The sequence below is a fragment of the Lottia gigantea genome, assembly GCF_000327385.1.
Source record: "Lottia gigantea unplaced genomic scaffold LOTGIsca_2, whole genome shotgun sequence".
NCBI lineage: Eukaryota > Metazoa > Mollusca > Gastropoda > Lottiidae > Lottia > Lottia gigantea.
In genome coordinates this window covers 3,657,840-3,729,928 of record NW_008708400.1, presented here as the reverse complement: position 1 = coordinate 3,729,928, position 72,089 = coordinate 3,657,840, and the positions used below count along the sequence as shown (strand labels likewise).

General features: G+C 34.0%; 8 protein-coding genes across 8 annotated transcripts; 3 read left to right on the top strand and 5 right to left on the bottom strand.

The window, feature by feature from the left end:
• Positions 1–17,926: 17,926 nt before the first annotated feature.
• Positions 17,927–32,684, top strand: LOTGIDRAFT_203052 (hypothetical protein). Its single transcript, XM_009053358.1, has 14 exons — positions 17,927–18,200; positions 24,692–24,760; positions 25,733–25,837; positions 26,151–26,210; positions 26,554–26,658; positions 27,026–27,134; positions 27,488–27,568; positions 27,995–28,227; positions 28,583–28,718; positions 29,190–29,448; positions 29,671–29,833; positions 30,220–30,441; positions 30,872–30,983; positions 31,178–32,684. Exons 1-14 carry the CDS (start codon positions 18,114–18,116, stop codon positions 31,393–31,395), a joined length of 1,959 nt encoding a protein of 652 aa, XP_009051606.1. The 5' UTR covers positions 17,927–18,113; the 3' UTR covers positions 31,396–32,684.
• Positions 32,685–33,098: 414 nt separating this feature from the next.
• On the bottom strand, positions 33,099–35,493 carry LOTGIDRAFT_228325 (hypothetical protein). Its single transcript, XM_009053357.1, has 6 exons — positions 35,474–35,493; positions 35,101–35,146; positions 34,136–34,293; positions 33,645–33,809; positions 33,419–33,465; positions 33,099–33,164 (listed from the first exon to the last, which is right to left on the bottom strand). The coding sequence occupies exons 2-6, from the start codon at positions 35,136–35,138 to the stop codon at positions 33,147–33,149; spliced, it is 426 nt and encodes a 141-aa protein (XP_009051605.1). The 5' UTR covers positions 35,139–35,146; positions 35,474–35,493; the 3' UTR covers positions 33,099–33,146.
• An 824-nt stretch (positions 35,494–36,317) lies between these two features.
• On the top strand, positions 36,318–37,992 carry LOTGIDRAFT_152847 (hypothetical protein). Its single transcript, XM_009053356.1, has 5 exons — positions 36,318–36,393; positions 36,617–36,771; positions 37,130–37,294; positions 37,581–37,627; positions 37,930–37,992. Exons 1-5 carry the CDS (start codon positions 36,356–36,358, stop codon positions 37,945–37,947), a joined length of 423 nt encoding a protein of 140 aa, XP_009051604.1. The 5' UTR covers positions 36,318–36,355; the 3' UTR covers positions 37,948–37,992.
• Positions 37,993–39,830: 1,838 nt separating this feature from the next.
• LOTGIDRAFT_104391 (hypothetical protein) lies at positions 39,831–44,346 on the bottom strand (the record flags this gene model as incomplete). Its single annotated transcript, XM_009053355.1, has 7 exons — positions 39,831–40,097; positions 40,550–40,815; positions 41,131–41,318; positions 41,707–41,888; positions 42,422–42,541; positions 42,858–43,047; positions 44,180–44,346. The coding sequence occupies 7 exons, from the start codon at positions 44,344–44,346 to the stop codon at positions 39,831–39,833; spliced, it is 1,380 nt and encodes a 459-aa protein (XP_009051603.1).
• Positions 44,347–46,639: 2,293 nt separating this feature from the next.
• Positions 46,640–47,951, bottom strand: LOTGIDRAFT_104342 (hypothetical protein; the record flags this gene model as incomplete). The annotated part of the gene is made up of 4 exons (XM_009053354.1): positions 46,640–46,803; positions 46,987–47,102; positions 47,400–47,527; positions 47,676–47,951. 4 exons carry the CDS (start codon positions 47,949–47,951, stop codon positions 46,640–46,642), a joined length of 684 nt encoding a protein of 227 aa, XP_009051602.1.
• Positions 47,952–48,358: 407 nt separating this feature from the next.
• On the bottom strand, positions 48,359–50,197 carry LOTGIDRAFT_152844 (hypothetical protein). Its single transcript, XM_009053353.1, has 5 exons — positions 49,855–50,197; positions 49,398–49,525; positions 49,071–49,189; positions 48,672–48,791; positions 48,359–48,529 (listed from the first exon to the last, which is right to left on the bottom strand). Exons 1-5 carry the CDS (start codon positions 50,128–50,130, stop codon positions 48,525–48,527), a joined length of 648 nt encoding a protein of 215 aa, XP_009051601.1. The 5' UTR covers positions 50,131–50,197; the 3' UTR covers positions 48,359–48,524.
• Positions 50,198–54,731: 4,534 nt separating this feature from the next.
• On the top strand, positions 54,732–57,243 carry LOTGIDRAFT_203048 (hypothetical protein). The gene is made up of 5 exons (XM_009053352.1): positions 54,732–55,024; positions 55,138–55,265; positions 56,084–56,202; positions 56,605–56,711; positions 57,158–57,243. Exons 1-5 carry the CDS (start codon positions 54,740–54,742, stop codon positions 57,164–57,166), a joined length of 648 nt encoding a protein of 215 aa, XP_009051600.1. The 5' UTR covers positions 54,732–54,739; the 3' UTR covers positions 57,167–57,243.
• A 2,145-nt stretch (positions 57,244–59,388) lies between these two features.
• Positions 59,389–62,385, bottom strand: LOTGIDRAFT_152842 (hypothetical protein; the record flags this gene model as incomplete). The annotated part of the gene is made up of 3 exons (XM_009053351.1): positions 59,389–59,441; positions 61,758–61,860; positions 62,068–62,385. The coding sequence occupies 3 exons, from the start codon at positions 62,383–62,385 to the stop codon at positions 59,389–59,391; spliced, it is 474 nt and encodes a 157-aa protein (XP_009051599.1).
• Between the last annotated feature and the right edge of the window lie 9,704 nt (positions 62,386–72,089).

The window sequence follows — 72,089 nt, the reverse complement described above, 5'->3', positions numbered from 1 at the left end:
CTGCTTGCCAGTGCCATATTATTGCCATCAGCCTATGTCGAGTTGCGGTCAGATGTTTCTATAAACTAGGTTTTGTCTTATTTTTCCTATTTTGTGAGCGATATTCAGTAGTAATGGCAGATGTAGTGCCAAGCAGGGTATGCTTTCACTTCAAGACACCAGATATCATTTGTATTGCCGAACTATTGTATTGGATATTGGATATTTTTTTGCACTATGCAGTTATCAATAAATCCTTATAGACGTGTAGCTCAGCTCATTTTAGATTTAAGCCTCCAACCCTTCGCACCACCTCAAAGAAAGATTAATCAACATGCATTTGAAACATTGTTTCACATTGACAAGCAGTAAACTGCCGTTTTTTCATAATGACGTCAGTTAATCTATCTTTAGCTTGTAAAAGAAATGATCATTGTTGTGAAAATGTCAATGAGGCCAATGTTGACTAGTTTGTTTCAATGAAACCATTTGACCAATAGGAATTTTGTACTGAAATCAGGTTTATCATACACAATATCTACTAAGTCACGTTACTAAGACATATTCTATTGGTTAAAACAGACAATTATCTTATCAGCATTAAAGTATATAAATTTGTTTAGTAGCTAATATTTTCTCTGTTTTAAAATATCTGGGATAAGAACGAAATAGGTTTCATCAAGAGTTGACTTTTTAAGGTATATCAACCTCATACTTTTTTTTTTTTTGCGTTTTTTAATAATGGATAGGAAATCAGAACTGTGCAAATAAAAGCTATAAGTAAAAGCTATAAATAAAAACTAAAAATAAAAGATAAGCTCCTGTTCATAAATGCTGCTTTTTCTAAAATGATAGCTTTTATTTGCACCTTTTTGATATCTTTATGACTGTGATGACTGTAATTTCAGAATAAAATTAGACTTATGAGAGATACTTAATTCATTCTTTGGTCAAGTTTATCTTAACCACAAAAGCCAGAGGGGAACTTAAATGGTGCAATTAGTGCTTGTCAATTTCCTAACCACCTTAAGATTGCTATGGCTTGTCTATGATTTGTGATACTTGAAAGTGTCTCAGACTGGATTGTCTAAGGTGATGATTTTTTATCAGAACCACATGTCAGCAGCTTTCAAATAGAGTAATGTTTTAAAATGTATGATCTGATATGATCATAATTGATTGGATTGTAGAAAAGTTTTCTAAATTTTTTATGTGTTTTAGCATTAATTTGCACCATTCCAATTTTCAATCGGACGTCTGTGGTTCCTGCAATTCCATAAATACCAAGTGCTACATGACATCACTAATCGCAAAACATAAAGCCGTTTGTGACGTTATCAACACTTTGTTTTAGAGGAATTGCAGTAACCACAGACGTCTGATTAAAAATTAGTATGGTGAAAATTGATGCTATGATTTTCCCTGATACACATAAATTTTTTTACAAAAACCTCTGTACAATCCATTCTAATATAAACATATGTAATTTCTACTATTATACAAGAATTTAATATCAAATTTCGTGAAAGCTACAAAAAAAAATGTTTCAAAAAAAATCCCGCCCAAATCATTAAATTTTTAATAATCTTTATCCAAATGGGCTCAATAGAATTGTTTCACTGATAGAGCAACAAGATTTAACTTTTTGTCACTGGCAACAAATTTAGATATAAGTGTGAGTTTGTCTTACATATTCAAACTGAAAGCAGTCAATTTCAGCTATTTCTTTCACTTTAAGAATAAAAATCTGATATTTGGTTTGTCTATGTTTAAAAAATGTCAATCTAAATTTGGAGCTTATATTCACGTTCTGCATGGTAGAATGTCATTTACTCTTGATACTAAAACTATCATCACTTTCAATATCTTTCTACTGAAATCATCAGTCCATCTAAACCAACCATACATCATATTTTCCATCTTAAAAAAATGAAGACAATTGAAAGTGGGCTCTATCAGCAAATATTAAGATGAGGACAACTACTAAAAGTTGAGGCTACCAAGTTTTGTCAAAATCTTGCATATAAGCAATGAATTCTTATCACCATTTATGTTACAATTTAAATTGTCTCTTTCTTTAAACAGTCCTTATTATGATGATAGAATATTATAGCAATCAATGGTTGGTAGGTAGCAGATAGAGTAACAAGGCTTTGTGGAAGGAGTCACTAAAAGCATATTTCAAGTAAACGAATGAAAGAAAAGAACATGGTAAAAATTGACACACAACTAAGAAACCGGTTTGGAATACTAATGTAGATACATAGTTATAGGATAAGTGACAGAGCATTTGAGTGCATTTTCAAAAACCTTGCATACCCCTTTAAAATTGCAATGATAACCCAACTTATTTATTACATATTTATTTATATATTTAAAAAGATTTATTCTATCCATTTTGAGATGAGTTTATATTCCATCTATAGAACTACTTAATCACTCTTTCCTTTTAAAAAGATTTATTCTATCCATTTTGAGATGAGTTTATATTCCATCTATAGAACTACTTAATCACTCTTTCCTTTTAAAAAGATTTATTCTATCCATTTTGAGATGAGGTTATATTCCATCTATAGAACTACTTAATCACTCTTTCCTTTTAAAAAGATTTATTCTATCCATTTTGAGATGAGGTTATATTCCATCTATAGAACTACTTAACCACTCTTTCCTCCTAAAAACTGCATCACTATCAGAGAGACCATATTATCTCACTATGTTGTGATTAAGCCCAGACATCCAGAGAACATGCTTACCCTACCTAGGGTTGTGTTATATCTAACTTTGATTTTTATATTGTAATTTATATATACTCACATCTGTTGTTTTAATTCCGTATTAAAGATGGCTTTTCACATTTTTTAGTATAAAATCAAACAAACTATTTGATTATTGGTGTTTCTACTGAATTATCCATGCATTTCTTGAGTTTAATCTATATATGATTTAAATTAATTCATTATATTTTGTAAAATGAAATTTAAATATATATTCTTTCATGTTGCTAGAGATAATAAATGGAAAACCAAGAAACTGAAGTAGCTGTTGCATACAATCAAGAAATTTAACCAATCATAATTTTCCAGATCTACTTTAAATTGAAATTAGTCTTATCTGTCCAATAAACGATTAAACAAAAGAAAAATAGGGAAAGGCATCAAACTCATACACTAAACTTAAAAACAGTGTCAAACCGGGCCATGGTTTTAACATACTGTCTTAATCAAACGTAGATAATAAACCAATAAATTAAAAAGCAGCATCACAGAGAATGCAAGCGCTTTCTGTAGACTATACTAGAACAAAAAAGATAGCATATTTGATCTAACATTGATTTCACTAATGTCCTTGTACAAAAATGTATAAAACACACAAGATACCAAAAAGAACATATATTCAGACACAATTGTTGTGCAACACAAAGAAACTTTAACTCTGATATCAGAGTTTTACTATATCATGGCCAGTTAGCCACAAATCAAAGTCAAAATATTGTCAAAAAATCATCCTTATTAGTGATTTCATCTTTTTTGCAACACCATCGTCACCATTGTTTATAAAGCCCTCTACCTAACCGGGCTGATTTTTTTTTGTCTCTCAGAGTATGAGACCATGACACATTACAGCAATTGACAAGGAAAAGACATAATGAAAAATATGAAAGTATGATTTCCTCTAATGCACCAGTATGTTCCTCAGAATGAATATACATCACATTATGTGCTATATTCCTCCAGATTTTTGATCCATCTGAACTATCATTGGAAAACAAGATAACATAAAACATTATTATAATTTCAAACAGTCATTTTATGATTAGCAAACAGCCAGAGTGCAATTGTACTGATCCATTTAACTTGTTCTTGAGAATTTTCATTACAAATGAAATAGAACACACTTTTCCCATGCCAATATCTCACTCAGGATCCAAAAATCTGTAACTGTTTAGACCAACATACAAATTAAAATTTATTTCAAAGATACTGTAATTGTCAATTCCACAACTATGATTCCTTTGTATTTTATTATTATTGTATGTGTAGTTAAGGAAGATACCAGGGAAGATTTGCCAATGGCAAACTGGTTTTCCTGTCAAATAAAGTATGATTATTATTAGTAAGTTTTCTAGATAAACTGCTAAAAGCTTTTCAAATATCAATGGTCTCAAAAGTACTACATGCAATATTCAAAATAATTGAAATCATTTAATATGTTTAATATGATATAAAACAGGCAACTATAATTCACCATGTAAAAATTTGAAATTATACTCATAAAATATGTCAACAAATTAAAATGGGCGTGAAAACAAAAAGGAAAAATCATCTTACAAATTATTATGTAACAAGTGATAAGAGCCGCACTTATGATAAATTTACCAGAAAATGAAATTTACATGGTCCCTGAAACCGTTACTCAGCTGCAAGGACCAGGTGCTTGGTGAAATTTTATTTTATACCCTCAAGTCACATGATAATACTTTGCCCTCTATCAGCTCATTGGTATCAGCTTTTGGGGTATTTTTTAAAAATCAAATCACAAGGTCATAATTTGTGATGTGCTCTTCTTATCTCTTAATTTCAAACTTTGGATAGGGTTTATCAATTCATTACATGACCTGGACTTCAGTGTTAACTTGTAAACAATTTAAATCATTACTCAATCCTACAAACAAGCTAAGAATCTGAACAAATCTGGTCCTTTGACCATTTGAATTAAGAATCAGTCGAATAATGAGTTACAACCCTTAAACGATGGCAGTAAAATATCAGTACATACATTAATTGTTGAAACAAAATACAAGTAGCTAACAATCTAAACCATTGGTAATCTCCTGTGGTGGAGCCGATGGGGGTACAGGGGGCGCCCAGAAAAATGGTTTGCACCACCAATTATACCCACAATTTCTTTTTAACAATTTTAAAAAACTTTTATTTTTTCCCCAAAAATGTGTCGAATACACCAAATAAATTCAATTTTTCGCTAATTTTTTGCGAGAACCCTATCAGGCCCTTCATGAAAGGCTTGCAACAAGACACCTCCAGAGTTGCAGCATTTTGAATTCAGCCTTGACAGTTGTAGCCTCCCCATTGTATTAGTCCTCCCTCTATTTCTACCGCAAGTTATTAGTAGCTGGCGCTGCCACTGGTAATCTCAGACTACAACAGCCATGATCCAAATGTGAAAAAAAGTCAGCCATAGTTGATGTGAATCAAAATTTTTAAATTTTTGAGCTTTATAATATTTTCAATAATTTAACAGTATAATGTGCCCACATAGAAGTGGTTGCCTACCAAGATATGCCCACTTTCCTGATAAATTTTCAGTATATCAAGGGCAAACTCCTATCTGTGTCAAAACATACCAAAAATCTAATTTGTCAAAAGATACAGTTGATTTAATCAAAAACACAAAATTTTTGAAAATTCTGACATAAACTGTCACCTCTATCGTGTTAACAAGTAAAGGGCAATAACTCAAATTCGTCATATTCAATCTTGACTAAGATCTCATCATTATAAATGATCACACCAAATTTCATTTAAATCGGATGAAAACTGTGTGTTCACAAGTGTTCTCTAGTGTGTTCACAAACAAGTTTTGACGAGTTTGTCCTAAGTCAAGGGCAGTAACTCAAAAGCCATTTATCGAAAGATAGCCAAATTCAAACTTGTATAAGTTAATGGACTCAGTTACAATGTAGCCCCATGAGTTGAATACATTGAGGCCTAAATAGTCTTTAGAGCTAGTCTACATGGCTATGCCTTCAAAAGATTACTTTACCGCAATGTTACAACCTAAAACTTTCAAAATAGCCTCTATTTTAGAATTTCTTCTTTAGAAAGTCATTAAAAACTATTCTATTTTTAGCTGAAAACAAGCTATTATCAAAAATGGATATTCTATGTTTGACGAGCTATTTTTGAAAATAGCAAATTGGAATCTATTCTTGAAGTCTGAATTTTTCTAATTTCATCTATTTCTAGCTAGTTTCCTATTTATGGATAGAACCATCTGTAACTTCTGATTTTATTGAAGGGGCAGATGCAGCATTTTTTTTTACCAATCATATCTTTGTCTTAGAAATGGGTATTTTTAAGCTAAGCGAATCAGCTCAACATCGAAATTTAAGCCTTCAAATCCATGTGTGTCCAGAATTATCCGCGTTTGAAAGTTAAAGAGATAAGTCGTCTTGTCTTGAGACACTGTCATATACAGAAAAGAGATCTATAGAAATGGGAAGGGAAATTCCTAGTTTGAGATATTTTGAAGGAATTATGTGATTTTTGTACATATCTAGATTTTTCAAAGCCTTGCTTAAGTTTGATGGTATCTAAGAGGAAAGCAAATGCCAAAAACACAGTTTTTCATAAAAGAAAATTTGGCAAAATTTTTAGCCTCTTCTATAGAGTGTATTAAATTGTATAATATCCATGGTCCTTATATTGAGCAATGGTCAATCATACCATCCTTCATGATATTGATTTAACATTGCTCAACATAACAGACTGCACTGATCACGTGTATTTTATGTAATTTTCCGCTCCAAAGAGATAGGTGTATCATTATAAAAATCTGTATTGAGCTTTTATGTATTTTTCCCCTCCAAAAAAGAAAGCCTATCATATCTTCTATATTGCTATCTATCTACACAGATGGTCATATCAGGTCTAATGAATAATCGTAAGTGTTTTGAAAGGGTTTGTGACCTGAAAGATCTAACTTAAGACTCAGGATGTTTGTGATCATAATTTTAGGTAATTGAATTATTCATTACATAAGCATTCAATAGAATAGTATGTCATTCTCAACCTGGGAAGTCATTACCAACAAGGAGTAATTTTGTTGTGATAATAGAGCAGTATGTCTATATGATGTTGTGATAATAGAGCTGTATGTCTATATGATGTTGTGATAATAGAGCAGTATGGCTATATGATGTTGTGATAATAGAGTTTTATGTCTATATGATGTTGTGATAATAGAGCTGTATGTCTATATGATGTTGTGATAATAGAGCTGCATGTCTATATGATGTTGTGATAATAGAGCTGTATGTCTATATGATGTTGTGATAATAGAGCAGTATGGCTATATGATGTTGTGATAATAGAGCAGTATGGCTATATGATGTTGTGATAATAGAGCTGTATGTCTATATGATGTTGTGATAATAGAGCTGTATGTCTATATGATGTTGTGATAATAGAGCTGTATGTCTATATGATGTTGTGATAATAGAGCTGTATGGCTATATGATGTTGTGATAATAGAGCTGTATGTCTATATGATGTTGTGATAATAGAGCTGTATGTCTATATGATGTTGTGATAATAGAGCAGTATGTCTATATGATGTTGTGATAATAGAGCAGTATGGCTATATGATGTTGTGATAATAGAACAGTATGGCTATATGATGTTGTGATAATAGAGCTGTATGTCTATATGATGTTGTGATAATAGAGCTGTATGTCTATATGATGTTGTGATAATAGAGCTGTATGTCTATATGATGTTGTGATAATAGAGCTGTATGTCTATATGATGTTGTGATAATAGAGCAGTATGGCTATATGATGTTGTGATAATAGAGCTGTATGTCTATATGATGTTGTGATAATAGAGCTGTATGTCTATATGATGTTGTGATAATAGAGCTGTATGTCTATATCATGTTGTGTTAACAGAACAGTATGTATATATCATGTTGCGTTCTATATCATGGTATGTATATATCATGTTGGGTTATAATTGGTTGAGTCACAGATCATAAATGATAATAAATGAGAAATTGGAATACAAATCTGACAAACTACCTGATGAATTGCAAGATTCTATATTGATCAAAATGAGAAATATTAGCTTTCAAATTCATCTCCATTTACTCACAAACTGGATTGTCTGAGATAGCCAGTAAGGACTTCAAGGAGATTATAGTCAGATAAATTTTAAGATAGCTTGCCGGGCAAGGTAATATACGAACAGTGTTAACTTGGATTTTAAATAAAAACATTTGGCAGTACAGTTGCAATCACCAGTAGAAATATTCAATCTTCAGCCAAGCTAAAATTCAATGCGTTTCCATAAACAAGGGCAATCAATAATTAAATATCTTTTTAAATTTTTAAAAAGTTCATCCGTGGGAGATTACAAACACTCACACCAAGTTTCGACAAAATCTGTTGAGAATTTGTGCCTTTTAAACTGATTAAGAGCTAAAACTTGAACACATTTTCAAGAACAAGGGTAATAACTCATACTAAGTATTTTAGATTTTTCTGATTTTCAATAGGGTTCATCCTTGGGTGATTAAAAGCACTCACACCAAGTTTCATCAAAATTCATCAAGAATTGTGCCTTCTGGAGTGTTTATGAGCTATGTTTGATGGACATGGATGACGCCAATAAACTCTCCCCATTTAATGTGGGCGTATAAAAATCCACCTCCTCAAACCATTACCATGGCTTTCCTTTCGATATAACTTAGACGTAATAGAAACAATATATTTCTAATATTCGCAAAAGCTGGCAGAAATTACATTATAGTGATAAATGACTAACAAATGGTTGAACTTGAAAATTTGGGATAGTCCTCTTTTAGGCATATCACAAATTCAGAAATACTCTGGGATGCAAAATTGTGTTAAAAACTCAGTGCAATTCAGAGAGTCCATATAACAAATATTTGCTTTTAGAATTTATAACAAATTAGAGATACATACCTACACCAAAAAATTGTCTAACATCTAACATTTTTTACATTTTTGCTGGAAATATTTTCCTATTACACACAACCTTTCTTTTCTATAATAATTCTTCAAGACACATGTTCACTTAGAATTTCAAAATCCTTATCATTTTACACAATAAAAAAGCTTTCAAGAGTTCAAAAACCATTTCCACCACAAATGTAAACAAGAAATTTTTTAAATTCCAGTGGTATCTGGCAAAAATCGGTGTCCTGCAAATTTATTCCATTGATCAATAGGAAGTGCCGGTAGTGAGCACGGAAAACCCCTTGAAATGGACTAAACCATTTGAAACATAAAGTAGTATGAGTGGGATCACCAGATGTAATGGAATAGTCTATTATCATACACAGGTATGGTGTGATAAATCAATGTGAACTAACTGTATTCCTCTGTATAGTATTCATTACTTTACTATAATAACCAGTACTATGTTATACAGCAGTCTGACATGTACTATTGATTGGTCAAATTGATTAATCAAATGACCTTGCTTCTATAATCTTTAAATAACTTGAATGAATATTAAATGTACACTATTCAATGAGTAATAGGAGTATATGAGAAAAAAACATATTATTGCATGTCAAATTATCGTAGGAGGGCTGGTTGTAGCAGTCATTTATAGGGTTAAAATGATGTCATTTGCTTAGTTACTTCAAACAAATAGTGGTGACCTTGATTAAGTCAGTTGTCCTCCTTATTTCAATTCACCCTAATCTAAATGGGTAGATAATCTGGGAAAGAGGTTTTGCCAAGGATCAGTTGATAGAAAGGATCCTCTTGAAACTAATTTTTGTTATTCTTCTATTTTTTTTAGCTTTGAAGTGGTATAGTGATTAGAAAACTAACTACTACTCTTTCTTTAAAAGAAATACAGAAATATTCAGGAAACCAGTTGATACATGCCACAGTACTTTCTGAAAGGGACACATTCGCCATCCAATCGTACTTTAGTCACAGTAACAGATATTTTTCCCCTGAGCTAATCAGTACCAGTGTTCACAGATCAACCTAAAAATTTGAGTCTTCAAAACTAGTGCATTCAGACTTATCTGCTTTTGAAAGTTAAAATGACGACTTGTCTTTTCTTGATACTATATATAGGCCATATTCAGAAAATGAAAGTGAAATTTCTAGTGTGAGGTATATTTGAAGGAATTATGCTATTTTCATGCAATTTTCAAACACATAATGAAGTCCCCAAAAACAGTGAATCATATTGTAGTGTTGTTTCTCAACTTGCCGTGTAGGATTTTCGATAGGGTCTATCCTTAGGTGATAACGAACACTCACACCAAGTTTCGTCAAAATCTGTCAAGAATTGTGCCTTCTAGAGTGATTACGAGATAAAAATTACACGCGTTATTAAGAACAAGGGCAATAAGTCATACTAAATGTTTTTCGATTTTTCCGATTTTCAATATGGTTCATCCTTGGGTGATTACGAACACTCACACCAAGTTCTGTCAAAATCTGTCAAGAATTGTGTGTTGTAGAGTGTTTACGAGCAATTGTGGACGGACCTACGGACATGGGTGACGGCAATATACGCCCCCCATTTCATGTAGGCGTATAAAAACAGGAAGCCCCTCATTCACATCATTTTGTTAAATAATATAAATTTTCAGTAAAAATTAGCTATATCGCATTGTCAATCAAACAGTCACCTCGCAAGTAGGGTAAATATCTGTATGATAGGTGGTGGATGATTTCCAATGCCTCACTAACTCTTATTACAGACTATTGAATAATATAGAAGATCTTACTACCATCTAACTTTATTATTTCATTAGTAAATTTTTACAATGACATTATGTAAATTATGCTAAATATCTCAATCAGATAAAACAAGTGGTTGCCTAGCAAGATACACACACATCCCTGATACATTTTCAGTATATCAATGGCGGTTACCAATCTGCGTCAAATCCACCAAAAATCTAATTTTTCACAAGCCAAAAATGTTTTATGCATTTTTACTAATTCAATGGCAATAATCTCAATATAAATGATCACACTAAAATTCATTTAAATCAGATGAAAATTTTAATCTTGTGTTCACAAACAAATTAGGGCAATTACTCAAAAACCGTTCATCGAAAGATCGTAAACTTCGAAATTTCCAAGATTTCATCATTGTAATTGATCACACCAAATTTCATTTAAATCGGATAAACACTGTAATCTCTATAGTGTTCACAGACATATTTTGACACATTTTTCAAGTCAAGGGCGATAACTCAAAAACCATTCATCGAAAGATCGTTAACTTCCAATTGGACCAAGATCTCATCATTATAGATGATCACACTAAATTCCATTTAAATCGGATGAAAACTGTAGTCTCTAATATGTTCACAGACAAATTTTTACACGTTTTTCTTAAGTCAAGGGCAAAAACTCAAAAACCGTTCAGCGAAAGATCGCCAAATATAAATTTGCCCAAGATCTCATCATTTTAAATGATCACACCAAATTTCATTGAAATTGAATTAAAACTGTAATCAAACATATTTTGACATGTTTTTCTAAAGTCAAGGGCAAGAACTACAAAAACGTTCATCAAAAGATTGTCAAGTTCGGACAGGGGCCCAGACAATAAAAAGGAAAGCATTAGAAGCTGTGCTTCCTATCTCAACTAAAACAAAATACTCATGGTCCTAACCTGAACATTGATTGAGCTCTATACAGTAATGTAATTTCTGCACCAGACTCACACATGCACACACTTTCAAAACATTTACACTGTCTATTGTATTATGTTCATGACCAAATACTAAGTTTTATATGACAACAAAATTCAACAAGATTTCTGGAATAAGCTAAATATGTAGGTGCATTTCTTTACAATTATTTAGTAGAATAAATAAATTACCTTCTGGTTTATCCTCTTCTTTCTGTTCGTTTTGGGTGCAACCATTTTAAATCTGGCCATGTAAAGTATCTTCTGATGAAATTCCCAAAAGGAACAACGCAAAACAGATGCAATCAAATGCAGATGCGGACAAGATTATGTCTTCAAGAATTATATATTTCCTCTTATTGTGCCTTAAAACCAAATCAAAGACATCCATCCTTGGAATTCGTCATTTTTCTTCTTAATGGGAGTTGTTTTTATATTGATATCGGTAAAAAATAATCTTTAATGGCCACTTACCGAAAGTTTGTTTTTTCTCTCAGAAGCAACAAATTTATCATATATATAAACAGAAGATGTTATAGATATAGGAATAGCCAACCAATACAGATAATTTCTAGATTTTCTAGTTTCATGAACTGTACCAGTACCTAAATTAAACAACAAATACCTTATACAAATATATTTAACAACATTCAAAATTCAAAAAACTACAGGAATATAATATACAGTGAAACCCCTCTAAACTGGAAGGCTGTTGGACCATCGTGAAATGCCGGTTTGGATGGGTTACTGGTTTATCCGTAGAAGTGGCAATATAACAGAGTTACATCCCTTTCTGACTTAATCCATTATCTGTAGTTATTACTCTTTATAATGTTAACTGGACAGCACGTGATGTCATCATAATAACTAACAATTTTATACATGTATTACAATCTTTATTACAGGTAACAACAATAACAAAAACATGAAAAGTTAACATGGCTTTTGATGGATAAAGGACTCGACTGTTTTCTGAGTGGCTACACATTTTAAACGCACAAAATGGTCCTGCACGGTCTCCTATATCTTGTGCTTTAGTAAAAAATTAATGGTTTATGCGCCATAGCAAAAAGGTCTATTTTGCTGGCCAATTCCATTGCCTCTGCACAGGAAATGATAGGCTCTGGTTCTGGTTCTTCTACAACTTCTATAACTGGTTCATCAATTTCACTCGGGTGGAAAGAGTTTAATAAAGCGTCTTCCATTTGTCAGGATCGTTTTCAGTGGGGATGAGATAATCAAGATTAATGAACTCTTCATCTGTGCCATGAGAAAGTCCCTTTACCAACGCTGAAATAGGGAGATCGTCATCAGAATCAGCATCTTCAACATCATCTGAGGGGAATCGATTGACAAGATAACATTTCTGGATTGTTGATTGAGATGTTTCTCACCAAGCCTTCACTATCCATCGAATAGCATCATGAATGGTGATTTCTCAAAATAATTCAGTAGCTGAATTTGAAGTGTAGGAGCGAAAGCACCAACCAAGCAATTCAAAGGCTCAGATAATGACTTGGTCCAATGGTTGAATTACCGATGTTGTGTTAGGTGGCAGGTACTTGAGTGTAATTTAGACAATTTAAGATCACCATTTGATGAGGCATTGTCCAAGAACATAAGATTGTGTCTGGCTCTTTATCTGTCGGTTGACGTCTCATAACCATTCTGTAAAGAGTTTGTTAGTCATCCATGCCTTCTTATTCAATTTGTACATATAGGTGAAACTTGAAAAGATAAATGCCGAATTAATCAACAGAAGTGAACATTCGAATAATAACAACCACAATTCTAAAACAAAGTTGAAATAGTTTCGAAAAAAATTTAATTTAACTCACCTAACATTTTAACATTAAAATTTAACAAATTTACGGAATAACGGGATCTTCAATCTTCAGCCAACCATCTGATGCTGAAAAATCTGTAATCTTCATTTCTTTAGCAAATTGGGATGCCTTGGCTTGATAGGAACAGAAATGGGAATTCCCTTTGCATGAGCCATCGAAAACCATTATTGTTGACGTTTTCCCAAAACATTGTTTCGCTCCATTTCCATTATTTCCATACTGTTGTACATAACTGTCCTTCTTTCGAATTATGCCACCAACAGTAGACCTACCGATTTTATATTGACCTATTCATAATCAGTCACGGCACATGTCATATCTATCTTTAATGTCGTCAACGGATTATTAAGGTGCTGGTTTAGAGATACTAATAACTATAGATTAACTACTTTGGGACTTGCCGGATTGCGGTTTAGAGAGGTGTCACTGTAGTCCTATCAAAAGTTACTTCTGCACTTTTTAGTTAAGACCAAATGAGAAAAGAACAGATTGACATAGATAACATTCAACCAATCAAAATCAAAAATCATAATTATATAGATTTTATTATCAACTTACTTGTCTGATATCTGTGACATGATTGGCACTGGATTCTGCGATTATTTGCAGGATTACAGATTCTTTTAAAAGAATTTTGGAAGATAAGAATTTTTTTACCATTGATTCTCTGTAACACCATTCTTAAGCTAAAATTGAAATAGAAAAGATGTTCTTAACAAAAAAGCAGGGTTGTTGGTCTATATTTTGAAAAATAGACAGACACTGTAATGTTTTAAAACAACATATGCTCAAAGAGTTCTCATGAGCAACCAACTCCGCAACGGCGGGAGAATGCGTCGCCTATTTTCGTGTACAATGTTTGATCTATAAATAAGTCTAGAAAAACACGTTGTATAAATACCGGGTGGTATAATTAACTTCTCTTAGTATTTATCTTTAATATCAATTCATTATAACTAGTGACAATTCCTTCAAAGAACCACGATTTAAAAAAAAAATAGTGACTGACAAAATAAGATACGTAGCGTGATCTATTGCTAAAAGTCACTGAAACAACATATGAATATGGTCCACTTTGTGTTCCATAGAAATTTTCTGCTGACACAGAATCCGCTAGTTGATCACGTGACTTCATTCGTTGGAATATATTCTAGCAGACGACACTTAGAATTCCGATTACCGCTTGGGATTATAAGGAAATTAGGCCAATAAAAAATGGTGATGTTTGGTAATAAGTTAAATCCGCCATTTTGTATTTACACTTGACCTTGCTTGAAACTACTGGATTCATTCTACTAGCTGATATTGTAGAGAAAACCCATGTTTATCAAAACAAACTAATGCGGAGGTCGCGCAAGGTCGCTAATGTAAATTATTAATCATTTCCGGAAATCCACGAATAATAGGTTTCCACGAAATTAGGTTACTTGACTGTATTTGAAATAGTCACACTTTCCTCCCAGAAAATTTGCGTGAAAATGACTTTTCAGACTTAAAATTCCTGTCTGTAAAATCATGTTTACAAATAATAACTTCTCCAGTGGTTGAAATTTTCATCAGCCCAAAGACTAGTAATTTGTAGTTGATATTTCAATTCATTCGAAAATGATTGGGAAATTCAATTGAGGAATTTTAATGTAGTCAGAGAGTAGTCTACTACTACTATGTAGGCCTGTAGGCCCTATGCTATTTGTTATATCATCCATCGGCCATTACAATTACGAAATTGTTCATATTGTGATAAGTACAGTCTAGTAACCTAATTTCGTGGAAACCTATTATTCGTGGATTTCCGGAAAGGATTAATAATTTACATGAGCGACCTTGTGCGACCTCCGCATTAGCTTGTTTTGATAAACATGAGTTTTCTGTACAATATCAGCTAGTAGAATGAATCCAGTAGTTTCAATCAAGGTAAAATGTATTAATGTATACTTTGACAAATACAAATTGGCGGATATCACTTATTACCAAACGTCACCATTTTTTATTGGCCGAATTTCCTTATAATCCCAAGCGGTAATCGGAATTCCAAGTGTCGTCTGCTAGAATATATTCCAACAAATGAAGTCACATGATCAACTAGCGGATTCCATGTCAGCAGAAAATTTCTATGAAACACAAAGTGGACCATATTCTTATGTTGTTTCAGTGACTTTCAGCAATAAATCACGCTACGTATCTTATTTTGTCAGTCACTATTTTTTTTTTAAAATCGTGGTTCTTTGAAGGAATTGTCACTAGTTATAATGAATTGATATTAAAGATAAATACTAAGAGAGGTTAAATATACCACCCGGTATCCATACAACGTGTTTTTCTCGACTTATTTATAGATCAAACATTGTACACGAAAATAGGCGACGCATTCCGCCTCCGTTGCCGAGTTGGTTGCTCATGAAATGTGGGTCAAAGTGAAGGATTCATTAAGAAAATCGAAATAAACCAATTTTAATTATTTTGTAGAATATCTGAGGAAACATCTAAGACATAAAAATTTGTTTTCGTTTTTTTAACTTTGACGAAATTCGGTGTTGAATCCTTATATCCACGAAAAAAGGTTACACCACTGTATATATTTTGGAACAATTTGAAATTTGGAACATGAACAGACTTGAGTAAACGATTTACACTAAAAAGAATGACAGAACATGTTTACCTTGTGGAAGCTGCCATTTTGAAATAAGGGACGAAACTCTGCGTTTAAATATTTTCAGACTACAATTGAAAAGGCTAGGGGCAATATTCTTGTATATATGAAATTTCAGACCACAGTAAATGAAATGAAATGAATGGAGTTTTACGCCCTTCTTTACATAATAAGTAAAGGCAAATGCTTTGGTACGTTAGGAGGAAGAAACTGAATCCATACTATCCTTGGCAGGAGAAAGCTGAATTTTCGGGTAAATCCAGCCAATAGCCGCATAGTGCCAATAACATAGAAAATTGTTAAGTAAGGCATTTACTCGGTACGATCTGCTAAAGATGCTGTCCAGCTGCCCTTGAGCGTATTTACTATACTATTGCGGCCACAAGCCGTCGGTCTGCTTTTTAAGTCTAATCGCATCCCCTTTCCGACGCACTGGCAATATTCCTACATGAAACTATCTAACCAACGCAAACACACACATACCTTTCTAAACAATTTTCAAAATTATTCCCGTTTTCAGTTTAGTTGATTCGTTCCCTCATCAAATCCATTGTGTCCCACATGGCATGACTAGGAATCTGAAAAAAGCAAAAGGCAAGAAAATCATAGGCTATAGGCCAACATACATGAAAACCAAACTTTGAAGTCCTAGTTTTCTTCTTGTCTATTCTGATTATGCGTTTTTCAAGAAGTACTTTAGCCTTGGATATCTACTGACAACAATGGGCGCCTTGGTTACAGTAAGTTCTATCTTAACCCCTGATTTCAGCTCACTCCCAACTGGGATTTCAATGGCATGTTATAAGGACATGTTGATGGTTTGTCTGATTTGACGTTGATGAAACATGTTCTTAATGGGCCCTCACACCATAGCGATCACCAGTTGTGTACGGTTGCGAATAAGAATTCATTAATTTTGAACGCAGCTCTCATTCAATTGAGTTGTGAGCTGCGTTCGATACTCATATACTTTCATTATTCGCAACCATACGAAACTAGTAATCGCTATGGCGTGTAGGGCGCTTTAAGAAGGTAGATCGAAGACACCCATTATAGAAATTTTCTCTCTGACGAGAAATCATCCCTTAATCAGGACTTTAAAACAATGGTTTTAGTTGGCGAGTTCAAATCTCTATTATACATGTAACTATAAAGTGGTTTCTATACCCTTCTATATAGAACTATCTTGTTGCACCAAGGGCACCACAAAATGCATACACTTCCACGGGTATTTATATATGTAGTAAATAAATGCCAAAACTGCCCTTCTCTTCATGATCGCATCCCGTTTTCAGAAAAATAAAATTGCAGAAAAGCCCTCATGGCTATTCAATTACAGTCTGTGGTCATACAAATAGTTCTGTTAGCTGGTAAAGCAAATATCCAGACTACTTACTGTTTCAGTAGTTCATTCCTTTGACATTGTAGGAATTAAAAAGCCAGAGTGACGCGTCATCACTGAAATAGGACATCCCTCTTCATACGCCCACATGAAAAGAGGGGGGGGGGGGGGGGGGGGGGTATATTGCCATCACCCAAGTCCGTCCGTCGTAAAAACTCTAGAAGGCACAATTCTTGACTGATTTTGACGAAACCTGGTATGATTGTTTGTAACCACCCAAGGATGAACTCTATTGAAACTCAGAAAAATTGAAAAGATTTAGTATGAGTTATAGCCTTTGTTCTTGAAAACGCGTTCAATTTTTAGCTCGTATCATAAAAATATTTCAGGTATATTTTGACAGTTCGGTCATCAGGTCACTTTGCAATCCTTAATATCTCAGACTGTTGGTTTTAACATAGCTGAATGTCAATTATTTATTTGTTTTTCAATTAAAGTTTATCAGAGCAGAACGATTAACAACTTAGATTTCTGCATCTTCAGTCGTGGCCCTTTATACACCAAACGGACTGAGTCAGTAAGGTAGATTGTATTACCTTTAATTTGGTAGGACGAGATAAATTCAAGACTGTCGGTGACAATCTTCATTATCAATCATATCAAACCGTCACCTGTATCGTGTACTAGGTATTTTTCAGCGTATATAATTTTGAACCCTTCAAAGAGGGTGTACAACATAACGAAATATACAGCTGTGACAGTGGTTTCAATATTAGTCTTGTTCGAATATGTTTTATTCATAATCGCATAATTTTAGCGTTAATTTGATATTATTGTGATTTGAAAAATATTGGATAATGGATGTAGAAGGCTCAAGACTCCATTGGGGAGATATTTTAGTTATTGTGGGTTATTTTGTAGCTGTTATTGCTGTGGGAATAATAGTAAGTCCTTCTCTTCTTTTCTATCAATTTGACATTTCATTCAGTTGTAGAAATTACTACAAAGTAAGTTAAAGATCTCTCGACCGTTGGAAATCGAAAAAGGCTATTGCCACTGTCTGTACGAAATTACCATCATTTCACACTGCATGGCGTTACTTGTCTTCATTAGGCCTATTAGGTGCTGAAGAGTAGGACATAAAACACCCTTCATTTCATCTACAAACCTTTTGACAGCCAAAAGTATTAAGTTTTTATATAATTTCTAGATTTTTTCTGTTAAGCTGTTCGAATACTCATATTTGAAGAGATTTCGATATAAAATGGATTTATTATAGTTTGTACGTTTATCATTATGCATAATTCGTTCAAAAGTTACCAAATAAGTGTTTATTTATGAGAAGTAAATCACAACTGCGCAACAAATGAATAGTTTCCTGTACATACAAGGTGTGTTGTGTACAGATATTACAAAGTCATAATTCATTTGTTATTTATTGGCTATATATTTTAATCGGCTTTATCAATGATTAACTCAAAATATGTCGTCGTAAAAAATTCAAATTTTTAAGTCAATTACTTGAACCTTTTGTATTTATGAGTGATATGAATATGCCTGTTTGGGGATGGGTTAGATACAAACTACCACCATATCGTTTTGATAACTCGACACCAATGTAATATTTTCGATTGTTGTGAAATCAGAAAAATGAAAAAAAAAAAACTTGAAGCATAAATGTATGGAAAATTCTGATATTGTTCTCGGATATGTTTCGTAGGAACTGTCAAGTCAGTGCCGTTCTCGTATAGCTATGGATTTTTCCTTTCACACATGGGGACGTTATGGGCGTTTATGTCTCTTCATAGGCCATAAAAAGACTTAAGTATCTTTAACCAAAGGACAAAGAGTTACATAAAAGTTGATATTGACTTAAACGATTATTCAATTCTGATAAACACACTTAATGATCAAGGTTTAGGGACGGCTTGAGCAGCTCTGGACCATCAGGCCAATTGGTTTCCTTGGCCCCCAACCTTACCTATCTTCAATTTTCCCATCGGATTTAGGCTATTATTTATACAATGAATTCGAATAGCCAAAAATATAATTTGAAAAAATAAACAATACCCATTGAAAAAATATTGTCATTGAAGCTGTAAAGCCCCGGTCATGTTTGAGATGTGTACTTATCAAATTAGTTAATGCGAAGTCTGGAGAACTCAAACAGAGAAATAGTATTTACATTAGTCAACAATCTAATTCAATGCATTCCTATTTTAAGCTTTTAACAATTCAAACCCACCAAACAACTTTGTACCTCAAGAGGAATACATTATCATTCACACCCCGTAAGACCGTCAACCATAACGTATTACGGGTCATAGAATATAGAACAAATAATAGATATATAATTATATCACCTTTTCCATGATATAGTTCACATACAATAGCTTATTGACAGCATGCATGTGTGATAAATAAACTAATTATGGGTGCACTAACTCTCTAAAACAATTCGCTTAAAACTTTAACCGAAAATCAGGTAAAGACACTATTACAAAGACATTATTGAATTCCGGTGAAGACATTATGTAAAAAAAAATATCATTGAACTCCGGTAAAGACACTATCACGAGGATAAGATCGAATTCCCGTAAAGACACTATCACAAGATAAGATCGAATTCCCGTAGAGACCCCATCACAAAGATAAGATCGAATTCCCGTAGAGACACTATCACAAAGATAAGATTTAATTCCAGTAAAGACACTGTCACGAGGATAAGATCGAATTCCCGTAAAGACACTATCACAAAGATAAGATCGAATTCCCGTAAAGATACTATCACAAAGATAAGATCGAATTCCCGTAGAGACACTATCACAAAGATAAGATTTAATTCAAGTAAAGACACTATCACGAGGATAGGATCGAATTCCCGTAAAGACACTATCACAAATATATCACTGAACTAGAGTTAAGACAATATCGCAAAGATTGTATCTTACTGAAGTTCAATGATATCTATGTGATAGTATCTTTACAGAAAGATATCACTGAACTTAGATACATATACTATCAATAAGGTGGGATTGAGATTTGTTTAAGATGCTATCAAAAAGGTTTGGACTGGAATTTGATAAAGATTCTATCATAAAGATAGGATTGAAATTTTATACAGATGCAATCATTAAGACTGAACTGAAATTTGGTAAGGATATTATAATAAAGAAAGGAATGGAATTTGGTAAAGATGCTATCATAAAGATATGACTGAAATTTTATAGAGACACTATCATAAAGATAGGACTGATATTCGATATAGATACTTTATAAAGATAGGACTGAAATATGATAAAGATAAAACAACTAGAGCCACACGTGGTACAGAGTGGGACTTTGCAAATGTAGCAAAATGCAAAAGACTCTGAAAAAATCAACCTTCTACGATAATTACATCACGTGCAAGAACAATCTAAAGTTGCGAAGTTTTAATTCTTTGGAAGAATGTTATACCGGAAGTAGACAGACCTCACAAATGAAAGTATCAGAAGATAGCCAAGGTCAAAGACATTTGACATTGAAAAGGAGACGGTCAACAAAAGTCAAGGTTACAAGATACAAGTCATCAAAATTTTGAAATATATCCGGCTATACAATCGAAAGTTGAGACAGCAAATATAAAAGTATAAATAGATGACCTTTGATCCTACAAAAGTCAGGGTAAAAAAAGGTCAAGGTCAAAAATTGAAAATTTTGAATTTTCCAAACCTGTTCCTTTTTTTGAACTATAAAGCTGAAACAATCGAACTTCTAAGACAACGTGGCTCAACAGATGAAGTAATTGTATGCAAAGTTCCATTTTGAACAAATGTATACGTCGCGAGTTATGTGCCTTGCCAAAAATGTCAATAATAAGTAATTTAACCCGGATGTGCCACGCCCACCTCAATTACTTTTGCATAGGTTAATTGGTATTCTGAATGTTATATTGTGTTCCAAATTCAAAGCTTCTACATCATACAAGTCAAAAGAAATAGGTCAACAAATGTCAATAAAGGTCAAAATAGAAAATTGAAAATATGGAAATTTCAAAACCCGTTCCTTTTTTGGAACTATAAAGCTGAAACAATTGATCTATTAACACAAACTGGCCAAAATAATGGGGTAATTGTGTGCAAAGTTCCTTTTTGAACAAATGTATCCTATGCGAGTTATGCCCCTTCCCAAAAATGTAAACAATTAGTAATTCAACCCGGATGTGCCACGCCCACCTCAACTTTTTTGTCGTAGGTTAATTCATATTCAACTTGTCTTCTTGTGTTCCAAGTTTAATGTTCTACATCAAATAGGTCATAAGATATATACACACCAAGCTCAAAGAGACTGAAATATTGTAAAAAAAAAACTCAAATTTGAAAAATTCCCGAATTTCAATTTTGCTTTAAAAAACCATTGTTATATATCGCTGGAAAGAACTTGAAAAGCACATTAAGAATCCGAAAAAATTAACCCTCTAAGTTAATTAGGTCACGTGCTAGAGCAGTCCAAAGTTTTTTTTTCTTCGTTTTTTTGTTATAACTTTGTCTACCTATCAGCATAAAATTTTTTGACCTCTACAAATTACATTGGAAGTCATTCAACCGGAAGTGAAAATCGATTTCCTGTTTAAACCGGAAGTGTAGTTGAAAATTTGACTGTACCATTTTGTTTCCTTTCTTAAACTGTCTTTACTCAATTTTTTTCAGATTAATCAGACAAAAAGCAAAACAATTGAAAAAATGCAAAATTTTGCAAAAAAAATGTCTGCGACAAATTTTCGAATTTTGAAATTTTGAAATTGCTAATCTTTCGGATTTTAACAGTAGTTTCCAAAAATGCAAACCCAAAGAAAATCGACCGAAAAATACGACTTCTAGAGCCGATTTTCTGTTCTTGCACATATTGAACTGTGGCACTTCCGGTTTTGCAACAAAGATCCAAAATATATTTATGCACATCGTCGCCTATATCTAAGGTTCGTGAATGTTGAATGGGTGCTGCAACTATTGTAGTCTAAGCTCAGGAAGGTGTGTAAAAATCGGAAAAAAAAAAAAAAAAGAATTGACATTTCAATAACAAACTGGGACTTTGGTGGGACTGAAATTCGATAGAGATACTTCATAAAGATAGGACTGAAATGTGATAAAGATACTTCATAAAGATAGGACTGAAATTAGATAAAGATAATAAAGATAGGACTGAAATGTGATCAAGTTAAAACAATAAAGATAGGACTGAAATTTGGTAAAGATACTAAATAATACTGAAGATTATAAGACAGATTATTACATTGAAATTCCATTAAGACTACCCTCAAGGCTTTAACGACAATCGATCTGTACTGTTTACTGAATACATATTTGAATTTTTTGATAATTATAAACTGTATAAACTGTTATTTGATACACACATGTACCGCATATTTTCTCGATTTCTTGCATGTTTGCATTTTTCTTTCATACTTTTTTAATCATTAATCTTGATTCATGTACATGTATTGTATTTGTCTATTTTTTTCTATATACTTGTATACAGTTTGTTGGATCAGTGATCCGTATCGCTAGTTGAACTATATTTTGGGAAGAATGTGTTTTTTATAGAAAAGAAATTTTCTTTAATAATAATAGTCTGACCTCAACTTGGCCGACTCCTAAAACTACTGCCCGTGAAAATATAGCTCTATTTATGTTTTTTAATCAGACCTCAACGGCAGTTACCCCTATCCTTAACAGGATAAATGCAATTTACACAAAATTCGTATGCGTTGTACAACATGATATTGTAAAAAAAAAACAACCAGACTTTGCACTCCCAAGAGCAATCTATGACATATATGACTCTGACAAAAAGTCTTTACCTGCAAATTCTTAACTAGCTAACAATAAAAACTATTTTGAAAGAAAGGATCAGCCATAAATGTATAGGATAATAATAGTTTTTACAGAGTGTAGAAAACCCTCGAAAGAGGGTTTTCTGAACTCTGTAAAAACGAGTCCCAGACCATCATTCGACCTATACACTGTTTCCTAATTAAATAATAGGTAAATATGTTGAAGGATCAATCGATATTACCTCCTATGTGATGTGTTTAAACGTTCCTGTAATTTTCAGAAACATTAGGAATATCTAATTCTACATTTAGTATTGAACGATACAAAAATTACGCTCTAAAAATATAGTTTTTAATTTTTAAAATCACCTTAAAAAAAAAAATTTATTTACGTTGTATCTTAACGATGACCAGTGAAAAGTTTACAGGAAAAATAAGGGTATATATTTTTGTATTGAACACATCGTACATATCAATCGTTCACGACATATGACGAGTTGTGTTTCGTTACGATCGGCGCAGATTGATTTTGAATCTTACAAACTAAATTGTCAGTAGCAGATGATCTTTCTTCAACACTTATAAAATATTACAAGACAGACGCTCTTAAACCCATTCAACCGTCCTTCAAATGTAAGACTTGTACCTCAGAAAAAAACCTGGGTAAAACTTGAACCTCAGAATGAAGAACCTGCGTAAAACATGTAGCTCTATTGTATTTGCTGCAATGATGAGTTCACAATACTGTTCATGGAGTACCATCGGAATAAGAAGTGGGAGAGAAATTAGATGAATGGAGTTTTATGTCCTTCTATTCTACACCTAATCGGGCTAATGAAAACGCTATGCACTGCGGACAATTTTTCCAGAACAATTGCTTCAACCTCTTATTTTTCGATTTCGAACTGTCGAGGGATCTTTAACGTGAACAGCCCAGCACATGTCGGTCTTTTGCCACATCCGAAGGACTAGACGCTTCTTCCATGTCAGTGTGGAAATCAGAGAAGTGTAAGAGAAGCTGACAATCTCCCAATCTTTTGAGCCATAATATATTGATTTATTGAATAAAGATTCAGTTTCATATCAAAATAATTATGAAAGGACGAATTAGAAGAATGTGTTCAAGGAGGATTGGGAATCGATATATCATCCTTGTACTGTTTGTCCACAGGATCATGGCACCGTAAATTATTCTTCATTCAAAGATTTTCATCACTCAATAGTGATAATTACTTTCATCCGAGGTCGAGTAAATTTATAATAAAACGATTTTTGTTGTTTTACATCAAACTTAATGAGATAATGAAATGCCATGTGACCATGGCTTATTTCTGTATTTCTGCAAATCTGCACCAGCGTAAAAAATCAGATCAGTACTGTGAAATCTAAGAAAGTCGCGATAACTCACATCAATTAGATATATCATTATCAAAACAACATTTATATTCACAAGAAGACTGAGGAGGCATTGACACCCTTAGAAATGAAACACTTAATAAGAATACAGACAAATACAGATACCACCAGCATAAATAGTGAATACTTTACTACAAGGCTATCATGCTATGAACATTTCCATTGACTTGATTTAATATTTGATGGATATCTTTTATTTTTCAGTCATCATGTCGAAATCGAGGAAGTATCAATGGTTTTTTCTTAGCTGGAAGAAGTATGCATTGGATCCCGGTGAGTTTAAATGCTTTGTGTTTCAGTTTCCTCATTATTATAATCATTAATCTACACGATACAAGATACAAGATCTGTAACTGCAATCTTCTGTTCTTTTGGGCCTATCGGTATTATCCGTTTTCGCAATTATATAAAGTGAAAACTTCTTATCTGGAAATCTAATCGGTACTTCAGTCATATCGTGTACTTAATGGATTTTTTAACAGTGGAATGAGCAATGTGCGAATTTCGGGGCATACTTAGCTTAGCTTAGGTCATACGTACTAAAACGACCTTGAAGCTTTTAGTTTCATTGACCTTGTATGTTAAATCAATGTAAATAATGAAATTGTATCCTGGCTTATGTAAGTTATAATTTGTGAAGAGAAAAGGGGACATTGACATATTAACATATATAGTATATACTTGATATTCATACTCACAAAGTTCCCTTATCAGTCATCCTACACACAATTTTAAAACTGGTACTATCTTTCTCAAGTTTGTGCATTTATCCACCAAGTCAATGTTTAAACGTTAAAGGGTTTACCACCAAACATTTTAAAAGATTGTACTACAATCTCATTTTGGGACTTCTTGAGTGGTGTTCAATGTCTACCTTACGCTTTAAATCAGAATATGAGTGCAACTGGCGGCATCTAGGAGGAACTGATCATTTGCTGGGCGACCTGAGCATTTAGTTCCAGTTGCTCATTTTTCTCTTACTACTAAAATGAAAATACAGAGGCACTTGAATATCCCAGTATAAATTATATGCTAATAGTAGCTAATGAAGAAGTCATTGCTATTGTATTGCTTCCAATAATTTTTAAACGGGAGACTATTGCATTTCCCCACAACAGAATTAAAGAATAACGGTTACATTACGTGATAAAATATCAACTGAATGACGAAATAGTAAATTGACGAGTACAATATATGTATTTCCACAAAAAATCTTTGAGGATACTTATTACTTTCTAATTTCAGATTGGAGCATCTTTATTTGCTAGTAATATTGGAAGTGGACATTTTGTAGGATTAGCTGGCTCTGGGGCAGCTGGTGGTATTGGTATTGCGGTTTTTGAATTAAATGTAGGTACATCCGGTATAGTTGCTATGATATTACAACAAAGCAACTAGCTTTTGTTGATGGAACCATGTCTCAAATATGTAATGTCTTGAAAGAAATAGTGTCAAGTCAAAGATTTTCGTATTAGTTGATGGGAATAGTGGTTCAAATTGTGGATTGTATATAAAACATGAAACGAGCTTACTTTAATCCTGCATATCTGCCTACAACAAATGGGCGCATGCAGCATGGGATTCTGTGGGTCCAAACATTATATCAGGCTATAGTGTAACAAAACTATATTCCCTTAATGCTCACTTTCTTACTTTTTTTCAGGCTATTTTCATATTGATGATTTTAGGATGGATTTTTGTCCCAGTTTACACAGCTGCTGGAGTAAGTAGCAAAGCTTAATTTCAAAGTTTCCTGAAATTCTTTTATATTGATAAATACAATAACATTGCTTCTGTCGGATAAACATGCGACAAATGTGGCAAATTATGAACTTATGGCAAGGGGGGTCAAGTTTTACTTCAATCAACCGAAGTTCAAAAGATTCAATTGACATTACATATAAAAACATTCACTTACTAGTTCGTGCTGAACGGGCGTGATACTTCATTTTCTGGGTGAATCCTACTATACATTAAAGACGAGCGCCAAAGCATTTCATTTGGAGGCTGCCATCTAGGTTGAATGATGTTCGTTCATTGATAATAGCAATAATGTTATATTAAAGGTATATACCATGCCAGAATATCTAAGGAAGAGATTTGGTGGACAGAGAATCAGAATTTATCTCTCAGTATTGGCTCTGCTTCTATATGTTTTCACCAAAATATCCGTAAGTATTTTGAACATCTCCATACTTACAAATATTTTTACAAACAGCGTCGTTTCTTAGGATTCATTCAATCAACCTGTATTTAACTTAGTCTTGTTAATATTGGCAATAATTGTTCCTGGATAATCTGTCCCCTTGTTAACTTGTGGTCGAGTAAAAAAACTAGGAGATATGACCTCTCCACCAGCTTTTTGCACACCACCAAAGATCAGAGTGGCATTTCGACCACAGAAGACTGTTCAAAACCATGGAGGAATATAATAAAATTACTATGTTCAAAGCACAGTTGGACAGCTACGACAGGACAAATGATATTTGACTGAGTGAATGAAGATTCCCTTTAGTCGAAGACGCTCTTTTTTTACAGGCTGATTTATATTCTGGAGCTATATTCTTGACCCAAGCTTTGCCAGAGCTTAATTTATATGTAGCTGTCATTATTTTATTAGCAGTGGCTGCTCTTTTTACTATTGGAGGTAGGTATGACTGTTTGAAGAGCGAGTCAGTTTTATCATTTCAAATTCAGATCTATGATCCTACGGCGTCTAATGATTTGAGAGTGTGCTTGATGGTTGTTGGTGGGATTTTGATTTTGGCGCAAGTCTAGATAGCCCAGACGTATTTTCAGTTTCCGGTGCCTTTAATGAAGATAAGATTTGCTGCCATTTCAAATTTTTGTCCGATGGTGTGAGATTCGACAATAAAATTGTGTGTTAAAATATGATATGGTCCCATACTGCGTCACGCAACAATGTTACCAGTGCCAGTAAAACTTTCACATAGTATACATACTGTTGGTCCTTATTATTTGTGTTTTTATGTTTTTCAGGCGGTCTGACTGCTGTAATCTGGACAGATTTCATACAAACAGTTATCATGTTAGTTGGTGGTTTTATTCTTATGATAATGAGTAAGTATGTTTCCATTGTTCCTCTTTAGAAATCTTTAACTCTTAAAGTGAACTAATTTATATAAGCTTTCTTGATATCACCTCATGGCTTAGATGGAAACCAACCATAACAACTACGTCACAGTGCTTGCTTACCATTCCGAAATACCTGATAACAAATCATTATCTCTTTCAAAGAGTCCACTTTTAATGTGTTTTGTCATTTTTGTATAATTATGCAGTGGCGGAGTCAGGTTTATGTCCGAGGGGTGGGGGCTTACGAAATATCTGAGATTTCCCGAATTTCTAAACTAGTTACGAGATTTTTGCCCGAAAAACATGCTTTCAGGGCTGCGAGGAGCCTGCCCCCTCTGACACCCCCAACCCTTGGCTCCGCCACTGTTTTTATCTATATCATATTCCTTATATTTTGTACTCTCCATCCAGGTTTCGTTAAAGTTGGTGGATATGAGAATCTGGTAAAGGAATACTTTGAAGCTTGGCCAAATACAACTAAGGCAAATATTGGATTGAACAACAACTACAGCTATACAGATTGTGGAAAACCACCAGCCAACGCAATGAATTTTATTCGAGCAGCTGATGATGGATCTTTACCGTGGCCAGGAATCTTTTTTGGATTGACCATTTCGTCTATTTGGTATTGGTGTTCTGATCAGGTGAGTCTCAATTTCGAGGAGCAAACTCGTTTCGATAGAAATAAGATTCATCTGTTACTGTATATATATGTTGAATATGATTAAAATCCTCATTAGAACACTAGTGGTGGAAATAGTGTTTCGTTTCCTGAAGCACGACTTTCGTGACTTAACCTTTAAAATGTACTCCTTTGGGATGGCAGAGATACATTGGTCTTGTGAATTACATCACAAGTGATGTATCTCATCAAATCAATGTTCAGATAGCTATGAGTCTTACGATCATGTTGATTTAGATTTCAAAAGTCCTTAAGAGTGTACAGAACAAAGGACACGTAGTGAATAACATTTCCTGAAAGAACGATTCTTGTTTCAGGTCATTGTACAAAGAGCACTTGCAGCTAAGAATATTTCCAACGCTAAAGCCGGTACAATCCTTGCTGGTTATTTGAAATTTTTACCACTTTTCCTTATCGTATTTCCTGGTATGATCTCAAGAATTCTTTTCCCAAGTGAGTTCTTTCAATTTTTTGATCACTTGAGCCATTAAAACACGCCAATTTCTGCATCGGTTCAAGCGTCTATTTTTATGAAACAGTTCAAAAAAACGTTTTGCCATTTTACTACGTAGAAGGGGTCAGTTAACCGCTATGTTAGTTTTTGCAAATTGAACGTAGAGCAGATGACTTTGTGTGATTATTTCCCTTTCTTCAATACATCTTGTTGTTCTTCGCCTAAAAGAAAGAAGCAGTAAACACGTATCCTTGAACAAAAATCAACAATAGTTTTTAAAAAGACCACACTTTGTATCGATGTGTGACTCAAACTTTTGGGTTGAAAATTTGTACTATCCACAGATTCATGGTTATTGACAAAAATATCCCAAAATTATGTAAAAAACCAAAAACTGAAGGTCTAACTGATACAGAATAGTCATCTTTAGAAAGATGTTGATTAAGCATTTTCTTTCCCAAACATTTCAGATACTGTTGGTTGTGCTGATCCTGATGTATGTTATGAAGTATGTAAGAGTCGAGCAGGATGTACCAACATTGCTTACCCTACTCTGGTGTTAGAGATAATGCCTGCTGGGTTAAGAGGACTGATGTTGGCTGTAATGATGTCAGCTCTGATCTCGTCACTCACCTCTATATTTAACAGTAGTAGTACAATCTTTACTATGGATATTTGGAGAAGAATCCGAACCAATGCTACAGAAGTTGAACTTATGATCGTTGGAAGGTAACCAGATTCAAATGAATGTAATACCAACTCAAATTCTTTCTCATAAGATATGACAGTCTAATAATGATTGTGCTGTAGGTAGAGAAATGTAGACCCACAAGGCAGAACTTTGTGGTTACATCAAATCATAAACTATGAGAACACATTCCATGGAATTAACGAAAACACATTTCAGCAACGAATCGTATTGGTATCAAAATATTTATATCTTTATTTCAGAGTTTGTGTGTTGATATTAGTAGGTGTAAGCATAGCCTGGATTCCTATTGTACAAAATATATCAGAACTGTTCCATTATATACAGTCTATAACTAGCTACTTGGCACCACCAGTCTGTGCAGTTTATGTTTTGGCTGTTTTCTGGAAACGCACAAATGAACTGGTAAGTTCATATATATGTTATTTAAATGTCTCAGGTATCTATTTCAAAGAGAAAAGGAAAAGACCTTAAAAGTCCAAAATATAACGAATAAGTATTTATTTTTTGCCGTAATTGGTTACACCGGTTACAAACAGTGTGTGGTATTGTGCAAAATTAATATCAAAATAGTAAAATAGGACAATCTACAGATGATAAAATGTTATTATCAAAACTAAATCGTTTAACTCTATGTGCAAATTTGGTTTTGGTCGCATTTGTGTCTTTGTTCTTACATTTTTGAAGATTTTTGATTTAGCATGTAAGACAAAGATGATGGCTTACCTTTTCACCAAATGATTTTTCGAATGATATAAAGCAGGTTCTGGTAAAGCCAATGTATTTTTCAGGGAGCTTTCTGGGGTCTCATGGCAGGATTAGTGGTCGGATTAATCAGATTTGGATGGGAATTCTCTTATGACCCGCTTCCTTGTGGTGAAGAAGATAAAGATACGCGTCCAGATATTATCAAGAAAGTCCATTACTTACATTTTGGTATCATATTATTTGGTATTGTGGTCATTGTAACATGGATTATTAGTGTATTGACTGCACCTATTCCAGATAAATATGTAAGTATACAGTTAAGCTCACTCTTAACCTCATAGGCTATATATAGGCTCTTTTTGATCATTGCTGTATAGGTGGTGCCCGTCATAGTTTACCGATATCCAGAACCATTGACCAAAATATTTATGTTTCGTTACACACCGTGAACGCGATTTTTACATCATTAAAAAAATGTTACGGCTATGGAGCAATAAAAAACGAGAGTTAAAGTTGTATAGTAATGGATTCATCTGGTGTTTCCAAAAGAGTAACCATGATCTGCTTCAACACCGGTCCAAATCATGAGATGGTTGAATACAGTGGTACCTTTCATGAAATGTGATACACACTCCATCTAATGACACTAACTAACCAACAGATGGTGTTAAACACTGCATGTTCCATTGGTCCATATAATAAGTTTCACGTCTTCCATTTACTTAATTCTTTCAGCTGCACAGACTAACATTCTGGGATAGATTCAATACTCAAGAGCGAGTTGATATCGATGAAGAGGAGAAGGCGAACGAGCCCCAGAAACCCAAAGAGAAAATCTTCACAGACGGTACGTATATTAAAACTTTAGAAATGAAAAGATAGAAATACTGCTCCATTTATTCCAAATACTAATTGCTTGCATCATAAGAAATTTAAAACCAGTCAAACCAAGATCACTTGGCAGGGTAGAAATAGGTAACGATTAATTCAAATGCTCAAAAGCATTCTCTTTTGAAATTTAAATCTAATTTTTCATTGCAGACGACTATGATTCCCTACCATGTCATAAGAAAGCATTCCAATGGATCTGTGGTATTGAGAAAATGAATGAAGACAATGAACCTACAGTGGAAGAGAAGAAGATCATCGAGATGAAACAGACGTCTATTTATGAATCTTCTTTCTGGAGTAGGGTCTTGAATGTCAATGCTATAATATTGATGACCGTTGCGGTTTTCCTGTGGGGATTCTGGGCCTAGGTACCTCTAAAGTCGATGGCTGTATCCGGTATAGTTTAAAGACAAATTTTATAATGCTAATGTGATACTTTATTTACACACATCGGACAATTAACCATATTAGATGGCTTGTTGAAGATAGTGTTTTTTCTTTTTGGTATTCAAGTGTAATTTCAGTTCCACCAAAATATAATCCATCAGATCAGACCGATCAGATTGATACCCTGAATTTTACAAACACCGAATCTTTGTTCATTAGTGGCTAATATAATTCAACTTGAGCTGAGACCTTGGTTAATTATTTGTTCATCTGTTCTATGAATTCTGTCAGAGCTGATGACGTGGGTACGCAGTAGCTCTAATACACCATGCTCTTCTGGCAATAATCAAAACTTGACCGAAAATCCACCAATCTTGTGTATTGACAAATTGAAAATAAAAGAAATCAAGATTCATATCCAATGAATATTTATACAAATTAAGATATTTTGTCTCTGAAATAACTTGCCAATTGTTTCGATTAACATATTTTGTAGATGTGTAGATATAATACTAACTTACCTTACAATATCACTCCCTCCGACACTTGTATATGACTAGTATCGACACTTATATAAGATCTGTATCGACACTTGCATCTCATCTGTATCGACACTTGCATCTATTCTGTATCGACACTTGTATCAGACTGGCATCGACACTTGAATCTAACTTGTATCGACACTTGTATCTAACTAGTATCGACACTTGTATAAGATCTGTATCGACACTTGCATCTATTCTGTATCGACACTTGTATCAGACAAGTATCGTCACTTGAATCTAACTTGTATCGACAGTTGTATCTGACTAGTATCGACATTTGTATCAGACTAGTATGACAATTGTATAATATCTGTATCGACACTTGTATCTAACTTGTATTGACATTTGTATCTTACTTGTATCGACACTTGTATCTAACTTGTATCGATACATGTAGTTGAAGTATATTTTCATAAAAAAAAAAACAATTTTATTGACATGACAAAAAGTTTACCATATTCAAAAGATAAATTTGATCATTGATGGCCAAAAATCTTTTATCAACTTTTTTCAATTTTTGTTAACCTAGGTTCCCTTATTTTAAATTTATTTAATAAGAATCGTTGAATCAGTGTATATTTGGGGTATATCTTAGAAAACTTAGAAATATTAAATTGTACATTTTGTAGAATAGATCGTTTTAATTGAAGTCATAACATGAATTCCTTTCATTGAATTCAATAGTATTTCCATTTTAATTAATAAATAATTTATATAATAGATTATATTTGGGTGTTATTTTATGAAGAGTACAGGTTGGGCTAGTTTGTGGAGAGTTGACAATCGAAAAGAGTTGAATAATATGTACATATGTACATAGAAACGCTGGGTTGAACTATGGTGTGTCTATGCACATAAAGACGATGGGTTGAACTATGCTGTGTCTATGCACATAGAAACTATGGGTTGAACTATGCTGTGTCTATGTACATAGAAACTATGGGTTGAACTATGCTGTGCCTATGTACATAGAAACGATGGGTTGAACTATGGTGTGTCTATGCACATAGAAACTATGGGTTGAACTATGCTGTGCCTTTGCACATAGAAACGATGGGCTAAACTATGCTGTGTCTATGCACATAGAAACGATGGGTTGAACTATGCTGAGTCTATGCAGTAAAAAGGAAAACATTGAGAAAGATTTTGTATTCATTTATTAATAATGAAAAAAAAACGTGACAATCTCAACAAGCAGCGTAAATCTGAAAGAAAAATCCAAAGTAATGATTATATAGAACTTATAAATGTTAAGTTTATTTTTATTTTATGCTATTTGTTTCTAGAGTAAAGAATTGTGACATAATTAATTCGTATAGAACCTGAGACAAGATATGTTTTGCCTAAAACCCTCGTTACAGCATTCCCATATCAAGTCAACTCTTAATAGCTTCCATTTTCGTTACTCAATGAGAGTGTAGATTTCTGGGCATGAGGCTGGTTAAGAAAAATTACTTACAGCTTCTAAATATGTCTGGAATTCTGATACAGAAATGACACCACTGCCTAAAATACAAGATTGCGTTATAAAGTAAATTCGTTCAATAATGACATAGTGTCTGAGCTGCCAATTAATTAAATTGAGTTCTCACAGCTTGCCTCAATCATAGCTACCTTTTTGCGTTCATTCCTGTGGTCCAAAAATATAGAGAACCATGCTCTGAATAATCAAAAAGTCTACATACCGTCAGTGTCGGCTCTGTTTTCTAATAAAGGAATATCATCAATATTCAGAACTCCATCAGTTTTCATATCAATATGATCGAACACATGTTCAGCGAATGCTTTTTCATCTTTGTAAGTTGCGTGCCATTGGTTGGCGAATTCTGTTCTGTCTACTTCACCATTTTCTAAAAACAGAATTATTAAGCTATATCAGAAAGGGCCAATGTAGGAGGTTTAACATTAAATTCAAACGACAAACACCAATCATCTCACATGATAAGAAAATGCAAACAATATCTCGTTTCATATAATTTCTGCTACTTCATTCACACTATGATATTAAGACAGCTCCATCCAATCAAATGCTCTGTTAGCGATCAACCTTCGGGTATTCATCAGGAATAGTATATTCCAACACTGGGACTTTGCATGAATTATTTCTTCAAATTTTGCCTGAATTAAACTTAGTGATGTAACCATATGATATCATGAGTATATCATGTAAACTTACTATTATGATCGAAATTGAAAACAAAGAATTGGACAACATCTAGGTCAGTAATGGAACCATCTCGATCATGATCAGCATCACGAACTACTTCAGCTATAACTTGTTCTTCAGTTTTCTGGGCAATATTGGAATGTTTACATGCTTCTTCAGCCCAACAGCTGAAATATTCAATACAAATAACAGTTTGAATATCTTTTTACAGTACTCAGTACCCTTTCAGTAACCAATCAATAGGCCCATGGATGTTTAAATATCCTAGTACCACGCCTGCATGTTGTTGAAAACGTCATTTTAGCGACACAGAACACTGACATTTTACAGTTGCATAGCAATTATATTTGAGCAATATTGAAAACTGACATTTTAGAAATTCAAAAAAGTGATGTTTTTAAGTTTCAGAGCACTGACATCTTAACGTTTCACCACACGTTTCTGACCATTTTAACGTTAAAGACCACTGACGTTTTAACGTTCCAAAAAAAAAAGATATTTTTAATTTTCAGAACACTAACGTTTTAACGTTTCAGAACACTAACGTTTTAACGTTTCAGAACACTGACATTTTAACGTTCCAGAAAACTGACATTTTTAAGCTTCAGAACACAGACATTTTAACGATTCAAAACACTAACATTTTAACGTTCCAAAAAATGACATTTTTCAGTTTCAGAACACTGCTATTTTAACGTTTCAGAACACTGACATTTTAACGTTTCAGAACACTGACATTTTAACGTTTCAGAACACTGACATTTTAACTTTCAGAACCCTGACATTTTAACTCTCAGAACATTGAATACAGTTTGCAGGACTCTGATCATGACACGTTTCAGAATAGTGACATTTCACAATGCCAGAATACAGAGGTTTTTAAGTCAATAAGACTTTTGTATCACAGCTAAAAGTTTCAGTAAACTTAAAAACAAATGATTTCTACGTTATCTAAAATATTACTGCATACTCACCTGACAAGAAGGACAGCTAAACAGACGAAGGCTTTCATTTTTGTTCCTGTAAAGGAAATATAAAGTATATTGCACTCAATTCAAATTCAAAGGCAAAAAACAACTAATTAACTTCTAATAAAACAATAATTGTCAAATGGTAACTGAAACTGCCCAGAGAACTACGAACTAGAAAAAGTATAAATCTTGCAATGTCTTGCATGGGGACCTACTTGGCCCAAGTGTAAATAAAAATGGAGAATCAGTTCAACAGTTTAATAGAAAACAAAAAGTAGAAAGGATCCAAGTTGATATCCGGGTAAGTTTTAGTTTTGCTAATAGTTTAGAGTGAAAAAGAAAAGTGATTTTTTTAAGATTTAATTCCAACTTTTACCTGATGAAGTTCTGCCGAAATGAGACCAACTGCGAGTTTCCCAATATATATACACTCTTTATGCTACGTCATATCTACACGAACTGGCTGATGCCCTGCATTCTTATCTAATGTCAAACTATTTCAATTTAAATCCTTGCAAATCTTGATAATAGATAAAAGAAAGTTGCCTGCTGTTTTCTTCCTTTCTTTCTAGATCGTTCCGTCGAAAACGTTGCGTACTGAAAAAAATCATTGGTTCATACGTCCCATATGTGCCTATGAAAATTTATACGAAATTCAAGATGACCTGATATCACCCTCAAAGTCTTCAAAAGCTTTTCTGTTTAAAATAAATGGTGCGCTTTGATCAAAAAGTAAAAATTATGTTCTACTTGTTTTCAATCTTAGCTTCCAAAACCTAGAAATTCAGAATATTTAGTCGAACACCTCTTTATAAGGAAACAGCTGAAAATGCTCTCGCCTCATTTACTCTAAGAACAATAAAATGTTGAATGAAATGATTTTTAATTCAAAATCGGATTTGTCTATCAAAGATTTAAATTTTTAAAAACCCGATCATTTGTCAAACCACCTTGTTTTCAAGAAGTTTTTGCACAAAAGGTCTACTAAGAATACAATTATTGTCCGTTGTTGATGGCTATTTCAGGAAAGTTTATCCGGTGAAAAGTTTTCTAGGGTCCATGCCTTATGCTGGTTTTCGGTTTACGTATTAAAGTACTGTTCCTTATCACACAAGTTGATAAGATTGCACCATTTTGCATGTATTTTTACAGATGGCCATTTGAACTATTTTTGTCTTGACAAAAAGCATGACGCACCTCTTCTCTGCATTAGTCTGCTCATTCCTTTCTTATTGACGGTTTCATATTTTGGTGCAAGATGATAGCTTTTATCTGTGTTTTGGGTTTTATCAGTGGGTATGTTCTGGTTTGTCTGCTATCTGGCAAAAAGTTCTCGACATGTACGATTGTGTCGCCAATGAACTTGAGTCCACTGGGCGTAAATGGGCATAAATAATGCGCAATTGCGATACATAGTATTAGCCTTTTACCTCCTTTCAACCATATAATGAAAATATTGCTCTGGGTTGCAAACGATAGATCAAAATATAATATCCTCTGTTGAAATTTGATTTTCTAGTTGTTTAGCAGCACCATGTACACATACCAACTCAGCTGAACATACAGAAGAACAGGTTATCGCAAGAGTTATAGCGCTAGCTGATCATAATAACGATGGGATTTTAAGTGTTACTGATTTAGCAGCTTACTTTGTCATCAACTTTGACCATAATCGTAAGTAGAATTTTCATTCAGATTTACACCAATCAGTCCACTATATTGATTTTATCTTCCTAGAGAATTCCAATCCAATTTCACTGTCGTCACTTCCGGTGTCATATACCTTCATTTGGAGACTAGCGCTGTATTTCATTCTGGAAACTTTTGTTGGATGACGTCACTTATCTCAAAATAATTATGCTTTATCACAATTAAGGCTCTCTGCCTTTCGTGACGTCATCATTAAAACATTAGAAAACTTCTTTACAATTCCTTTATAGGTGCATAAATCCAGTTTGTTTCTACGAGTTCCGCCAATTCTAGATTTTGAGTAAACCTTTTTTAATAACATGACAATATTTATATTAAACAGATAATTCAGAAGTCGACAAAAACGAATTCATTCTTCAATGGCATGAAACATTCCACGATGAAAAGGCCTTTGCAGAGCACGTTTTTACCCATTTTGATACAAACGCAGATAACGTGCTTAATCTCAGTGATCTTTTCGCCCTCAATATCAGACTGGATACAGATGGTAATGTATTTCTTGACTTTAACTGATGTAACAAAGTTTTTGTTGTTGAAAGATCTGCTTATTGAATCAAGCATTTGGTTCTTTTTCTCATTCTTGATTCAAGTTTGTAATAGCCTGACGAGACTGACCTGAGATTATATCTTGATAGATAGATTGGACATTATGATAATATTCTGAATCAAATCAGTAATGGCCATCTTTGAATTGCCCACAAATTGGGAAGATCTTTTTTTAACAGTTTTAGTATTTAAGTCAAAAGTTATTTCATCTCTTTTACCTATCGTAGGTAATGGAACAGTTACTAATAAAGAACTTGAAAGCTATCTTCAACTAGTAAGTGAACTGTTAATTTCTAATAATTTCAAAGACTCTTGAGAGTGGTATTTGGTGAAGACTTAATGGCACATCCATGATGATTCTTCAAATGAAACAACCCAGAAAAAACCAACTTCTTATATAATTGGAAGTTTGCTGCATGGTAAAATTCAAATCCCGTGATAAACCCCTCCTATTCATGCATATGTTTGCCGTACAAAGAAATTTTTTCTGTTGTCAGACTGGCAGTTTTAGATTAGTTAATCATATCCAAAGTCTTTAAGCATTTCATCAGTTAAAACTTTCTTTTTTCATTTCAGATTTACAACGCCTGTTAATTGATAGTCGAAATAAAACGTTTCTGATGTAGAATTTCAGTGGTTAAAAAAAAATCAAAAATAACGTTTGAATCTTTATATCTAATCCTGACTAGGAAAGCTAAGCAATACATGGTCGATCTGAACCAAGCGTTTATTGAATTTGTCTCTTTGATGTAGATAAACAAAGGCACTGTCTTTGACCTTTGGATTCCTTTTATGTTCCATTATCTGAAAAGTAGTCACGTGTAGCCATAACATTAACGTGGCAATTTTCAGTGGCAACGGTAGCTTTAAGAAGAATTAAGTCCACTTCCAAATGAGTATAAAATTACTTGATTTTGCCTTAATAAAACTCACATATTTTCCAATTATACTAAAATAATTTATCAAACAAGTAAAAAAAATATGAAAAGTGTATAGAAAGTAAGAATATATCAAAAGCAGATCACATTTGTGATTTTATTTCTCAAAACTAGGAAACCCATCATTTTGACATATTGGGTATGGTTGCCAATGGTGTGCGTGAAAAAAAAATTATGTGTGTGATTTGGCCTTGGGGAGTTCAAAACAATTTACGCCACTAGCCTAGCTAGTTCCGGATATAGACTTATTTTTTACATCATTTGGCGACAAAGAGCTAGCATTTTGATTTTTACTTAGTTTTCTAGAGACCATATTTCGCAGTTCATCGTGACTTAAAGGACGTATGTCTTGTTCTTCTTCAAATGGTTCATCATCGTCCCTGAAATATAAATATACTCATCTAAGAGACAAGATCTAATGGCGTTTTTAAGTTTCGAGGCCCACACGAGAAATATAGAAAAATTGACTAAATACTACCAATAAGAAATCCTAACAAGCAAAACAATCACATTAACGAAAAATCCCGTCCAAATGTGATTCATTAGATGGTTGGTTGCATATTCCGACCGCTTATGTCGATTATCACATTCAATTTTTAAAAGAAAGTGGTGGATCAGTTTGACTCTTTCCAGGTTGATCATTTTCGTCTGATTGCCAACAGTTTACAGCATAGGCCTTAAACAATAGAAATGAAATTGGACAGTGGCATAGTGGTGTTTAAGCGCCAGGAAATGAAATGAAATGAATGGAGTTTTACGTCCTACTTTTCTACACTTTGTGGTCTAATGAAGACGGGGTGATTGATAGTAAAGGCAACACGTAAGATGAACCCTAATTGATTCTACCGACGCAATTTAACATCTATAAGCTTGGCTTGAATTTTATCGTTATTGATGTCATGGAACGACATTCTGTACATTTTTGTAGAATTGTAGAAAAACCGGATGTAGGATTTGAAATCTGAAAAGCTTCAGTGGCTACATTCAAGTCATAGTCGAATATATTTTTTGATAGAAAGATATGACATCGTGAAAGGATATTTCTAATGATATGCATGATATTGGTAAAACTATTGAAATTAATATTAGTTAGTGTGCATGACAAATGTAAACAATTTCCCGCTATACGTACCCTAAACTTGGAGCTTGAATAGATAATGGTGGTACAGCAGGTGTTCTGATTCTCTTTATTTCAGCTTCTTCTTCTTGTTGTTTCTTCTTTTTACTATCTTTACTATCTTTCTCTGGTTGAGCTTTCTGTAAAAATAGTACGCAATGCATCACATGAAAAGTTGTCCATGGGTGAACCCAAATGATTTTATTTCGATTTCGGGAAAGGGATCTCAGCCAGAAAAAAAATTCACTACCGTATATGTTGTATTGTGACCCAAAAACTCTCAGACCAGAAATCGTTTTATCGGGTCACGGTGTAATTGCGTTGTAACGGTTCCGAACATTTGGTGTATTAATGAGATTATAAGAATTTGCTGTTCAACACTTAACACTGCAGCAATTAAAAATTGTTCGACATGAGGTTGACTACTCATTACAAACCTTCATATCGATGTAATGTATTATATGCAGTAACTCCATGGTACGATGTTCAATGATTCCCATGTAGAGCAAGATATTTTTCTCTGTAACTCCGTCTTCACTTCCCAACATTTCCTTGATAGCAGAGCTATCACATTTTAAACCACTAAATAAAGAGTTGACTCCTTCTGTTAGTTTGTTTAATTTATCGGAACATTCACTGATTCTTGATACTGCCAGCTCTGTCTCTTGTTTAGCTATTTTGCTTTGCGTCTGTGAAGAAAGAGAGCAATCATCGGATTAAATGTTTTACGTCATGCAACAAAAAGGAATCTGGAAGTGAAGATGAGAATGACATTTCTGCTTGACTAATCATCCAGTAAAGTCTATAATACACCATCATTTAACAGGTATACCAGTTACTGGTGCTGATGACGAAGCAAAAACTATGATACACCCCATGAGCACTTATAGATAATAGGTCCCTTTACAAGATACTGATGCTGATGATGATGATCATTAGGATGAAGATGCATTTAAGACTATATGACACAGCTGATGTAATTAATTTGTTTTATGTTAAACTACATGGGGCCAAGTTATTTAAAAGTCCGTTTACTTGACAGATTGTTTAGCTTTAACATGAAACTGGAAGTTTCTCAACCATGAATTTGTGCCGAGCGCTGAAACGATATTGATAAACAAAAAAACATCTAGAATCTTACCTCAAATTCTAACAGAAAATCTCTTCTTTCGGCTTCCATCTTGACGTCATCTTCTTCAAATCTTTGTATTTCCTGTTTAGTTGTACTTATGTCTTCTTGGAGTTTTTCCACTTCGTTGTTTAACTCGTTTACAAAACTGAACAAGGCAAAGTTTTCGTTTTCTTTTCTGAGAAATTCTGAAGTAATAGCTGCAAAATCCTGCTCTCCAGTGATGTTTCTGATTTCTTGAGCAGCTTCTTCGTACGTCTCTATCTGAGCTGTTTCAGCTCCTAAATCACCATCTCGATTTGCTGCGAAATAAAGTAAATTTGAATAAAAAAATTTTCATTGAGTTAACTTTTGGACTCTCTGATTTAACAGTATGTATGACATATGCACTGCAAGAAATAGATAAGACAAGTCAATGCCAAAAAAATGGCGGTCTACATTCATTTTTGGATAAGAATTGAACACAAAGTCGGCTTGACCCTAAAAATTCGCGTGGGTGATCAAAATCAAACAAATCGTGATTTGCATGCCATGTCTGTTGCTTTAAGGAATCCGAGGCTTAAGATTTCATTTCAATTCGGAAGACTTATTACATTTTTTTTTCTTGGCTTCTTCTTCCTCCTTGAATTCAGCTCTATCATTAGCTTTAATCATCATAAATTCTTTCAGCTTATTATCATGATCAATGAATCTTTGTAATTCTTTCATTTCCAAATCATACTGAGCTTGATCTTTCTCACTGCGTTCTTTTAGTGCCACCATTTTATTGTAAGCTTCATCTCTACAAATCAACAAACGTTTTATCAAGCATCAATTCACAGATCCACTGAATCCGGGAGAATCTGGACGATAGCTATATTTAATGGCACCTACGGTAGAGATATCGCAGCAAAAATTGGATCTGGTCGTCGACAGGAAGCGGTCGAAATATCAACCAGATAGCAGTCGGTTTATTGGTCGATACGAGGATCAAACATATAATTGTATCTCAGGGTAGCTGCTGAAATACAGGTTTATAGAGGTTTATAATGGAACTTCGCCAACGCAAGGAAAGACTCTCATGCAACATCAGAAGTTTTTGAAAGTCACACCTTCCCAAGCTCTTATACTTTGCCCTAACTGCAGCGTTAAAAAACACGGACGTGTATGTATCAGTATCACCTACCCACCTCTGTTCATAAGCCTGTGAAGCTTCTTCAATAAATTGAGACATTTCTTTTCTAAGTTGTTGAAGTTCTTTGTCCAACTTATTAAAGATACTAGTAAAGAGGTTTCTCTCTTGTCTAGAATGGTCAATTAATTTACGTTGTTTGGTATTGATAGCAAGTTGTTCGTTAAACTTAACCGTGCTCTGAAAAACAGTGGAATATCTTAAAATAAAACATATCTTTATTGGTTATTACATACGTACACTATGACAATATCAATAGGATAGTCTGTTCGCGGGTTCAACAACCGAGTATATAGTACTTAAACTTTGTGGGAAATGACTCGAAATCATTAAATTTTAAAGGAATGAAGAAGAATGGACATAAACTTGGTCCATAAGATCATCAGTTGGACTTACCAGGTGCCATGGCTAAAGAAAGGAACCTCTAAGATGATATAACCATCAAACTTAAAGTTTGTAAGCTTATGTCAAAATTGCTTAATTTGGTGGATTATTACTTAGTTTCATGATAGTTATGACACCAGTTAAGTCCACTGATGAACAAAGACTCATTTAAAAATTCAATTAATAATTTTTCACCGTATGTCAACTTGGCGGAAATTACTTCTGAGATAGCTTTCTTGATGCTTCAATAAATACTTCTTAGACGAACGCATGACAAGTTTCTGGGTGTCGGATAACGAGCAAGCTAATATGACTCTAGCATCCTGTACCTGGCCTAATCTGTTCTCCAACACTCTTGTTCTTTTACGTATCATCATCTCAGCTGATACACAAGTATCCGAACCATTCGCTTTTCTTTGTTGAGCTAACTCCTTTTCCATTTTCTTAATCTGAAATTAATGATTTAAAGCTGCATTTGTAAATGATAAAATAATATGTCACATATTATTCGAATTGCATTTTGACTTTTATCTTTTTATACACAATCTGCATTATAGCTAATTCTTGCCGCATATAACTGCCATTGTGACTAGAAAAAATTCTCTGTAGTTTCGACCAAAGGCGAGCCGAATTACCGACCATCCAGTTGATGAACATTGGCACAATGGTAGTTGCGTTGCCTATAATCAGAATGGCAATATAACTGAGACTGACTTAGTAATAGAATAATCAGATTAGAAATTGTGAAACCCAGCCATAATCTACCTCAACATCCAATTCTGCAATTTTCTTCTTTTCTTCTTCACCAGCAAGTTCATATTCATCCTTCAACTCGACAAGATGTTGTAATATATAGGTGTTGTTCTCATCTAGGTTACAGTTCTTGTCACTCTGTGCTAATTTTAGAACTGTACCCAATTCTTTATCCTCTCTCAGTAGAGTCTTAATCTGACTTCTGTAATTAAAGGGAGATAACTTTCATTTTTCATTTATTTTGCCAGCTGAAAAATCTCAAAATTGATACACAACAGTTATAATATCTATTGTATAATACCCAGAATTATCTTATATTTTTATGTAGGAATGACACCATAAAGAAAAATAGCCTATAAGTATAATCTAAATAGGTCGAGAGTTTATTTAAATCTCGGTACCAAAAGCCTTCCAAAATAAAAATGAGGTGTTCATTGATGCCTCTGTTTTGTAAAATAGATGCTGGTTCACAAGATTTGGAACGGTTGTTCGAAATAAATGTAAATAGTTGTTATTATTTATGCCACTCCAAAATCAATGCTTTCTTCGGATGGAGATTTGAGAAGCTGGAATTTTGGGCTATTGTGGAAAGTAATTTTTTGTCTGCGTCAAAGACCCCTGGTTCGAATTTTATGAGCTAAAATGTTGTACTGGACTTGACAGCTTCGTGGAAGTCTCTAATTGTATACTAAATTGTCCCAATGTCTCTGGAAAGTCAGATTTGTCTTCATCAAAAAGTAGATCTCATAGTTCATTCTAGATTAATAAAGGTGGTAGAGCTCTTAAAACATTTGTCGAATTTGAGCTCCACTATGAGCATTGCAACTGGTATAAGTCGAGATGTGTGATTTCCAGGACGAGAATAATAAAATTTGTTTCATTGTTATCTGAATAAGAATGCAAGATGTTGTGTTGCTTATTAGAGCGAAAACAACACCATCTGTTGATCTGCTCAGAAGTTATGTTATGTAATTCTCAAAGATCTTTATTTTTATTCAGTTTTCAGCTTTTCTTTTGAAAGTTACTTGTTAAATGTTTAAGATAAAATTTTTGCGACGACAGGGGCATTGGCAAACACATTTTGGATCTATGAATATATCGTGCACTGTCCGTGGCACACTCTGTCTGGGTATTGTCTCATCAGAACTCGAAGACTCCTTCTCTAGGAGAGCAACACCGACTTGGCCCATATTGGTCATTTCGTCACTGAAATTTGGAGCGAATTGAAAAACCGAAGATTTTATCACGACCAATGATGTGAACAAACCACACAGTACTTCAGACAAGCAAGCAAAATGTCTAAGTCACTGTCCACACGTCGCACACTAACTTACTTTTGTTTCCTTATGATATTTCCAGTTTCTTCTGCATAAGCTCTTTTATCTGATTCCATGACTCGTAACTGCCGCAGTAATCTAGCTTTATCTGCTTCCAGTGCAGCCTCCAATGCTGCCTCTTCGCACACCTCGTTATCCGAATCGGGATCATCTCGTCTTACCATTACTACTGTAACTATTTCCTTCTGGAATAGATTTGAATTAGTTGTAACTAATTGCAAGTTTTCTAATTCTGATACATGCTAATCCCATAAAAGTCCTACAGTTAGATCATGTTCGTCATGGATAGAGTGGGGTTCATTTTTTAGTCATAGCCATAGGTCTAGGAAACCGAATTTGTTGTCATATTAGACAAGTTGTGTACACCATGGTTGTTTGTTCGGTACAAATTTGTCACATCTTTCAAAATAGTCCTATTCAAATTTATTTGCAAACTTATAGATCTAGGCTACAAAAATATATAACATCCCAATTCACATGGATGTAGATCAGCGATGTTTGTATTTGTAGAAATTGCACATGACATGGCCTTCACCGAGGCAAATACCGAACAAATTTCGAAGAAAATAATATAAAAAACCTCACTCCACTGCTCCTTTTCCTAGCACTGTACCGTGTTCTTCTGTGTTGGTTGTCGATGGTAACGCGACAGGATATGACGCTACCGCATTTATGACGTTAATGCATAGTACTAGTAGGGTTTTGCCTATATTTAGACAAAGGAAGTCGCCGGGATAATGGAAATTATCACACGGTGAGAGAGCAGACGAAATTTCAAGAAAATGACAGTAGTAACTATTATTTTTGTGTTATAAAGCTTCGAGATCCCAAGCAAGAATCTCAATAGGGCGGTTACGTTTAGATGTTAAAGACGCCTTGATAACATCAATATTCGAGGACTTGAAAAAATTAAATGAAATGAATGGAGTTTTACGTCATACTCTTCTGCACCTTGTGGGCTAATGAAGACGGGCAACGCCATGCAGGGTGCCATGAGGGAAATTTTGCCAGGACAGCGGCATTAGCCTGCTCTTTTTCGATTTCCAACTGTCGAGGGATCTTTAACGTGCACAGCCTGTAGCACACGGGGCCTCGGTTTATTGTCCCATCCGAACGACTAGACGCTTTTTTCATGTCAGCCCCTCTTACCTGCATCACTGACAGGGGGAAACCGGGTTGAAAAATCCGAAGGTATTATCTCGACCTATGTCGGGATTGAACCATGGACCTTCAGGTTAGCGAGCAAGCGACTAACTCACTGAGCCACCGCGGCTCCCATTCGGGGACTTGAAGAACTTATTGTGTTACAATTATAATATATATATGTATTCAAATTTCCAGCTAATAAGTTAAGGACATATTGAGATGACAAACTACAAAAAGGATTAAAACGCAGTCATCTTCTCAATGTCCAGCTACTACTGCGTCAAATAGCCTACTTCTGGAGCTATATATAGCCCGTTTGGTGCTGATGCTCCTTAATGCATTTCATTTCATTTCATTTCTAATAGTCTACATGGACATTGGAGTCATTGGGCGCTTTTCTCGTATCAACGAAGTTAGTAAATGCAGTGGTTTGTAAGCTAGCGAATACAGCCAATCATATTCCTTGACAGAAAGTCTGTAAACCACGAGTCACTGTGGTTATTGCAGTCTTTATGTCGGGGCTCTGATTGGCTGTATTTTGCTAGCGTACATTCTAACCAAATCACTGCATTCCATGATACAAGAACGTTACCTAATGATGTCAAGGTAAGACGCAGTTCCTTACAGCTTGGCGTTATAAGGATGTCTATGGGCTATTGAGATGAATGCTGCTTTACCTGCTGAAGTATTTATTCATTAAATTCTTAATTATACAATAGTGTGAAAAGCAGACTTCCGCATTTTGATAGCGAGAGAACGCCCCTTCAGCTGATTACATGCTCTAGTTAGTTGCCCAAGCTCCCGTCTCACATGGTGGGCTGAAAACAGTTAAAGGAATATTGCTCCACGAGTATGAAACTTTTTTTTATTAAATTTTAAATCAACATCTACAACCAACATTTCTAATACAAGCTTCTCCTGTTGTACAACACTCTGTTTTACCTGGTAAATATTCACATAGTTTAGTATTTGGTGGACAATCTTGTGTTTCCTGAAAAAAGCATTGGTCGTATGATAGATTTTATCTTTAATACTTTAAATTTGTAAGTTACGTTTTTCAGGAGAAGTTAATTCTTGACTAAAACTTCGAAATTCCAGCATCGTTCTGCATGTAATAGTAGGTCCTGAAGACTTTAAACACACGCAAAATATTGAAACCATTCTATTCATTCTTTGGTTTGGGATAAAAGCTGCATTTTGGTATTGCGCGGATACAACATAAATTTTAGATTGAGAATGGACGATAGAACAAACGAAAATCTGGCCATCAACAACTATGCTTATAAACTTCTTATACTCCGCAAGGTGTTTTTAAAAAATAAAATAAAACGGTACCTTTACATGATGATTAATTCTTAGCTCTGTTGGTTTGAGAACTGAGTCAATAAGTTTAGTCCAATCATTTAGTGTCCATGTTGGACTACCAGCTACCACAACATCATTGACCATGAAAGTTGGTGTTCCTACCACCCCTCCTGAAATATAACATTAGATAAAAGTGAGACAAGGTCTGTATTATTATCTCGACACATGCCGTGATTGAACCCTGGACAATCTTCATTTATGAACCAATTTCTATGAAACTAATTATCAATCATCTATTGTCGAATAAGACAGACAGTTCTACCGAAAAATAGCAACCGTAAAATGCCTCTTACTTGAACAAGCGTACTTCCAGGCTACTCTTGTATCTTCTTCAATAGTGGGGTTATCTAACAAAGGAATGAAGAGTTCTGGCATAAGTCCCAAATCATGAGCCAGATCTGCTAATTTCCTACAAAGGCAATTATGACAATAAGCTGATAGAAATGAACAATTTATGAAGAATTTTTTGAAAGAATTGCTGAAGTTGTGAAAATCTATCTTTAGAATCCAAGCCACAATTTGCTGCACAATATTCTGTTCTGTGCATTTGAGTGAGATCTTCACAATTTTGAGTAAGCCAAAAATTTACAAAATACAGCTCTAATTTCTAAACAGTTGACTGGTATAAATCTTCTGGACGTTTGTATTTTGTATTTGGAGTTCGCTAAATTATATACAGTCCAAGTCTGTTGAAGAAATTACTCACATTTTCATTTGATCCTCGGAAAATTGGTTGGTTGCTGAATTCACTAAAGAATCTATATGATCATACACCAGTTTTATCCAGTCAAATGTCTTGTTTCCTTCTGTTAAAGATGCCATAGCATGAGCACCCTAAATTTAAATGTGAAACAGTTTTAATGTTAATGGGTAAAGAAAATCGGTGATAAACATAGTTACGCAACATCAGCTTACAATCTCGTCGACCATTCAGCATCTCGACATCTTTTCATTTATTTGTAACAGGAATTTACAAACTTACCTTTGTGGCATAAAACGAGTTTCTGTGATACGGCAATGGAAAGAAATGGACTGTAAATTGTAGTATAGATGGTCCATAATGTTCAGCTACAGCCTTTAAGGTTGGAAAGGATTCTTTACTTCCGGGACAAATAAGATCCAGAAAGGCATCGATATGAATTGATGCATTGGCTTGTCCTTGTTTGTATACATATCCCACTTCACGTGTCGGTATTGGAACTTGAGCTAAATTCGAGCAAACAAAACAAGCTACACAGGCTAGTTTTAGGGCGTCCATTTTGATACTTAATGGGGTAATATCAATCAATACTATTTAAATACACCTATATAGAGATATCGTTTGATCATGTGATAACCATTTGACCATCAACATGAACATGATATAGCAACAGAGAGATTACAGATCTGCTGAGTCACGCTTGTCGACAAACCAAAGCGGGCAGCATATCAAATGTTTTATTGGGCATATTTGCGGTAGACAATTCTGCCTCGGTCAGTTATTATCGAACACAGGGTGTTAAGATTTCGATTTCAGTAAAATTATCCTCCCCTTGTCCGAACCGGAAAAAGACCGCTTTTTCGTTTTTATGAGTTGTGTTTGAAAGATAACACGACCATATCATATGGCAGATCCCCTCTACATAGTATGTAATATTCTTTACGTGAAAAGAAAATTGTCAAATTAAAATTAGAAAAACTCACAGTTTATTATTGTCTACAATATAATTTGATCATTCATTTATTTATTTATTTATATTTTTATAGCCAATATTGTAATAGAATCAGACCCAATGCCACAATGTTCAGTTGTATCAGATTTGTGGTCGATGCTGATTCAACATCTAAGGTGTCATTCTGAAAGAAAGAACATAATAAATATACTTTACTGCATTTCATGATAAGTCCGAAAATTGTCTGTATGGCAAATCACATATTGAACACTGATATTAGGTTGATAATCTATAGATCAAAATTCTTACTTCTTGTATATTCTTACGTTTAGTTTCTGTGCTTAAGAATGGGTCAATAAGTTGTGTCCAGTTTTGTACGGTCCAAGATGGTGTAGCTGCTACCGTTATATCATTTACCATAAAAGTAGGTGTTGCGGCAACCCCACCTGCAAATAAAAGCAACTGTCTCTAAGTCTTAAGACCATCTGACAATGGATAAGAGCAAGAACTCAAGCCTGCATTGAAAAATGAAATAAAAACCTGTATACTACAACTTATAAAATACAAATCGGTTGTGTTTGTTACTGAATGTCTAGTTTAAACGGTTTAAAATATCAAAATCTGAAATGTTGAAAAAGCAAAAGGCTCATGATAATTGTTTACAGAAGTTACACATGCTAGTCAATATCTTGGTCATATTAAGTTCGATAATTCCAATTACTTACGTGTACAGGCATATTTCCACGCAATTCTTGTATCATCCTCTTTTGACCTATCGTGTAATACCTGGGTAACAAAGGTTTTTGGATCAATTCCCAACTTAACTACCAACTTGGCAAAAAAACTGAAAAACATTATAGTATTAAGTGCATTTCAATTTTTCAAAAAATAAAACCAGCTTGTAAACGATTTTAGAGAAATATGGGAAAAAGTTTATAAATACGAGCAAGCATAAGCTAGTGGCTCAACTGGATGAGTGGGGGCTCGTGGACATATTCGGTGGGGGTAGTAGCTAAAATATACACATATTTGTGTTATCATTTGAACCTAACCTGATCATTTTAGTCTGTGAATATTCCTGTGTTGCATCATTTGTTAATAAATCATAGTTGTTGTAAAGAGTATCCATCCATTCAAATGTTTCATTTCCTTTTGTTAAGGCAGCTATAATATGAGCTCCCTGTAGAAATAGAGAAAATTAAAGATTCATTTGGAATTATCGTTAAACCCACTGCAGACAACTTTTCACTGGAACATTGACAGAGTGAACAAAAAAAATGTCATCAATTGTGCATGAAGTTAATGATTTCTATGGTAGTCTAGCTGATATTAGAAACTGGTGAGTGAGTGGTTGTATTATTATTTAATGGTGACTTTACACACCATTAACAAATTCTACCATATGGAAAGAAATCGAAATGCGATCAGTCAGAACGGAAAGATGATTTTCCACTAGAAGTTTGCCTTAACCATACGCTATATCTTTACACAAACTCATGTACATTTTACCTTTGAAGCAATCCATGAGTTTCTGTGATAGGGAAGTGGAAATATGTGCATCTTAAGTTGCAGCTTCGTAGCTCCATAATGATCAGCTAATTGTAGTAGTGTTGGAAATGCCTGCTTACTATCAGGACAAACTAAATCCATATAAACATCTAAATGAACAGAAGCATTATCTAATCCAGAATTATAAGCATATCCAACTTCACGTCTGGGTATTGGAATTTGGGCAGACGTGAATAAAAACAAGCACACAAAGACGACGGGTTTTACGAAAGCCATTTTCAGAAGTACATTAATATTTTGTTGATCCAGTATATATACACGTAGTTGTTTATTTACTTAATTCGAATCATGCGAGATTTAACTCAAATCCCCTTATCTAGTATTTCTTATCACATATATTATACTTACTAAAATAATATTGTCATATTCTAATTTGATCTCAAATGCCAACTTGTTGAATTGCGTTTTCATGTAACCTAGTGACATTTATGTGGTGTATTTAAAAAGATGACCTGGTTCAGTATAGTATTTAATATGAATTATGAAAATCCGTTATAATTCAAATGTTGTATACTCATCTTAATAACATACTGTCTAATTAAATAAAAATGATTATTTTCAATATGGATACTTTAGGGTCTAACGACAGCTGATAAAATTCCGCAACGAAAGTTTGAACTTATTTCATTTAAAGTGATACTATGTCTTAGAATACACTCGCCCTGTGGCTAATATTTGTGTTTAATATTGATCATTGGTTAAATAAGTATGCATCCCACACTTTATCAAGTTTGAAAAATCGACAATTAAACTATAATCATAATTCTAAAAAAAAGTGAGCAAGCCATGAATCCGTTCAGTTTGAGAAAAAAAGAGTCTGGGTAATCAACGCTAAAACAGGAAACAATCATCTTCCGGTGTATACAAACAAACTTTGCCAATGATTAATATTCGTTGAAAATTGTGTCAGTGGTGGAGTATTCATTCTAAATTATATGAATTGCTTTTTCGCGGAGTCGCTTAATCTCCTACGAGGCATCATTATTTAAAATATGACAATGTCGAGGTCAATTCAAGAATAGAGGTCAAGGACGCGGGAAACCCCACTTGAGAGTTACTTCCCCTTGAAAATTACACCGGATTTCCTAGACTCATGATTTGAAAATCGCTTAATGGATGTATTAATTACTTGATTTTGTGGATATATCGGATTATAGAGGGATTTTGATGTATAGTTAGGACACCAGGTGAGTCCACTGATGGATATATACTGTTATTGGCCAAATTTGAGCAAAATTTTATGTTCATCCTAAGACGTAGTATCCCTTTATCATAATATATTTTCATATGATAATGCAATTCCACTCGTATTATATATGTTGACAGCTTAATAAAAAAAAGGTACGGGTTAAAGTGAAGAAATTGAAATTCCACATTATGTAATATTGCTAATCGTTGTAAGAGATCTACATTAGCCCAGAAGTAAACTATAGGGAATCACGGGGGTAACCTTCAACATGTAATAGTCAAATAGGGGCAAACACGGGGGGTAACCTTTAATCTGTAATCTTTAACACTTTTTAATTAACATCGGTGTGGTGTTTATGTAAGTAATTAGAAACAGATGGTGTTGTGTTAGGGTGTCAGAGCAATAGCTAAGTCTATTAATTATGTGAAAATTAGTTGGTCATTAGTATGATTTTAGTTGAAAAGACACACACACAAACATACACGGCATGTTATATAATATACTGTATATAGCCATGGCACCAGTCCTGAAATAATTATTCCCTGAAATCTAACTTAGAAATCGATTAATTTATTGATAGAACATGATACATTTATATTAAGAAATCTATGCTCCTAGGATGAATGGACATTGTTCAATGGTTCAAGTTTACCGTGAAAGAGGAAATTGCTAAGATTTTGATTTCTTTTGTAAGCTACAACCAAACGTTTTGTGTATACATGGGGAAATTTGTTCTGAAGTTCCGAGTAATGGCGTTTGACTATTATGGAGGCTTTGGCAAGCCTGCCAACGTTTACACAATTCCACTCGTATTATATATGTTGACAGCTGATTTGTCACTTAATAAAAAAAAAAGGTACGGGTTAAAGTGCAGAAATTGAAATTTCACATCGTTATTAAAATGCCCTTTTCATTGGAAATTATTTGTGAATTAGATGTATACAGGAATTCAGCGAAGTCAGTGAATCTGAGTGAGAAATCAAATGAAATGTATGGAGTTTTACGTTCGTCTTTTCTTTACCATGTGGGCTAATGAAGACGGGCAACTCCATACAGGGTGCAATAAGAGAACTTATGCCAGGATATCGGCTCTTTTTCGATTTCCAACTGTCGAGGGATATTTAACGTGCACAGTTTATTGTCCCATCCTAACGACTAGACGCCTTTTCCATGTCAGCCCTACTTACCTGCATCACTGACAGGGGTAAACTGGGTTGAAAAATCCCAAGGTATTATCTCGACCTACGCCGGGATTGATCCCTAGACCTTCAGGTTAGCGAGCAAGCATCTAGTTCAATTAGCCACCACATTATCATGATGCTTATAGTAGGTATACTAGGTGCGTTGACAGATACGATTATTATGGTAGGTTGATCTCTGTATACTAGGTGATATTATTATGGTAGGTTGATCTCTTTATACTAGGTGGGATTATTATAGTAGGTTGATCTCTGTATACTAGCTGAGATTATTATGGTAGGTTGATCTCTGTATACTAGCTGAGATTATTATGGTAGGTTGAGCTCTGTATACTAGGTGAGATTATAATTACAGGTAAGATTATTATGGTAGGTTGATCTCTGTATACTAGGTGAGATTATAATGACAGGTAAGATTATTATGGTAGGTTGAAGTCTGTATACTAGGTGGGATTATAATGGCAGGTAAAATTATTATGGTAGGTTGATCTCTGTATACTAGGTGAGATTATAATGACAGGTAAGATTATTATGGTAGGTTGATCTCTGTATACTAGGTGAGATTATAATGACAGGTAAGATTATTATGGTAGGTTGATCTCTGTATACTAGGTGACATTATAATGACAGGTAAAATTATTATGGTATGTCGATCTCTGTATACTAAGTGAAAATAAGGACTTTGATATCATTTTCGTTCTTATGGAAAGTGTGAGATACAAATTGGTTGTGTCATAGTTATAGAATGTTTTAGATTTATGATAACGCAAAATATTGAATAATTAACTTTGAAATCGATAAAATACTGTACATGTATATGAGTATATGAATATTATATACATACATTATATAAAATGGTGTTTTATTTCCAATAATTAATTATATTAGTGAAAGAAGACGGTCAAAACCAAATTATATGATTAGGTCTCCATAAAAGGCCTAAAGTTATTCTATAGTTCCATAGTTAATAGGCCTCGTTTTCAAATATCAGGAACAGTTCTCTGTAGCTAAAGGCATCCATATAAGACTTACGAAAGGCTTGTACTGTTGACCAAGCTGTAAATGGGAATGGATAGCCAGGGAATACCAAGACATTTTTCAAAGGATCAACTAGTAGAAAAGATTTTTGTAAACCTAAGTTGAGTTACTTTTTGGGTTGATTGGTTTTTTTGTAATTGGAGGAGTGGTCTTCAGCTTACTGAAAACATAATGATACTTACAGAATATATTAGGCGCCTAACAAGATGACAAAACTCACTGTTAGTGTGCTTGCTACTTGGTCACTACATTCGATACCGGCCATGTGCTGAAAATCAGTTGGATAGTAAACGGGTCCAGCTAATGCGTTATAGGTTATTTACCAAGAGGTTTTTTCCACAGAAAAAATAAACGAGAACCTTAGCGTTGCAATGTAACGTGTGATAATTTCTTTCTTTCTTTAACTACCTTTCTAACTTTCTTTTACGCATTACTATCATATTCTGTTTGATTTTCTCTGACAGTTTTTCTACCTTACATTTTGGTATGAATATTTGAATGAAGTTCTGAATGAAGATCATACACCTCATACCAAGTTTGTTTATAATCGATTTGATTCACTATCAGGAAAGATAATGTTCAGAGAGCTCTCAAATTCGATCTTGCTCTTCATTTTGGTTTTAAACTGTACATTCTAGAGTGTTTATGAGGAAATGTGAACGGATGTTTAGATATGTCGGCACATAGCCTTTTCCTTTTCGACTGTCGAGAGATCTTATTTGCTATGTAGTGCCTAATGCCAGCTCGTTAGAATGACTATTCGACATTTGTTGCGTCTGTAATTAAACTTGCTTAAAGGGACAGATTTGCCATCTGTTTGACAAATCGAACTTAGTCTCAGAAACGGGAATTTTCAATCTAAGCTAATCGGTAATAGTGTTCACAGATCATTGTCGAAATTTGAGCCTTCAAATCCATGTGTGTAAAAAACTACCGAGTATGAAAGGAGTATGACGACTCGTCTTTCTTGAAACTCAGTCATATAATATATATTATATAAATTTCTAGTTTGAAGTATATTTGATGCGATTATGCGATTTTCATGCAGTTCTAGAAGCAATGAAGACTATTTACATATTTTCAAGATCCAAATCAACCCAGGAAAATGACAAACCATGGCCTTAAACATATATGTGTAACTGATTGTAATAACTTGGAACTGTGATCAAATCTGGAGAAAGATACAAAAAGATACAAATTCAAATTACATGGTAGCCATTGTTGGAACTGTATACATGTATAGGCATCTTGATTATAATCTATATTACTCAAAATATATAGTTTAAAGTCTAGTGATTTTCATACGAAATGAATTAAATCAATACATTATATGAAATGAATAACACGACCACCTGTGTCAATTAAACCATCTCAGTATTGAATTAATTTCAAATGAACAATGTTCTCTTTCAAAGGTGTTTGTTTGTATTTGTATGTAGTACAGAACCTACAGTTTGCGAATGCCGGATTTGATGTATTGAAGCGTGAACCCGGCGTTGTGTATCAAAAAGGAAATGATTCTTCTACTAAGTTCGAAGTCTTCATTGATTTGATGTGTTCTCAAAGCAAAGCCGTTTTTCCCGCACTTAAGAATGTGGCAAACTATTATGGACCCGAAAGGCTTGAACTGATATTTCATCTTTTTCCGTTAGCTTTTTTCCGAAATTCTCACAAAGTAACCAAGGTAATTATATGCTCAATCATACATACAGCTGATTGTTTTATTTAGTATCGAGAACTAATCATCCAAACAAGGTAAAATAATATATTACTAGATATACCGTCAATCTCTTTCAGGGAGCCCTAATAGTGCATGAATTGTCACATGGTGGAAAAACAAATGATTGGATTGAATCGATCTTTGGTGCCTTTGATGAGTTGACTAATTATGCCACAAACAACAAAACGGAGATTGAAATCATGAGGTAAGGACAATATCGATATCAAGAAAATATAACTAGATTTCGACTTAAAACGCAGTAAGCCTAATAAATTCTCCTTTTTTTTTTATTTTACTTTTTATTTTATTCTCTATATAATTTAAAACAATACGTTATATATAAGGCTATACCTATGGTATCCAAAAATACATTATTGTTTAATAAAATAAGAAAAAAAATTGCAATTAAAGGGATAGATGCGACATGTTGGGGGTTGATTCTTGAATACATGTAAATAGTTTTCAGAAGTACTAGAAATGTACGAAAATTTTATAATTCCTTCAAAAATATCTTAAACTAGGAATTTATTTTCCTATTTCTATTGTCTCTTCTGCGGTGTCTCAAGAAAAAATCTTTAATTTTCAAACGCGGATAATTCTGGACACACGTGGATTTGAAAACTGAAATTTCGACGTTGAGCTGTGAACACATGTGAAAATATTTGAGACTAAGGTACGATTGATAGAAAAATGGCGTAACTGTCCCTTTAAATACATTAAAATGTGAAAGAATTAAGGATAACTTTGCTGAGTGTGAAAACTTTATTTTAAAGGTCTTAGCCAGCGATTTATATACTATATGTAAAGCAGAGCAATCTAAGACAGAGTATAATATATGGAGATCTATTTCATACACAATAGAAATAAAAACCTAGTGGCGTAATTATCAATATTTACAATTTATACGGGAATGATTAAAAAAGTAAGAAAACAAATTACATTTCACACTTTTTTCGCCCTTAATTTCAAAGTTTTAACGGAAATTTCCGGATAAATACTCAATTAAATCTGCTGGTTTTGTAGACAATTAGCTGATATTGCTGAAGAATTAGGAATCAATCGATCCACATTCTACAATCAGTTAACATCCAGTGGTGATGCTGAAAAGTCTGCCAGAATGGTCCATAGATATGGATGTTCAAGTAAGATTTCTTTAAAGATATAAACCATGATTAGAATTTGAAAAAAAGTGTTAGCTCTAATATCTAATTTTTGTAAGAAATTTTTTTATAACTGAAAATAAAGGTGTCAATGGTGCCGATAGCATTAAGACAATAGTGCCATTGATTATTTTTTCTGTTGTACGTATTTTTTAAGCAATATTTGTAAAATTTGATTTATATCCACGGAAATCCCATACTTCTTTTTCCTCTTATGGACTTTATCACGAAGCATCTTACCTTCATGATCTTACCTACTTTATAGCGTAACAAATTTCATAATAAATACAAAAAATCAAAGGATAATCATGAACAGTTTTCACTTCCACAGACCGTAATATTTGATTTCAATTATTACCTAACAAATGAAAATTATCATTCCAGGAGCCGTTTTAACGGTGCCAACATTCTACATTAACGGTTTCCAAGTTCCCGCTACCCATACTTGGACTGCAGAACAATTTCAGAAGGAGATAGATGACATCTATGAGGTAATCAACTATCATACATTATACTCAACTAAATGGGGGAATGTTTTCGATGAAGGATCCTGAAAGGGGTAAAAGAAAGAATAGAAAGATGGTTGAAAACCCCTAATCTCTATGAAGACAGATACTTTTATGGATATATCATTTATTCATTTATCAAAAGTCAGCACGCGTTAAACATTATCATTAAAATTGTAAAAAATATTTGAATGGGTTTTACCTATTCGTGGTATGTTCTTACTTGAAATAAGTAATCGGATAAAACGGCCTACAAGTAAGATAGCACGTATAATTCAATTTTATTAGAGGACTTGAATGTCTCAAGAAGTCCAATAAAATAATTAAATCGACACCTGAGAAACATTGTTCTAATATGGAGCCTACACAAGAAAAGGCGTAAGCTCAACGATTTAATAAGTTTCTAATTTTTACCTTATTTTCCAATTCAGAAAAGGTAGATAATCAGATCAAACCAAGTGAAAGAACTCCAGCAACAATCAACATGTATTATTAATGAAATAAAACTCATTCAATCAACCTAGTTTTACTACTAATCTAAAGATATCCACACCTAACAGAGGCAGTGGAAAGTGGCTTTGAGATGTAACCCTGCTATCAAAACTATTTTTTAAAATAGTTCTCACTTCCATCCACTCGCCTACTTCATAACCACTAAAGTTTTGCTTAAAGGGGCAGATTTGCTTGACCAATTGTTCTTAAGTCCCAGAAATGGTAATTTTTCAGCTAAGCTAATCAGTAATAGGGTTCACAGCTGACTGTCGAAATTTAAGCCTTCAAAACCATGTGCGTCCATAATTATCCGCCTTGGAATGTTAAAATAACGACTCATTTCTTGAGACTTTGCCATATATAAAGTCAAATAGAAATAGGAAAAGAAATTCTCAAATTGACGTATTTTTGAAGGAAAACATTTCCCATTAATATGATCTAACTTTTATTTAGATTTTAAAATGTAAAAAAATGTGAGAAAAGAAAGCAAAATCCTAAGTTGGAGCGAGAATCACCAATCGAACTGAACCTTTAGAGATATCAAATTCTTACCACCTGAAAAACTCTTGTAGTATAAGGTTTTATGAGAGAAAGCACTGGCCTAGGTAGACGTTAACAACATCTATCTCATAATATTGTTATTGATAAACATGGAATTGCATACATCATATGCATGTACACAAACTCAAATAAATCCAACTTAAAATATGCATTTCAATTACATTTTAGAAATCAAAGTCATTCGACAATATTCCACAGTTTCAGTAAAGTTCAATTTCTCAGTAATAAATGTAGGATTTCGTTGTGTCTTCTTGGACAATCATTTGTCAAGTGATAGTTATATTGCGACATGAATGTAGTCCCTAGCTTAAGATGCTATGATGATTCTGATACTCTTGTTGTACAATGACCACAAAGAAAATATGAGATATCAGAGTCACAGCATAAAAGACATGATCATACATATTTAATATTATTATTCATTTATTTAAACAAATCAATTGTTATGGCTAAATCTAAACATTTAAGATTATATACATAAATGACAGACCCATTAGGTTTAAGCATTATAAGATTATGGTACAATTAATATAAGACAAAAAACGAATGCATTGTATTTTGTGCAAATAGTTCATCTTGGTTTAAGACTACAGTTAACAATATATGTTAACTTCTTTTGTCATATTTCAGGCTCCGAACCCTAAGACTGTAGCTGAAGTTACGGATTTTTTCACCCAATTAGAACAGATTTATCTGGCAACTATAGGGGCATCTTCACAGTGCGGCAATAGCCACCTTTTTTGTTTTTTTTTTTTTTGTAACAATTTGGTTGGATTGTATGATAGCGTAAGCCCTAATGGCGTACAATCCAGTCATATCGCTTAGACCCGTGAGCCAGCCAACTTGCATAGGTTCCCTTGTTGGCTGTGACTGACTTTACATATGACACCAGATGACTAGCCGCAGCTTTGAGAAAAAATACCTTTCGTGCTAAGTGCTACTTGATGAATGATTCTCTACGACTAAGTCTGACCGGTTCCATAACCAAAACTTCTAATGCAAATTGCTAAATTGGTTGCAAAGGAATTAATTAACTAAAAAAACAATTCATTTCGTCCCGTCCCAATTCGAACCTAATTTATTCCCATTTCGCCCTTTCCATTTCGCCACAACCCATAATGTCCCTTCCGATTCGCCCTTTTTTTCTTTACTTTGCCCCTTTCCCATTTCGCCCCCTTTTCCGGTGTTCCATTATATCTTTCCCATTTTGCCCCTCGTTTCTATCATCTAAGTTTTCAACGTTTTCCAAGTCTGTCGAACCGATCGGATTGGCCTACATGCTTAAAGCTGGATCTATATATTTTATGCCGTCACCTGCTATATACGCAACGCGGTTGGTGGAATCAGACAGTGCTTTAGCGCCATTCTCCCAAGTATAAACAGACGCGTACATGTGTCGACCCGTTTTCAAGGCTTCGCGGACAGACATTATTTGACCATTTCTTAAGATTGTGGACTTTTCAAGTCGTGTAGCTATCATGTGTTAGAGAACCAGAATCCCCAAATACGAAAAAATTTGGTCGGCCTCATTACCCTTTACGATCAAACGATGGAATTAGATTCCATGTAGATTATGTATACTGAATTTCTCTCAAAAAATTCTTTTAAATCAATAACAATAGCCCAAAGTTTGAACAACTTTCAATAAATTATGGGCAATAACTAAAAAAAAATTTAACCAAAAACCAGATATTGTCAATTTTGAAATGGAATGATCAAGGGGATAATTAGCATCAGATTTTAATATTTTTCGAAGAATAATTTTTGAAGTATACTTCCTTTCCAAACCGGTATTAATTACGTCACTAAAATTGTGTTACCATACCATTTTAATCATATTACCTAATTGTCGCTTTTGTATCTCTCGGGGTCCATGTTCATTTTTTTCTATGGGGTTGGTGTCTGTGAGCCATATCTTTCAACTCTTAGATTTGACCAATAATAGGCCTGCTAGCTAATATTTGACTCTAACAATTATAGTTCAATATCCTAGATGATTCGATTGTTTATTCTAATTCAATAATTTTTAACTCTTTTCCCACATGTCTACCGCATATTTTTTTTTAATTTGGCAAAATCAAAATGTCCGGATGAGTAAGTATCTTTAAAGCTGGTCTTGAGCATGGGTAAATCCTACTTCCCCCTTCATAGAAAAATAAGAACATGATATAGAGTAGGGTTTGGTATCCTCGCAGCACTTACACTGACTTTTGGCTTGCGGGTTTTTTTGGGTTTTTTTTCATATTGATGTATTTGTGCCTTCACATCTGGTGTTTATGTACTTGATCACGTAAGCATAAACTTCTCCATCTCATACACATGTCATTGTACTTGTGTATATGTATTTTTATACGCTCACATGAATATGTGGTCGTATATTGTCGTCGCCCCTGTCCGTCGGTCCGTCGGTCGATCGGTCGGTCCGTCCGTCCGTCCGTCCACAATTGGTTTGTGAACACAATAGAGGTTACAGTTTTAGTCCGATTTAAATCAAATTTTGTGTGATCAGATCTTGTTCAAGTTCGAATTTGACAATTTTTTGATGAATGGGTTTTAAGTTATTGCCCTTGACTGATCTGATTTTAATGAAATCAGGTGTGATAATTTATTACAATGAGATCTTGGTCAAGTTTGAAATAGACGATTTTTCAGTGAGTGGAATTTGAGTTATTATCTAACATTCAACCATGGGGACTATATAATGAATGAATGAGAAAAAAAAAACGAAAAAAAAAAGAACAAAAAAACCAAAAAAACAACATATACACTATACCTCAATTGATAACCTGTTTAACAAATACACGAGTACATTAATTTATATTAAATGGACAGATCATGTTGGTGTGATCAAGTACATGACGCACATGATGCACAATCTCTCACAATATAACAATATATATATATACAGAAAGATAGCTTGCGATGCAAGGTAACATACGCCCACTGGCAGCTGTCAGAAATAATAAAACAGTCTTTAGTGACTAAAGTACGAATTTTCTCATATTGAAGAAATTATTTATGCTGAATAATTCCACAAAATTTTGTAAAATTTTTCGTAAGTTAATGGCAATAACTCAAAAACATTTCATCGAAAATGCGTCAAGTTAGAACTTGTCCGAGATCTTATCAATTCCAATGATCACACCAAGTTTCATCAGAATCGGTTGAAAATTGTAGCTTCTATTGTGCTCACACACTATTTTTAACAAATTTGACGTGTTTTTACAAAGTCAAGGGCAATAACTCAAAAACCGTTCATCGAAAATGCGTCAAGTTAGAAATTGTCCGAGATCTTATGAATTCCAATGATCACACCAAGTTTCATCAGAATCGGATGAAAACTGTAGCTTCAATCCTGCTCACGAACTATTTTTAACAAATTTCAAGGCGTGCTAAGTCAAGGGCAATATCTCAAAAACCATTCATCGAAAATATGCCAAACTCGAACTTGACCGAGATCTTATCAATCTAAAGCATCACACCAAGTTTTATCAAAATCAGATGAAAACTGTAGTCTCTATAGTGCTCACAAGAAATGTTGACGGACGGACAGACGGACGGGCGGACGGACCGGGGTGACGACAATATACGACCAGATTATAATGTGGGCGTATAAAAAGAAAGAGTTTCCTGGCCATTAGAAGATTTAGGGCCTATAAAATGGTTAGAATCGTTATTATGTATTGTTTTATCATTTGCACACGTCTCGCGTCATATTATTGAAAGACCTTGTCATTATTTGTATTTAAAGTTCGTTTTGTCCTCAGAGCCGATTTGCCATACGCATCGAGGATTGTGCTTTTAGCTTAAGATATAGTTAAAGATATTAGATGTAAAGAAAGATATATATAGAAAGAAAGAAAGAAAAGAAATGGTTGTTCAACTCTGAGTGTGTGAATTATATTGTTAGGTCTTCTGAAGAATCTGTATAGAATCTGAAATGGGCGTTTAAAACCTTTGATATAAGATTCATCTTACCTGACGCCAATTCCGTACAAAATGGTCCAAAATATCCATCATTGCAGTCACAACTTAATTTATCTTCAGTTAGACTTCCTCCGTTCCCACAATTATCATTTGGCTGAAAATTATAACAGATATTCAACAATATACTTGGAGCACAAAACAAAAACATGTACAATGTTGGCAATTGCGTCATAATGCTTACCTGTATGTAGAAATTGAATGTATTGTAACATACTGGTGGAAATTTTAATAAAAACATCTACATAAAACTGCCTATTGTTATAAATTGTAATTAATTGTTAATTTTCAATAAAATAATTACCTTAAATAAATAGGTATTTTCAGAATCCCCTCCCACGGAGCCTTCACAACTTGATGCATTCTCTGCATATAAATAGCAAGTTTTTTTACCAGTTTGAGAATCTTTGTGAAATACCAATGACTTGACAGTGGGTTCTTTTTCAGCTTGGTAAACACAGTTGTAAATGGTACTAACAAGCAAGTTAGCAAAACTTGTTTCATACCCCGGAAAGAAATCGGGACAGTCGACCATCTTGAACCATTGGTCACCATACACAAAACTTAAAAGAAAGCCAGTAAATGTTATCGTCATTACCAACATTGGTAATTTCCTCACCATTTTGAATACCTGAAAAAAGTAAAAATAGGCTGAAGAATCAGCACTCATTTGGAACTACAGTCAGATTCTGGTCGTCTGCCTCTATCAGACAGAACGTTGCTTACTGAACCCCTTCGCCGACCTACCCTTTGATCAGACAAAACTTTGATCGATGTATCTTATGACAGAACCTTGGTTGTCAAATCCTTTTACTGATCTGGTGATTAAATCAGACAGAACCCTTATTGATGAACCCTTTTACTGACCAAGGGCCCTCTTTTCAGGCAGAACCTTGGTCGTTGTATCATTTTACCGATATTGTGGTTAAATCAGACAGAACCTTAATCTGAACCCTTTTGCCGAACTACAGCCTTTTAATATACCCGACAGTAGCCTGCCACTGACTTAATTTTTATAATCAGACAGAACTCCGATTGCTAAGTCCTTTACAACGACCTAGCGACATTTTGTCAGACAGAAGTTTGGTTGTTGAACCCGTTCACTGACATATCTTTATATCAGGCAAGAATTTGGTCGCTTTATCCCAGGTATACATTTTTGTCTATTTATAATATCATTAGCTGCTATCTATATTTCGTCAATATGTTGTTATGGATTTCGGGTTTTGTTTTGCGGTTTGGATCATTAGTATTTGGTTTATTTGTACAAAATTGTATCTGAGGAAACAAGCGGTTTATTTTCAACAAAAAGGTTTTGGGTGTCATTTTGCTCTGTTGAAAATGGACACAAATTAATTTCAATACTTCAACAAGTTGTTTCTGACAACATCATATGGGATGTTGTTTTACAACTTCTTGCATTTTGGTCTTTTTTAAGTTTTATATCTGGTTAATATGCATGAGAGAAAAAAAAAGGAAAACACTCACTGATAATAGCTCCGTTGACTTTTGACCTGCCAGATCAAAGAACATTACAGTTTCCAGAAGAAAAGAAATTTTTTTATTTTTTTTTATTTGAACGACATATAGAAGCGAGGAGCACATATAACAAAAACACAAGACAATATTATGGAATATAACACACTTCTTTAATAAGGTTGGGCACATAACGTTTCAACACAATATACACGTGTCGTCATCAGATGTAACGTATAACAAAAACACAAGACAGTGTGTTATATTCCATAATATTGTCTTGTGTTTTTGTTACACCAGACTTGTTTATATCAATTTAATCATAAATCATTAAATCAACCAATGGTATTTCCAAGTGTGAATTATTCATTGATTTAATGTGCTATTATGATTTCTCTAAGCCAGTTCCACTAGGCTTTTCGATGGATTGCGAACCATTAGCGAAGGAGAAGTGGACATTCGCAATGCTTCGCAGTGATATATGCCAAATATTTCACGTGAGAGTCGCAAGAGTGGGAAAAATTTCAACTTTTTGTACGCTACCCAGAAGATAGGCAAATATTTGCCGGTATCCGTGCGGGCCGTCGCGACAATTTTCATCTTATAATCCGTTGCCGTTAAATCGCCAATGTAATAAGGACGTATTGCTGTACCATCTGTTACACGTCGCAGAGCCTGGGACTGTAATAGCTCGCCGTCATCGATTGGTTGAGCAAATTCTTTTACAGTTCGAATATACGATCAGTTGTAAGACCCAAATCGTTTTCAAAACGTCCAACTCCTAGTGCTGCAACAACCAGAAAGAAAATGAGTCCCACACTTACACAACTCGAGTTTCTATATCAGTCCCATCCAATCGTTGCCGACCATTGCCGACAAATCTTGGTCATTGTCAGCAGATCAATGGCAGATTATAGGCGAACATCGCAGAACTGTCGCCTATTATTAAGTGGGTTTTTGCAGAATCATTATTTTAATAATAATAATAATAAACTCTTTATTTTACATGGGTCAGAATTACAGAACACACAAGGACATGGTCCATGTCCAACATTCAGACTGAAAATCTACTCAATACTTTGATGTTCAATTTGTTTTAAAAAAAAATACATGAGTACGTTTGTATTAGATGGACAGATTATGCTGCTGTGATCAAGTACATGACCATGACCTCAAAAAGATGTACAAGCTCTCACATGTTTTTAATGGCACTGCTTCACTTTTTCTACAATTTTGTCGCTATCGATCACAAGGTATTACATTTCCCCATCGCAGATTCCTTAATTCCAGTGGGACATTCCTAAATTCCATGCAGTCGGCCATCTTAATAGTTTATTACTGTTTTTATATGTTACATTATCATACCTGACTTGTTTATCAATTTAATTATAAAGTCAATCACTAGTGAGAATAATTATTTATTGGAGTAATGTTCTAATCACCCAGGGATTCCTATCCCTGCCTTTGTTTTGGTTTTCAGGGCTATGAACTACCTATATATAAATTAAAGACTATTGTCAAGGGCATGTTGTCATGATCCGTAACATCGTACAAGTAAAAATATTGTCATAAGTCATGACCCAATACAGTATCTGAGATATCTAAGGTTATTGTTTCTCTAATTCAAGAAAAAAAAAAGATCAGTCAAATCTTTTTGCTTGATCTGTTTTGAGACGGGTATTCGTAATGCTAAAACAACATTGTATGATATGAGGATAGCTTGACAGGCAGGGCAACATACGCCCAGGGACAGCTCTTGGAAATGATAACCGTATTTTTCTTAACTAAAATACTTTACCTTACTTTACTCTTCTAAAATTTTCTTATAGTAAAGAACTTCCTAATGCATTTGTAGTTTTATAAAAAAAAAAGTTTAGTTTAATGTATCAATTTCTAATAAATTAGAGTTATATACATGTTTACTAAATAATCCCTGAATAACATCGGAGATATTATCAATATGCATGTGCAACATTTGCCAAATTTGACAACTTTATGTTATAAGGAAACAAAAAAAATATTTTTCAGAATTTTCCTTTTAAATTGGAATTTGATCTCATAAATATACACCAAGTTCCATCAAGATCAGATATAAACAATAGCTTCTATCTCATCTACAAGCAAGATTCAATTCAAGCGGTATCGCATCGCAGTTTGCGAGCCAAAATGACCCTTTTGCGATCCAATATTTCTCATGATTAGCTGCAACTAATATCATCATAACGCTCTGCGAATCAAATCTAATTGTATATTTTTCGTGAAAATCTTTTGATAAATCTAGAAATATGCAGTAACTCTCCATAACCTTGGGATCGATCTGAAGTATGAACTGAAACATAGCAAGCTACACTAAGATCCGATGAAAATGGTATAGAGTCTGTAACTAATGTGGATGGGCAGACAATGATGACAGCAATTAACTTCCACATTTCTATGTGAGCCTATATAAAAACTATGTCTAATATAAGAACGGGGTGTTCCCACTTTTCCGGCATGTATTGTCGAGGGTATTTATAGAAGGCTTTATTTATTCAGTTAAGTCTCACCAAACATACATAAATAATATTATATCAGGTGTCCCAAAACAAAAAAATCCCAAAGTTCGACGGGTAGTATATTAGCTGATCTCTTTCAAAATTCTTACAGATATACTTTCAGATTTCGTTACCCAACCCTAAAGTGAAGGGGGGGGGCGTTGCCAGAAGTATTCACAAACTTGAAAACAAGGCAACAACTTTACATAATCATATTTCAACATTACACAATTACAAAATACACCTTTTTAACATCATCAAGGCAATATTACAAAGTGGAAATATTCTTAGTTTACTTTTCAAACTTTATTTCACATCAATCTTAAAGTCAACATTCAAAACTTCTTTTTCGAAAATGAATTCTTAACTTGGCATTATTAACAAAATATGTATGTCACTATACCTTATATGGTAAACTCTCAAGAATACAGGTGTCTTACTAACATCTTTCAAGAATGCAAAGTCAAGAAGACACAGTTGATTATGTCAATAATGCAAAGTTAAGAATTCACTTGCGAAAACAAGGTTTGAATGTTAACTTTTAGAAGCTTAGTTCATATTAATGTGCTTAAATGACTCGAACTACATTTGTACGTTATGATTTTGTTTTTGTCGTAGTATTTCCAGGAGTATTAATTGCCTTGTTGTTATTACCATCATGAATGTCATTGTAAACTTGCAAATTTAAATTTAGTTTCTGGAAGGATACTAGAAGCAATATGCTAGACGGTTTTCGTTTTTGGTCATTTTAATTTTCATGAATTTTCCATGAATGTTTTACAACAGAACATCTATGGCCAATGCTAGAATCTTCTTGTCCGAATAATGACTGGTTTTGGTACGCTGTGCAGCAGAACTTTTGAGTTTTGAGAGTATGCAGAAGATACTTATTTGTTTTATTTTCTGTATCTATTGTAATAACTGATGGATCTGTTAATGTGGGTTTCATCACTTTCTGAAAGAGTTTTCAATTCCTATGTAAATACTCAACACCACTTTTCACTTTTCGTTTCGTTTCGTAATTACATACGCTCATTTTTCACTTATCACTTCTTTAAGGGTATGCTTACTGTTTAAGACACCTGGCCACTTTCCATTGTGAAATACTTCATCATTTATTATTGATGTACTTCTTCATGTAAAAAGCTTAGTAGTTGCTTCTAATGCTTCGCCAATATGTTGTTTGGGATTGTTAGTATTTGGTTTATTTAACCTCCATTGTCCCTCCGATCAGAGGGACTGCTGCTGATGGCATACGAACGGTAGGTTTGCTGATCACCACGATCAACTAAATCAACTAAGTTCTATAACTTGTGCTCAATCCGATTGTAAAATATTTCAATAAAATAAGTTTAAACTAACTAAATGACGCATTCAGGCAAGGGCCTCAAGAATAACCCCGTTACACCGATTTGGTTGCCCGCAAATGTGAACAAACACTAGAAAATTTGACCCCTTTCGTTTTCTACCTGCGACATATTCGAACATATAGGGTTCCTTAAGCGCTTTTCTAATGAAATCTTTGGGTTTGGTGTACTTCATTTTTACTGCGTTAATGGAGATGTTATGACGCTTATCGAAATGATTCTCGATTCCCTGGCGATTTCAACGGCGAATATTGGCGACAAAGGTGCCAACGGTACGGTATCTGACGCACTGAGCTAATTTTCCGTCGCGTAGCAGCTCAGTAAGGACGCCGTACCGGTATAACGGAGCCAGAACTGTCAAAAACACTTATTCAAACACTGAACTGATAGATTCTATGCTCTTATTAAAAATTCATTTATCTTAGCTACTATAAGTAGAACAAATTAGAAGTTATTTTGCGACTATTGTATTTTTGATTTTTTTTTCGGATCGTACAAAAGGCACAGTTGTCTAGGGGGCGCTAAAACGATTTCTGTCCCTCCAGCCAATTTGGAACCACCACGCCACTGATTCTGTAATGTATTGTTTAGCGTAAAATTCCATTTCATGGTTTAATATATGAGGGTATTTATCGGAAAATTCAATGGAAAAGGTTCGTGGAAAGTCTGACATTTTTTGCGATAAAAGAACCTGCACTGTATTTTTAGGAGGACATATTAGTTCTAGGCGATGTTTCGGTTTTAAAGTTTTGTACAAGAATGAATGAAAATGATTCATCTTTTTCGGCTCTGATCGCATACAATATCATGTTCCAGAAGACTTATTTCAATATTTTGATATACTACTATTACTGGCGTCCGTGCAATACAGTCTTCTGTCATGATGCCCTCGAGAATCATGCGCAGAAGGAAAGCACTTTTCCAACCTGAGCAATGGAATTTGTGTAAATCCTGGAATGATTCTGTTAAGAATTAGTTGGCCACAGTCATCCGGGTATCTAAACTGTGGTAGACTATATACGCAAAGATGATTGTCTTGTTGTCACTGCTCTTTATCAAGATAACATTGAACTACCAACCAAACGTACTAAACGCTCCACAATCATTTTCTACAATGTTACATACATGTATATATAACTAATTCTTAACAGAATCATTCCAGCATTAACACAGATTACAATTGGTGTGGCTTTTACCAATTAAAGAAATATTTCCTCATTTATATTTGATATAATTCCTCATATTGTTCATTTGCTGCAACCGATGTATTGTCAAACTATTATTTTGCATAACGACTTTCGCTTTGCGGTTCGGATCGCTAATTTTTTTTTATTCATTATTCAAGATTTCAAGGTGTATATTCCATTGCTCAGGTTGGAAAAGTGCTTGCCTTTCTGCGCTTTCCTCTCGGGGGTCGACTTCCTGGCATTATGACAAGGGACTGTATTACACGGACGCCATAAGTAGTAGGCCTATCAAAATAATGAAATAAGTCTTCTGGAACATGATATTGTATGTGATCATAGCCGAAAAAGCTCAGGCATGAATCATTATCAGCGGGTGAATTGCTACTTTAATAAGGATGATTAGTCTAATGGTTCCCATCTTTGGTCATCATATCATACTTGTTTCGGGTTTGTAAAGTATTTGGGGCTGATATAGTTAAGTTTGCTGTGACATTTTAATACTGGCAATACGTGTGGAAATTAATTTTGGATACTCATCTGCTTGCTCAATTTCTTCTTCCACTTCATCTCCAGTAATAAGACGATTCAAAGAACAAAAACAGCCAAATTTTGACTTTAAAACCGAAAAATTGCCGAGAACTAATATGTCCACCTATTACTTTTTTCTTCCAGGTTTATGTTAACAAAAATACAGGTTCTTTTACCGCCAAAAATTTCCACACACCTTTTCCATTGAATTTTCCGATAAATCCCCTCATATTAAACCATGGAATGGAGTTTTACGCAAAACAATACATTACAGAATCAGTGGCTTGGCGGCTCCAAATTTGCTTGAGGGGCAGAAATGGTTTTGGCGCCCCCTAGACAACTGTGACTTTTGTACACTCCGATTTAACTAAAACATTTTACACATGTTAGTCAATAATATTAAAGTCGAAAAATAAGTTCTAACTTATACTACTCATAGTAGCTAAGATAAATTAATTCTTAATAAGAGCATAGAATCAGAATAACGCTCATTTTTTGAATAGCTGTTTTTGACAGTTCTAGCTCCGTCACACCGGTACGGCGTCCCTACTGAGCTGCTACGGCGACGGAAAATAAGCCCAGAGCGTCAGATACCGTACCGTTGGCATCTGTGTCGCCAATATTCGTCGTATCGTTAATACTTTTTTATTTTCATTATTCAATATTTATATATAAAAGTCGCACCAATTTAAAATTTGAATTTTTTTTATTTTTATATTAATTTTTTTGTGAAAGAGCAATCCCTACTTCCATCAACATAATCAAAGCGATTTTGGTCGGAGACATGTCGCCGATTAGAGTCTTGTCTTGATATCAGTCGGTCGTTTTTTACCTTGTCGGTGATCACATGTGGAGCATGCAATTGAAAAGGAATCTAATTGGATGATGACGTCTGTCTATCAGACGATAAAACTATCAGCGACAAAGGTGCGGGCACACGAGCGGTCTTGGTCGGAGATTTTTCAGTTCAGTGTTTCAAAATTGAAAAACAGTGAATTTTCACATTTTCATTAAAACCATTTCACTATACTTTTCATTTTTTTGATAGATCATATGAAGAATTTTTCTTAATACATAATTCTAAATTTTTATTTTTAGGTCTAAGGTTTAAATTTATTACAACCTTCCATTTTTTTCTTTTGCTGTTTCCTAAATATTAATACCACAATTAAGCTAAGATTCCATATACGCGTCATGCGGACATAAATGGCCCTTGCGGATCCGTCATGCGTCAAATATGATTCCATATGTGCGTTAAACGTATGCGTTATCTTTCTTTTGACGCACGGACTTATAGACAGATGGATGCTTTGGTGCATAAAAAAGACAGGGAATCCCCACAAAATACGTCACATTTGGGAGATCTCCGCGCGGAAAGGCGACCGGATGCGTCAAAAATCGCTACACCTGGCGATTTTTTTTTTTTTGACGCATGACGGAGACCATTTGTTGGATACCGTTTCCGCATATATGGAATCATACCCTCTTAAACCAACCATTTCGATTTTTAACGCATGACGGATGACGCATGACGGATCCGCATGACGCGTATATGGAATCTTAGCTTAATACCACAAAAACTACGAAGGTGTGAAATTAGCACCCTTTGACTTTATGACCTGTTACATAATCTCTTTAACTCTATAAAATCTGAACTTAATTAATAGGTTTTTTTTAAATATTTTCTCAAAATGTGTTTAAGCATATTATGTAATATATCAATTTAAAGCTGTGCATTTGCACATTATTATTCTGTTCGAAATAGTCCGCTAGGTTAATCAGAACTTAATTTACCAAATTTTACCATGTATTTATTTAAAGCTGTCAAAAACAGCATTATGAATTTTGTTCTAATTTTCCGCTCAATCAATTAGAACTCCATCAAGAGTCCATATAAATATATAAAAAATCAACTATATTAATGCATGTTTTTATAAGTGTTAGGTCTAAAATAAAGACATTGTTAGAAAGCTTATGACAAGCACAATACAATAACATGAATTTGAATGTTAAAAAGGCCCAATTTCATAATATAATCCTCTGATGATTCGAAAAATATGCAAATTAACCATTTTCGGAGTCAAAAGGTTATGTACCAATATCAAAAAATAAGATCTCAAATGACAATCTAGTTAAAGGAGATACTGAAGTAGAAAGATGAAGGTTGTTGGAAGCTTATGGTCAAATGTTATCAATACTTGAATTGTGACTCGTCAGAAAAAAAGGACAGGAAACAAATACGAAATTCAAGAGTACCTAGGTATTTTTCCAATTTACATTTTAATACAATATATTATGGGTGCAAATTTTGTGGAATTAGCCTATATATTTGCAAGTTTTATGCAAAACATAGTTCGAAAACTTTTTTGTGATGTTCTGTCATTTCAGCCTTTTTTCTGTAAATTGTCGAATAATGTTTTTTTGACATCATAATCGATAATTTGGCCCCTACCCATCTACCCAGTTTCATGAAATTCTATTACAAATTAAAGAAGTAAAATTTTGGCAAAGATTCAGTACAACAGTGACAACATTTTCGAATATGGTACTTCTGCAGTAAAAAGTCGATAAACCATTTAACTTTCGGTAGGGAAAAGAGGCATAAATTGTATAACATTCGGTAGTATAATGAAGATATTTTTAGATAGATCTCGTTAAGCATAATTACTATTGTACTGGTCAAAGATCAACAAAAGTCAAATAAAAGAGATATATGCTTTAAAAGGTTGCTGTTTTAGGGCGGTAGCCTAAACGTCGGACATCAAAGATAAAAGTATAAATGGACATCCTAGATCACTGAACTTTGACCTTGAATAGGTCAACGTCATCCATGTTAAAGGTCAAAAAATAAAATATTGTAAATACTCCTTTTTTTTAGATAAAAGTCCCAGACAACCGTGCCTTTGGCCAAAGTAGTGTCCTATTTTAATTCAAAGTTTTAAAATTGACAAATGCATACTTTGCGAGTTATAAAAAATCGCAAATACGTTAAGGAAACGTGTATCTAACCTGGATGTGCTACGCCCAACTCAAAAATTCTGTTATGTTCGTTATCATGTCTACATTGTTAACTAATGTTCAAAATTCAAGCGTCTACAATTATAAGATCTTGAGATATTCGTTATACGTTAAAATTTTGAGATTATTCGGCAAAAACCATTTCACGCACAGTGCAAAATTTTCAAATTTTGGATGTATTAATAAGGTCACGTGACAGAGCACTTTCAAGATAAA

Coding starts and splice junctions, on each gene's coding strand:
- LOTGIDRAFT_203052 (XM_009053358.1), top strand. CDS start 18,114: ATGGATGTAGAAGGCTCAAGACTCCATTGGGGAGATATTTTAGTTATT. Junction 26,659..27,025: donor ATGTTTTCACCAAAATATCC/GTAAGTATTTTG, acceptor CTTTTTTTACAG/GCTGATTTATATTCTGGAGC. Junction 29,449..29,670: donor GAACTTATGATCGTTGGAAG/GTAACCAGATTC, acceptor TCTTTATTTCAG/AGTTTGTGTGTTGATATTAG.
- LOTGIDRAFT_228325 (XM_009053357.1), bottom strand. CDS start 35,138: ATGAAAGCCTTCGTCTGTTTAGCTGTCCTTCTTGTCAG. Junction 33,810..34,135: donor TTTCAATTTCGATCATAATA/GTAAGTTTACAT, acceptor TTCTGTTTTTAG/AAAATGGTGAAGTAGACAGA. Junction 33,466..33,644: donor AAACAGAGCCGACACTGACG/GTATGTAGACTT, acceptor CTTGTATTTTAG/GCAGTGGTGTCATTTCTGTA.
- LOTGIDRAFT_152847 (XM_009053356.1), top strand. CDS start 36,356: ATGATAGCTTTTATCTGTGTTTTGGGTTTTATCAGTGG. Junction 36,394..36,616: donor GTTTTGGGTTTTATCAGTGG/GTATGTTCTGGT, acceptor TTGATTTTCTAG/TTGTTTAGCAGCACCATGTA. Junction 37,295..37,580: donor TATCAGACTGGATACAGATG/GTAATGTATTTC, acceptor TACCTATCGTAG/GTAATGGAACAGTTACTAAT.
- LOTGIDRAFT_152844 (XM_009053353.1), bottom strand. CDS start 50,130: ATGGCTTTCGTAAAACCCGTCGTCTTTGTGTGCTTGTTTTTATTCACG. Junction 49,526..49,854: donor ACTCATGGATTGCTTCAAAG/GTAAAATGTACA, acceptor CTATTTCTACAG/GGAGCTCATATTATAGCTGC. Junction 48,792..49,070: donor GTGGAAATATGCCTGTACAC/GTAAGTAATTGG, acceptor TTTTATTTGCAG/GTGGGGTTGCCGCAACACCT.
- LOTGIDRAFT_203048 (XM_009053352.1), top strand. CDS start 54,740: ATGTTCTCTTTCAAAGGTGTTTGTTTGTATTTGTATGTAGTACAGAAC. Junction 55,266..56,083: donor ACGGAGATTGAAATCATGAG/GTAAGGACAATA, acceptor CTGGTTTTGTAG/ACAATTAGCTGATATTGCTG. Junction 56,203..56,604: donor CCATAGATATGGATGTTCAA/GTAAGATTTCTT, acceptor TTATCATTCCAG/GAGCCGTTTTAACGGTGCCA.